At 39.7% G+C, this 63,730-nt stretch overlaps 3 protein-coding genes, 1 long non-coding RNA gene and 1 other non-coding gene across 5 annotated transcripts; 3 read left to right on the top strand and 2 right to left on the bottom strand.

The window, feature by feature from the left end:
• Positions 1 to 2,541: 2,541 nt before the first annotated feature.
• LOC131235096 (uncharacterized) lies at positions 2,542 to 4,693 on the bottom strand. Its single transcript, XR_009165931.1, has 3 exons — positions 4,446 to 4,693; positions 3,115 to 3,192; positions 2,542 to 2,880 (listed from the first exon to the last, which is right to left on the bottom strand). It is a non-coding gene; the product is annotated as an uncharacterized LOC131235096 (long non-coding RNA).
• Positions 4,694 to 8,015: 3,322 nt separating this feature from the next.
• LOC131234646 (ubiquitin-conjugating enzyme E2 22-like) lies at positions 8,016 to 8,378 on the top strand. The gene has a single exon (XM_058231572.1). The coding sequence runs from the start codon at positions 8,016 to 8,018 to the stop codon at positions 8,376 to 8,378; it is 363 nt and encodes a 120-aa protein (XP_058087555.1).
• Positions 8,379 to 18,048: 9,670 nt separating this feature from the next.
• LOC131235858 (small nucleolar RNA R71) lies at positions 18,049 to 18,155 on the bottom strand. The gene has a single exon (XR_009166375.1). It is a non-coding gene; the product is annotated as a small nucleolar RNA R71 (small nucleolar RNA).
• Positions 18,156 to 39,828: 21,673 nt separating this feature from the next.
• Positions 39,829 to 40,465, top strand: LOC131234924 (NDR1/HIN1-like protein 10). Its single transcript, XM_058231926.1, has one exon. It carries the CDS (start codon positions 39,838 to 39,840, stop codon positions 40,444 to 40,446), a length of 609 nt encoding a protein of 202 aa, XP_058087909.1. The 5' UTR covers positions 39,829 to 39,837; the 3' UTR covers positions 40,447 to 40,465.
• A 14,855-nt stretch (positions 40,466 to 55,320) lies between these two features.
• On the top strand, positions 55,321 to 56,387 carry LOC131234909 (NDR1/HIN1-like protein 1). The gene has a single exon (XM_058231905.1). The coding sequence runs from the start codon at positions 55,358 to 55,360 to the stop codon at positions 55,979 to 55,981; it is 624 nt and encodes a 207-aa protein (XP_058087888.1). The 5' UTR covers positions 55,321 to 55,357; the 3' UTR covers positions 55,982 to 56,387.
• Positions 56,388 to 63,730: the final 7,343 nt, after the last annotated feature.

A 63,730-nucleotide genomic window follows, 5' to 3' on the forward strand; every position in this document is an offset into this window, starting at 1 on the left:
TTTACGCTTATCAGCAAAATCCAAGGATATGTCTGATGATGATTGGAAGAAGTTAGACCGGAAGGCGATGGAGTATATTAGACAATCACTACAAGAAAAGCCACTTTTACCTACGAAAAATTTCGTAGGTAAATGATATTATTTCGTAGGCAAAGAATTTTACCTACGAAATATTTCGTCGGTAAATTCGTTGGTAAAAAGCCGTGGCTAAAGACTTTTACCGACGCAAAAATGTCATCGTTGGTAATGGAAAGACTTTTACCAACGAAATTAAAAACTTTGTTAAGACTTTAGCTATGAAGTGTTAAAACTTTTCCCTACGAACATTTTGTAGCAAAAAACTTTGTTAAAACTTTTACCTACGAACATTTTCGTAGCTAAAAACTTTGTTAAAATTTTCACCTACGAATTTTTTCATAGGTACAAACGGTGTTAGGACTTTTACCTACGAGCATTTTCGTAGCTACAAACTTTATTAAAACTTTTAGCTACAACATGTTTCGTAGGTACAAACTGTATTAAGACCTTTACCTACGAATGTTTCTATAGCTATAAACTTAGTTGAAACTTTTACCTACTAATTTATTCGTAGGTACAAACGGTTTTAAGACTTTTACCTACGAACGTTTTCGTAGCTACAAACTTTGTTAAAGCTTTTACCTATGACATGTTTCGTAGGTACAAACTGTATTAAAAATTTTACCTACGAACGTTTTCGTAGCTAATAACTGTGTTAATACTTTTACCTACAAAATTTTGCGTTGGTACAAACGGTGTTAAGACTTTTACCTACGAAAGGTTTCGTAGGTACAAACTATGCTAAGACTTTTTACCTATGAAATTTGACATAGGTAAAACTGTTGATGAAACTTTTACATACGAAATGATTTGTAGGTAATAAAATGTGAATGAACCTTTTACCTGCGCAAAAGTTCGTAGGTAAAAATGTCGATGAAACTTCTACCTATGAAAATTTTCGTAGGTAAAAGTCTCTTTTTTTTTTTTTTTTGCAAAAATTCTTATTATACACCTGTTACAATATATTTCATTATATTCATATTTTCATTTTTCCAAACAAACATAAACTACATCCATCCAAACACAAATCACATCCATACATACACAAATAGTCTTATCCACATTACATTCATCCACGCATAAATACATATAAGTTTAACATTCTTATATAAAATAAATCATAAATAAAATATGACAAATCACAAAGATGAAGGCGGAGGTGGCGGGGCATCGATGGGTAAGCGTGCAGCGAGAACCTGTAATATCTCCTGCATCCGTCGCTCATGCTCCACCCGCATATCCTCCATCCTCCTCTCTTGCTCCTCCCTCTGCCTCTCCTGCTCCTCCTTCTGCTTCTCATGCTCCTCCCTCTGCTTCTCATGCTCCTCCCTCTGCCTCTCTTACAAAATAAACAGCTTTTTTCTGAAAAGAAACAGAGATCCCACATGAGGAAAAAGAAAAAGAAAGCAAATCCAACTCCAAAAAGAATTAGAGAAAAAGAAAAAGAAACCTGCACATATATGGTGTTTGGATGAGCAGTAGCTTTGAGAAGATAATCAGTACCCCAACGAATAGCTTCCTACAACGAATATCATCATACAGAAAAGTAATGCAGCAAAATTGAAGAACTAAAAATATATTAAAGATAAGGATGAGATGTCATAAAAAAGAGAGAGACAATACTTCAAGAGCACATGCTCATCTTCTCAATTACAAACTCTGAAAAACTAAGCAAAATCTGCATTATCTAAAAACCAAATAAACATCCAACAATTCATGGGCTGAAGTAAATGCTTCCCCATACTTTTGTTCAAATATTAATCTTTCCCACTCTTTCTTTAGATCCATAGGTGCCCCAAACCTATTGGACAGTCATGGCCTGAACAAAATCAGCAATACATAGCCTCTAAAACAGATAGTATTCAATTATCAACTTTCTTTCAGAAAGTTTTAAATCTCAAGTTTGTAACCACTACAAGAAAAGGGGGCATTAGCCTCGGTTTAAAACTGTGGCTAAAAAGGTTAAAAACTGAAGCTAAAGCCTTTAGCCTCAGCTTTGCCTCAGTTATCCAAACCGAGGTTGAAACCCCCGTGGCTAAAGGCTTTAGCCTCAGTTTTAGCAACCGAGGCTAAAATGACTTTTATAGCCTCGTTTCTTCAAGTGAGGCTAAAAGAACCTTTTTAGCTTCAGTTTTCTCGAAATGAGGCTAAATCAAAATTTTAGCCTCCATTGTTTCCAACTAAGACTAAATCTAAATTTTAGCTTCGGTTGCCTCCAATTGAAGCTAAATCTATTTTTAACCTCGGTTCTCAACAACTGAGGCTAAAGCCTTTAACCACGGGAGTTGTAGTCTCAGTTTAGGTAATTGAGGTAAAACTGAGACTAAAGATAGATTTAGCCTTTGTTGGCATCAAGTGAGGTTAAATTTAATTTTTAACCTCATTTATCAATGATCGAGGCTAAATCTAGTTTCTATCAACAAAAGCTAACAATATTATAATCAACCAATCATTGAACCTATGCATGTTTCACCCATTCAACATCCATCAAGACAACAATCAGCACAATACCAACAAAACAATTAACGGTCTATTGAAAGTTTTCAAAACAAACAAACTACCACATAGCCTTCCACATGAACTGTTTCAGTAAGGTCCCCTTCCACGTGACTATTTTCTCTCGAATCGGATCAATCGGTGGGTTTGTTACCTGAGCAAACATCTGCTTGAAATACTCAAATGTAAGTTTCTCTCTATTGGACATCACAGCCAAAGGAGCATCATTTCCCATTGAGCCCAAGAGCCTCAGTACCATCTTTTGCCATGGACATCAATAGCATCTCCAGGGCTTCTACAATGTATCTGAATAAGGAAACCCGATGATTTATTTCATTTTTTCAAACATGAGCAAGAAAACAGCACAGAAAAGGTCTGAAACTACTTACCCAAAAGGCTTTAATGGAGCCAACAATCCATGAATTCTCATGTTTTCCATGTTATTATCATCATGTCGATATACCTAAAAGTATAAATAAAAATGGAAGTAATGATCATGCTCAAAAGTTCTGAAAATCAGAATACAAATAGAAAAACTACCTGAACAATCAAATCCTTGAGAAGCTTCGACTTATGAGGTTTTCTTGACTAATTGAATGAGAGCAAATCAACTTGTGCCTACAGCATATAGAAAAAATCATCACAATTTCTAAGTTGGCATTATACTATTCCTCCCACTCTCATCTGTCCATTTCCACAACCTTGAAAAAACAACCACGACTATATTTGTATTCCAAGTTTTCTGAATTATGAACCACATCTAGGATGCTTTAATTCAATCAGCCATATGTTGATGATAACACGAAAAACCAAAAAGACCCTACTCGAGTCTTTTTCTAGTGCAAGAAGAAACTGATTTCAATATCACATGAAGTTTATTGTGCTGCCAAGTTCAGAACAGGAAACAATGAATAAAATTTGGCTGCAACAATCATAACTAATGACAGTTTAGATTCTATTTTTAAAAAGGAATGGATATCCCACCGTAATAGGAGCAACACCATAACATCATTTGTTCACCGGATTTTTCAGGTTGGTTACAGTTGCCATGCAACCATTCAAACTGGCTGCTAGAATGTGATAGCAGATATGTTACAAAATGCTTGCATACAAGATGGTGGGCCCATACGAAAATGATGGATGAAAATAGGCAACACTGCTACACTTCTAAGACACATTCCAAACATCATATTGTTTGAACAGTCCTAACATATGAATTAGTGGGCATCTTTTTTGTTAAAACAGGATCATTGGATTTTTCACTTTTTAACTTTCCAATAAATATCCCATGTTGGAAATGTGGCTACATGGCCATTAAATCAGCCATATGTTGATGATGGTGACGCAATAGCCCAACCCATGACCCGATTCCTGCTTTTAATCATAAGAAAATTCTCTCTAATTAATGAGGAACGATCACATACAAACATTGGATGCTATGCTTACTATGCTACCCTGTTATTAGGACTGCTCATAGTAAGCTATGTACCTGAGCTTCACACGTGGCAGATCCTCTGTTCAGGAAACACATTGCCTAATTTTCAATCCTGAAATGGAAAATATGTTTGCCATACTCCAGTTGAAGGTTTTGGATCTTCTGACATAGTGGACTATTGCTGGCATATGGGTGACACCCCCTCTGTGCAAACAGCCTAAAAACAGAATATGCATGGAACAAGAATTCAGTGGAACTATTTACTACATTGTTCCCCGTGTGAATTGGTGCTTTGGGAACTCCAAACTCAGCAAATAGACAATCAATCAGAGAAGGGATCAAGGATGACAGGTACCTTGAGTTCTACACCAGTTTTTGCAATATTTTGCCAGAATATCAGAAAAGAATCAGTTTTTAGAAAGTGCAATTTTCATACCTAATATATCCATAGCTCAAGACCCTTGCTGACAAGCCCCATGAATGCATGAGTAGGATTCCTAGCACAACCCTGTTTAGTATAATAGAACAAAACCCATGAAAGGCTAAGTTAAATCAAATCAATTTTAGTTTCTATGATAATGTAGCTAAAGAATTTTCCAATTTGCACTGAAATAATTGACAATACAATACATTGTATCCAACATTACACTCTTAAACAGAGGATTGTTCAAGAAAAGAGAACAATCTTTGTTCTGATTGACTCGGTCCACACGGAAATCCTCTTCAATGAGTATCTTCTCGCGTGTAAGTAACAGGCGCCAAGCAAGAAATCCTCTTCAATGAGTTCTTGAGAACCAAATCTCTAAATTTACAATGTGCACATGATTAGTCAAGAAGAAAAAGAAGTGTTGCTAAAGATGTGAAGAAATAGCAACTCAAGAAGGATCTGGAAATTTTGGCAGCAGCAACAGAGATGGTAGCAAAGATTATACTCATCAATCCAGATATATGCATCTAATATCTTCTTAAATTTGGCAAAAATTCTTGATAAATTTAAAAGCCAGTGGACTGCTATGAATTCCATAGTCTTGCAAGACCCAAACATGCATGCATACACATGAAAAAATTGGATCTAATTAATGCAGGATGACATTTCTTTTTGTTTATTTTTTATACCAGACATCATTCTCATGCTGCACAATTTATTTACAAAAATTAATTATAATAGTTCATGCATAGTGGAAACTCTCCATAATACCAAACTTCAAAAGCGAAATACCTGAGTGCAACTTGTCTTGAACGAAATTTGAATTGGTTTTTTGTGAATTTTTATAGAAAATGAAATATTATTATTTTTCTATGCTAGCAAATTAATCAAAAATTTCTCATAGGATGGGAAAAGAAAGTGACTTAAAGATGAATTCATCTAAAAGTCACACCTAATTCCTCCAAACCCTAGAATTTCAGGCAAAATTGGGCTTCCTAAAATATTCTCGATCGCTTTCAAAGATGAGAAGAAAAAATTTAGCATCAATTAAAGCATTCACTCCTTTCAACTGTATCCTCACAACTCAATTAAGAGGAAATCAAAAGCTTACCAAAGACATGTATGAGTGCTACTTATTCCTCTGAAACTTAGAAACTGATGCCAAAATCGAGTTTCTTGTGTTTATTTGCCATGATCTGATTCAATATGGGAAAAACCAAAGCAAGTTCAATTTTCTTTTTCAAGGTCATCATCACAATCTCAAATAACAGGAAAATAAAAATAGAGATGACTTCATGCAAAATCACCACCCTAATTCTTGTAAAAGATTACTGCAGCTTCCTTGGGAAATCTAGTGTAAACTCAAGCGACTAATCTAATTTCCCTGTGAGCTTTCCAGAATTAGGAAATCAGAGGAAATTAAAGTCACACACACACACACACACACACACACACACACACACACACACACACACACACACACATTTCGTTCCTCCAAAAAAAAAGGATTAAAAAAAGAAAAAGAAAAAAAGAGTTTCTTACATAACTTGCAATGATGCCTACCATAAAACAAGAAAATGGAACTAACTAAATTATTATTTTTAGCTAATAATCATGAGCTTAAAATCGAGTTTCTTGCAGTAATTCACCACAATTTCTTCCAAAAAAGGAAAAACCATAGAAAATTTGATTTTTATTTAATTTTTTTAAATTTCATCATAATGTCATAACCTTGAGGCATTTAACCCACTGTTCAGGATAAAAAATTTACGTAAGGGAACCTAAGTGCCCATCCTTGATGAAAATGTCACATCTTTTCAAGATAAAAATCATGTAAGAGAAGCTAAATGCATTTCCTTGATGCATTTTCGTCACTTTTCAGGCTAAAAATCAATATGCCTGCATGTAAATTTGTATCCTTGTGGCATATTCCCACTTGTCAAGGTAAATAACACCAGATATAAAAATTTCAAAAAGATGTAAGTGCATTACCTGTAATCTGAAATAATATTAACACTGATTTCAAATCCTTGTGATCTAGAACTCCACAAACTGTCAATACTAATTAAATGGAAGACCTAAAAATGGCACTTCTCTTTTCTCACTAGCTGTGCATTTGATTGCACCTAATCATGAAATTTCATGATATTTGATGCAACCAAATGCACTCTAAACCACAAACTGATAAAAAAGAAATTTCAGATGAAAGAAAATGAAATTTGTGGCCCTCCCCTATAGTAGCCCCTTTAAAATAAGAATTTAGAATTACAGACAGAATCACATATAAAAACAGGAAATTCAGAACATAGAACCCATACCATGAAGGACCTGAGCTCATTCTTCAGGTCAGCAATGCCATTCAGCGCGGCCCCTGCCATTTTTAATCAAATCTATCCATTGATTTCATTTATCTTACTAATTAATGGTCCTGATTTCATGTAGTCATTAACGTTGTGCTTGTTTTGTGGTTGGATTTGCTTGGGCCACTTTAGTCTTGTTGATTAACGGTTTGGATGCTCCCTTGATTAATGGTTGGGATGCTGCTGCCCTGATATGTGGTTGGATTGACTTTACTCTCTTAGCTAAGGCTGCTCTGAGCCTTACTTTGATATTTGTGTTATATGCCATCGTTTGCAACTCTCACCATCCGAACGCTAGAAAATCTTGTCCATTGATAAAATTTAGAGACCCGTGGCCATCACCCACTGATTAAATTGATTGAATGGTGATTTTTATTTTTTTTTTGAAAAAAAACGAGATGGACTAATTTATGTGGATTACTTGAAAGGAAGTATTAGAGAGAGATACAGAACATCATTTGAACGGTGTGGGGCTGGAAAGGTTTGAACGGTGTGGGGCTGGAAAATAAACATTACTGTGGGGCTGGAAAGGTTTCAACGGTGGAAATCATTATTCCCACAGTTTCCTGTGGTATGGTCCACTTGAGATTTTTACAAGCTTCAATTTTGGGCTCAACGCCTAAAATTAGATGGAAAAACAGATGGAAGGTGTGGATAAATCACATATATAAATTCACAGTGGCCCAACTGAATTTTCTCAGAATGACCATCCCATTTCATGGCCGAGTGGTGCATGGCGGAAAGGGTGAAAGATCCGTTAACGGATCTGACGGAGTAGCATTTATACCAAGGAACGCGGTTTGCATCTAACCAATGGCGATTTGCCACATCACTTCAGTAGCGTTTTGGCTACTGAAGCGTTCAGTATCCAATCCATGATTTTTGTGAGATGGGCCACACCAGTACAATGAATAATGCACAACAATCCGCACATTAAAAGTTCTACACATTAAAAGTTGTGTTGTGCAGTAAGCAATTTATCTCAGATCCATGATCAACTTATGAGGTGGGCCACACCAGTACTATGAATAAACCCTGCTCCATCTTCCTTATCATCATCATGCATTGAGTTTTCCCTCATTGATGCTTGCACAACATCACTCAATGGGGCCAATCAGATACTGAATTTTGAGTCTCGAATATGGTGTGGATATAACAACAACATAATGCATTGTTATTATTCTTCCGTAGACTGTGTTTAGTTGCTTTAACAGTGTTCATGCGTGGCAGGCTCTACACTGGGATCCATGCCCTTAAGCCAAAAGCGAAATCCAAGACGGGTGCCATCTCCGAGTCTACCACTGCACTGAATGTGGACCAAACAAACACAGTCTGTAGCACGACCGCTCTGTCATTGCCATCTCCTCTAGCCAGCAGCAAAGCAGGTAGCGGAGCTGGCAACGGCCAAGATCAGCCTGCAACTACTACCACCATGGAGACCATGTCAATAGGAGGGGCATCAACGGTTCAAAAGAAGGAAGGGCTGTCTGTTGTCGCCACTGCTGCTGCTGCCACCACCAAAGTCCAGATGGTGGACAAGAAGAAGATGGATGCTAGAAAGAAAAGCTTGAAGAGATTATAGACAGGAATAGCCCTGTATGCTGAACTTTCAGTAATGGAATTGGAAATGGAAATGCAGTAACTGTGTTGGGGGCTAACATGATTTGAGTTGGTGGAAGAGAATGGCAGAAAATAACAATGAGAAGATAAAAGGGGATAACAGTATGCACCGAGGAGGAGTGGATCAAATGGTCTGCCACAGGAGTTGGACGTTGAGTTCCCATGGTTCTGTGATTCCAAACCGTTGATCTGATGGGACCCACTGTTGATGGGGAATGACATGGAAACCACTCAGATCAGAAGATCTGCTCCATGCAGGATTCTCAGCCTACGGCAGTCATTTATGTTCAGTAATCATAACTCTTTGATCTCCCAATAGATCCGATGATGATGTGAAGATGGTATTGGAAATCTCTTAGATCTCCCAATAGATCTGAGATAAATTGTAATTCCTCTTTCATTTTTCTAAGTTGAAACTCAAGTGAAAATATATGTACCTGAAAAATCTTCGCTCCCAAGGACTTGAATTCCTGTAATAACTCTAGCCCGGAAGTGTTGTTATCATTGAAGGGGAGAGGATGCGTGAGAGAGAGAGGGCCGAGAGAGACAGAGAAAGATAGAGGATGCGTGAGAAAGGACCGAGAGAGAGAGAGAGAGAGAGATAAGCGAGGAGTCGCTGACGAAGACGAACGGACACGGATTTCTAATTTTGCACAAAATTCTGTGTGGGTCCTACTTAGTTGTTTGTGTGAAATCTAACCCCTCTATCCGTTTTTTAATCTCATTTTATGACGTGGGACCAAAATCTAGGAGGATCAAAAACTCAAGTGGGCCACACGAGAGGAAACAGTGGATATTTAGTGACCACCGTTGAAATATTTATATGTCTATAAAAGTTTTTGACGATATAATTTTTTTGGCTTTTTCACTTTATCTGAGTGAAAATGACCTTATAAACGGTTTAGATGCTGTAAACGGTTTAGATGGCATATATACAGCAAGGTAGAGCCTAGGAAGGTTGCAACGGTAGGCATTCCATTCCCCACTGTTTCATCTCCTATGGCCCACTTGAGTTTTGGATCCTACTCATTTTTGGTAGAATAGCTTAAAATGAGGTCAGAAAATAGATGGACGGCTTTGATTTCTCACAAACATCGCAACGGGCCCCACCTAGAATCCTTGCTCCGGAAGCCATGCGAAAGGCTTCCGCTGGAAATCCGCCCGAGGCGGATTGGTTACTCCCGCTGGTACCGGCCCTGTTGCTGGTGGTCGGTACTCTGTGGGACCCACCATGATGTATGTGTTTCATCCATTCCGTTCATCCATTTTTACAGATCATTTTAATCTTTATACAAAAAATTATAGAGATAAAAATCTTAGGTGGACCACACCATAGGAAAAAAAACAATGATTGGATATCTATCATTAAAATCCTCCTAAGGCCCAGTGTACTGTTTATTTGACATCCAATATGTTGATTAGGTCGTACAGACCCAGATGAAGGGAAACAATAAAAATCGGCCTGATCCAAAACTTTTATGGCCCCCAAAACATTTTTAATGTTCAACGTTCATTCAACACTGTTTCCTGTAACGTGGTCCGCTTGAGATTGAGATATACTTCATTTTTTCCTTCATGCCATAAAATGATCTATAAAAATAGATGGACAGAATGGATGAAATACATAAATCATGGTGGGGCCCACAGACCACCGACAACCAGCCAATTGCTGGTGGCAGGGGGAGTAGCCAATCCGTTTCCGTCGCTGTGACAGTGGGCGTCTCTTGGACGCCCTACGTCAGTGACGTCACCAAGTTTTGTGGGCCCCACTATGATATATTTGTTATATCCACACCGTCCATCCATTTTGAGATATCATTTTAAGTCATGATCTAAAGAATGAGGCAGATAAAAATCTGTAGTGGACCCCACCATAGAAAACAGCGGGGATAGTAATTTCCACTGTTGAAACTATCTTAAGTCCCACCATAATGTTTATTTGAAATCCAACCTGTTCAAAAGTATAAAAATACATGAAATATGAGAAAACACAAATATCATCTTCATATAAAACTTTTTCAGCCTTTAGAAGTTTTTAATGGTGGGCGTCACTGTCCCACTGTTTTCTGTGTGCTGGGGTCCACTAGAGCTTTAGATTTAACTCGTTCTTTGGATATTGCCCTAAAATGATCTCTACAAATGGATGGAAGGTGTGGATTAAACACATACATCATGGTGGGGCCCACATAGCACCAACCACTAGCCATTGGCCAGTGTCGGGAGAAGTAGCCAATATGTTCCCCTTCTTTGTAGTGCGGTCCATTTAATCTTTAGATATGATTTATTTTTTGGATAATTCTCTAAAATGATCTCGAAAAATGGATGAACGGTGTGGGTTGATCCCAAATTTTCGGTAAATCCAAAACTCAAGTAGACCATGCCACACGAAACAATGTGAAATAATGATTTCCACCATTAATACCTTCCTTGGGCCCACAATAATGTTTATTTGTCATCCAACCTGTTCATAATATCAAAAAGATATGAATGAAGAGAAAACACAAACATCGGCTTGATCCAAAACTTCTATGGCCTCCAAGAATTTTTTCAATCACACTATTTCTTGTGGTGTGGTCCACTTGAGCTTTGGATATGATTCCTTTTTGTTCTTTAGATCCTAAATCATCTGTTAACATGGATGAACAGAGTGGATAAAATAAATAATTAATGGTAGACCCCACAAAGTTAACTCAGGGTAATTAGTAAATCACCTAAATAGAGTGGAGAGGGGTTTCCTTTCATAATCATATATTGGGTTAACCTAAATGTGATTCAGATATCCAACCCACTCATTATGTGTGTCCCACTTGGATGAGGGGTCAGACCAAGTTTCAACCGCATCCAAAACTCACATGGGCCCCACCAAGTTCTTTTATATTTTTTAGGATGTCTTCACATGGTTTTAGATGGCATAGCCCACCTGAGTTTCGTATACAGATGATTTTTTACATATCTCATAACCTGAAGGGGACACATTAAATTCATGGTGTTGATGTTCGACACACATTATGATGGGGCCCACAAAACTTACATCAACACTTAGGTTCTCATGAGGTCAATAAAGTTGGTCACAATTTTGACCAAAATATTTGCCCCATTTTACCTGTCTGGTCTATTCACTCTATTTTTCTGATCAATACTCAATTTCACTAGTTATTCGTCCCGATCAAGTTACATATGAAAAAGATATTGAGCATACAAGATTGATCAACAATTTTAATGAAATTTGATTTAAACATTTAAAGTTATTTACTCTTCAATCTAGACTGATTAGATTTTCCAAAAATGGTTGAAGGTACAATTAGTGGATGTGCCTAATAATTTAGTAATTTTTTTTTCATACATAAATTTTAATTTCCATTTAAAAATAACATTCTTTTATAAAATGTATATTTTTGAAAACATTTTAACAAAAAAACATTTTTATTATAAATTATTTCAAGAAAAAAAATTTAATACAAATTCTGAATTTTTATTTTCAAATTTTCAAAATATTTTCTCAATAATTTCAAAATGCCAATTTTCTTTTCTTCAAAAGCATCATTTTATTTTCAAAAATTTTCTCAAACATTGTTAAATTTTTAAACTTCTCAATATTCTTTTTCATATGATATTACAAATCATTTAAATATTACTTTTTAATTATAAAAAACAAAAAAATTTCCACTCATATGATATAAAAACTATATATATGAGTAATGCTCACACACAACTAGTTGGACAAATCAAATTGGTCCAACTAGCTGTGCATTTAATAGCAAAAAATTACTTTCTATCCCAAGTAATATACCACATGTGAGATCCGTAATATCAAGTTTTACATAAGTATGATAGAAATTATATGTCAAAGATCCGGCCTGTCCATTAAATAAGGCCTATTAATTATATTTTATCTATTAAAATTTAATAAACGATCATCATCAATGAAGCCACAAATACAAGTTAAATGTATACGGCTAAAATTAATTTCTAATAGCTCCATTTTTTTTGTAAATAGATATCATACCATTAATCATTAAAAATAATAATTTATGTCCTTCACACGTTTAAAAGAACTCCTACCTAATTAATGGACTAGATTTCATTTACATTTACTGCATGCATAAATATATTACATGTGTGCAGCTTCCTAATTCATCCCATTTTCTCTTGAAATCCATTGTCTATTTTGGATATCAACCAATGTTAATAAATCCACTTCAACCATTAAGATGACACTAAAAATCTATGCCTAATGTCCAAAAATTAGGGGCATACGTGATTCAGGTGGGCCAAACCAATGAAAATAGTTTGGAGAGTGAGTTTTACTTGTACATTGTTTTCAATCATGTGGTCCATTTGAACCATAGATGATGCTGATTTTTTAACCCATGGTTCTAACACCGGGTGACTCACCGGATGGTTGGGGTGGATTTCACTTTAACACTAAAGTGGGGCCACCACTAGTGTCTACTTTTCCTCTTAAAAATAACTTTTTTTAATATTAAATAGCATTAATTGGTCCTTGAATTCATCAACTAGTTGGACGAAAATGTAAAGTCCAACTAGTGTGTGTGAGCATTTCTATATATATAATAAAAACAAAGGATTATTACCAATGGCTTCTGTTTGTGGGTAAAAACATTAGCGACGGTTATCTGCCGTCGGAAAAAATTTAAATATTTATTTTTAGCCACGTGGGAACCTTTTCCCGACGGTTTTAGTTCGTTGGCAAAAACTGAAATATTTTGGCGGAACCTTTTTCCGACGGTTTTAGTTCGTCGGCAAAACTGTCATTGGCGGGAACCTTTTCCCGACGGTTTATGTTCGTCGGCAAAACAATCATGCCATGGTAGGAACCTTTTCCCGACGGTTTTAGTTCGTCGGCAAAACTGTCATACTTCCGGGCAGGGCGGGAATCTTTGGAGCCTGGCGGGAACCTTTTTCCGACGGTTTTAGTTCGTCGGCAAAACTGTCATACTTTCGGCCAAGGCGGGAATCTTTGGTCCCTGGCGGGAACCTTTCCCCGACGGTTTTAGTTCGTCGGAAAAATTAACATGCTTTGGTAGGAACCGTTTTCCGACGGTTTTAGTTCGTCGGTAAAACAGTCATGCTTTGGGCTACGAATTTATGGGATTTATTCCGACGGTTGATATCCGTCGGAAAACATATTTTTACCGATTCCTGTGTCGGTATTTACATCCTACCAGATTTTTTCCGACGCTTCAAGTCCGTCGGGAAAACACTTACCAGCGACTGCTTTGCGTTGATTATAAAATTGTATAGGATTTTTGCCGACGATTGATGTCCGTCGGTAAAAACACATTTGCCAATGAAACTATTTCATCGGTACTAACAATGTACCAGATTTGTGCCGACGTGTCATGTCCGTCGGGAAAAACATTTTTACCAACGAAGATATATTTAGTCGGTAATTAGATCATACCAGATTTTTGCCGACGGTTTATGTCCGTCGGGAATAACACTTGTACCTACGAAAATTAATTTTCGTTGGTAAAAGAAAATTTTTCATATTTTTTTTTTCAAAAAATAAAAATAACCATTACCAATGAAAAGTTACGTTGCTAAAAGTTTACTTTTACCTACAAAATTACAATTTTCATTGGTAAAAGTATACTTTTCTCTACGAAATTAGGATTTCGTAGGTAAAAGTAAACATTTCGTTGGTAAAAGTCCTTTTTACCTACGAAAAATAAAATCGTAGGTAAAAGTTTCGTTGGTAAAAATCCTATTTCTTGTAGTGAATGGATGAATGATTCTACATTCCACCATGTGTCTACGAAGACCTCAACCGCTAACCTATGGCTGAAATTACAAGGACTGTATGAGAGGTAGACGGCTGGTATAAGATTTTTCTGATAAGGCGACTTGTGAATCTCAAGTTCAAAGATAGTGGTTCTGTGGCCGAGCACATGAATGAGGTCAGCAATATAGTGAACCAACTCTCCACTATGAAGATGGTCCTGGATGATGAATTACAGGGTTTACTATTACTTAGTTCATTACCTGACAGTTGGGATACATTGGAGGTGTCTCTAAGTAGCATCGCGCCAGACGGAAAGGTATCCATGGAACAAGTAACTAGCTGTCTCTTCAATGAGGAGATGTTGAGGGTCAAATATTGCATATTAGACCCCAGTTATTGCTTGGATTTACGAACATGATACCGTTTAATGGCCCGCTTTAATCATGTTTGTGATGCAAAGTGTATTTATGAGCATGGACTGAAAAGGAAGCTTAAAGCATGGATTTAACGCTCTAATGACACTAAAGGCAAGGGACGGACTCCAGGGGACCAAGATCGATGGAATTACACACTAGGGATCCGCGAAAATTGAGAAACTGAAGCTCAAGTGGCCTGAAAGTCAGCCAGAATGCAAGATCACTGGGTTTCCATCATCTGTTCGGCTTGAAACTTCATACATGGCTCGAGGAACAAAAATTAAACGTACATGTCAAATTTCAGCCATTGGATCCCTCTGAAAGTGGCCCAACGGTCAGATCAGCCCATAAATCAGTGATTTGGGGCCCGCCTGGTATCTGAAAATACTTTAATTTTGTTCTCAACGCCTTAAATGGAGTGACACATCAAATGGACGGAGCGGATGTCTCACGAACATCACAGTGGACCCTACATATACAGTGCGTGTACATAGTATACACGCACCGGCCGTGCACCAGACGGTCAGCCCGGTCAAAGACGGGCTGACCCGTCTTCTTCTTACACAGGGATAGCGGACGGACATTGTCCATCCGTTTTTGGCTAGTGGGCTCTACTCATCATCTGGTTCGATGATCTGAACTGACTATTGCATCAAAGGGGTAGCTACAACCCTCACCAAGCTCGCCTTCTGGTCCCATGCACGTGTATGCACGTGAATTGTCAGAGAACGCAGGATGAATGGTGGAAGAAAAACAGCAGTGGACTATATCAAAACTCGACAAAAAACCAGTCCATTCTGACCAAAATTTTGAGAGGAATTTGATTAACAGGGTAGATTTCATCAAAAGCATCACTACGGGGCCCACCGAACACGTCAACACGATGACATGCGAATGGCGTGCGTCCGTGAAAACCAGAATTTTCGGGGAGTTGCATGGCCCAAATCACGATATTTTCGATGATCTGAACCGTCCATCATGTAGAGGACCCAAGAAAGTCCTAAGGGACGGTGTTTCTTTAGAATTTAAGTGAGGAAAGTGGCGATTTTTGAAGCCTCGAACTTGGCTTCGAAAAGGCTTTCGCTGCGCGTGCGATAGCTTTCCAAATCCAATTTCCACTACTCCAGCCACTCCAGCAGCTATAAAAAGAGTTCCAAAATGTGGAGGAGGGCATTCAATCTAGAGGGATCGACAGCTTGGACGTGAAGCACAGGAGAGAGAGAGTTTGTTTATTTTTCTATTTTTGTTTAGTTTTTTCCTTCTTCTTTTCTTTTCTTTTTGAGATTTAGCCTAATCATGTTTATGTGTGGCTAAACCTCTTAGCTAGGGCTAAGAGGTGAAGCTTGTAGCGTGATGGGAGACTCTTTGCTTGTGTCTTTTGTTTAGATTGAACTGATGTTGATTTTGGTTTAATTAAGGGAATGTTTTTAGTTTTTAATGGTCTGTTGTGACTAAAATTACAATAGGTCTGCGATAGCTTTGAGCATGTTCCTTTACTTTTTATGTTTATGATGTCAGGAAGCCCTGTTGTTCACCATCGTCTCCTGGGTATGGTCGGATGACGATACCCTTCCTAACCTTCATAGCATGTTGATTGGTTGGTAATTAGTTTAATTCTGTTGTTTGCTTTGTCTCCTGGGCATGATTTGGTGATGGAATCCATTCTAATTCATATACCTTTCATCTCTTTAAAATTATATCAGAGGAAATTCAGTTTAATTTCCATGATTTTTTGAAGCAGGCATAAGATCTCCCTGATCTCTACAAGTGGATCCTCTGAATCCCTAGTTTCTTATCTCTGATTTCTCTTAAGTTTTACATTAATCTCTCACCGTTATTCATCAATTTATAATTGATTTAGATTTCATCTTAGGCTAGTTCTATTTCTACCTAGTTTCAGATAACGTATAGGTTTCAGTCCCTTGGGATTCGACCTCAGTTTTACCAAGTTTATTACTATATCACAACCCTGCACTTGGGGAGTGAACAAGTTTTTAACGCCATTGCCGGGGATTAACAGTTACGATTCTTTGAAATTAATTAGTTTTAGAATTAGTTTAAGATTAGGATTTTACTAACTTTAGCTTTAGATTCTTATTTCTATTTGATTTCTAGAACTAACTTGTTCCTGTTTTGTAGGATCCTGACATAAACTTCGAAATTGGTAATCCCTTTCTAATTTCTCTACTTTTTCTATTTTTTTAGAATTAGGGTTTTGAGTTTTAAAAATTTTCTAATTCTAGTATTTTTTTTATTTTTAGGAAATAGTTTATTTTTAGAAACTTTCCTCTTTTGTTTTTAAAAACTAGGTTAGTTATTTCCTCTTATAGAAATTCTTCCATTTTTAGAAACTAACCCAACTTTCCTATTTTGTAGGATTCTGAGATAGTTTTCTAAATTGGTAATTTCTTTCTTAATTTCTTCCTTGCTATTTCTAAATTAGGATTTATTTTAGCAAGTTTCTAATTCTAACGCTTTTAGAATCTAACTTTGTTTCCTAATTTATTTTTAGAAATTTTCTACTTATAGATTTTTTTAGAAACTAACTTTCCTATTTTGTAGGCTTTTAAGATAGAAATTTCTAATTTGGTAAGCTCTTTCTCTACTTTCTATTTTTCAGATCTCTTTTAGTAACTTACTTACTAATTTAGGACTTTCCTAATTTATTTTAAATTTCCACTTTCTTTTAGGAATTTCTTCTTTTAGAAACTAGTTTACTTCTATCTTTCTTTTTAAGGATTTTCTAATTTTAGACCTTCTCTTTAGAAACTGACTTGTTTTGTTTTCTTTTGCAGGTTTTTAACTTAGGGACTCCAATTTGGTAACTTCTTTCCAACCCTCTCTTTCTTTCTAGGTTTTTTTTCTTTTCTTAGGATTAGGTTTCGAATTTGATTGAGGGCTGCGAGTGTTTCATGCCCAAGTGGGCCCGTGACAACACTCGACGTCTCTTGACTGAAGGAGAATTGGTTGAGGGGTTAACTATCCATCGCAGGACTAGACACCACTCAAAATCCCCTGAGTTAATTGAAGTGATGGCTGAAAACCAACCTCTTCTACCTCAACTTAGGGTGGAAGACATTCAGGATGAGAATGAGGTACATCAAGCACCCCTGCCTCATACTTTACGAGATTATTTACAACCAGCAGGGGTGAGTACGCCCTCATGCATGATTTTTTCAGAAAATACAGAACATATGGACATCAAGCCAGGGGTTATCCAACTCCTTCCTAAGTTCCATGGGCTTGAATCTAAAGAACCATATCTACATTTGAAAGAGTTTGATGAGATCATAGCCACTTTATATTTTCAAAATGTGTCTGAGGAGACAGTCAGGCTGAAACTCTTTCCTTTTTCCTTGAAGGAGAAGGCTAAGACGTGGTTACATTCACTGTGTCCTAGATCCATTGGCACATGGAATGATATGCAAAGGAAATTTATAAAGAAATTTTTTCCACATCATAAAACGATTACCCTTAGAAAAGTAATCATGAACTTCACCTAAAAGGAGGATGAAACATTTTACCAATGTTGGGAAAGGTTTAAGGATTTGGTCAGTTCTTGCCCACAACACGGCTTTGAAACGTGGCGCATTACAAATTTTTTCTATGATGGACTGACATCTTCCATGCGCCAAATGGTTGAGACAATGTGTAATGGAGAATTCATTAATAAAAATGTTGATGAGGTATGGGATTACCTCGATAGACTTGCTGAAAAAACACAATCATGGGACTATTACCCAAAATCGAATACCACGTCTAGGCTGACTCAATCTAAGGAGAAAGGTGGATTGTATCTCTTGAAAGAAGAGGATGATCTCAAGTATAAAGTGAGTACGCTCATAAGAAAAGTTGAGGCCATGGAAGGAAAGAAGGATAAGGTTAATGAAAGTATTTGTGACATCTGTGATTGCAACATTCATACAACTGAAAATTGTCCTACGATACCCGCCTTTCGAGAAGTGTTGAATGAACAATCCAATGCCGTAAATAATTATCAAAGACCTTTCAATGGACCAACCTCTAATACGTACAATCTTAGTTGGAAAAATCATCCAAACTTTAGTTGGAGAAATGGACAAACTGCTACCCCTCAAAGTTTCTTCAATCAAAATCCAAATCAGGGGAAACCTCAAGAAGAACCGGTTCAAAATTTCATGCAAGAGCTAACCCAGGCAATGCAAGATTTTATGCAAAAGATGGATTCATGTATGACGGTTATAGAAAAGGGGATGCTTCCTGCACAACCACTCCCCAATCCTAAACCACAATACGAGATAAGTAATCCCAGCTCTTTAAATCAAATGGAGCATGCTAAATCTATCACCACTCTTAGGAGTGAGAAGATCATTGATAAAACCCTTCCGGTTAGGCCCGAAAAGCCTCAAGAACCAGAAGAGGACAATAATGATGGACCTAGTGAGGCCCCACAAAAATTAGAATCAGAACTTCTTGAAAAGCCAGTTGCTCCATTTCTCCAACGGTTGGTCACATCAAAACCTCTCTCTAACTCTTAGGATATCCTAGAGGTGTTGAAACAAGTGAGAGTCAACATTCCTCTACTTAATGTCGTAAAACAGATACCTTCATATGCCAAATTCCTGAAAGACTTATGCACGACTAAACGATGACAGAGTATTCAAAAGAAGATCTTCTTGACCGAGAAAGTGAATATCATCCTAAAGCAAGACGTGCCACAAAAATTCAAAGATCCCGGTAGCCCAACCATATCATGTGTAATCAGGGACCATTGAATTGATCATACACTTCTTGACTTAGGAGCGAGCGTCAATCTGATTCCCTACTCGGTATACAAACAGTTAGGTTTGGGTGAATTGAAACCCACCCTAACCACACTACAACTTGCTGATCGCTTTGTTCGTGTACCAAGAGAGATAATTGAGGATGTGTTGGTCTAAGTTGATAGATTTTACTACCCTGTAGATTTTATCATCCTGGACACCAAACCCTCAATAACATGAGCACTCAGATTCCCGTCATTCTTGGTTGCCCATTCCTGGCCACTTCAAACGCAATTATCAATTGCAGGAATGGTGTCATGACTATGTCCTTTGGGAATATGACATTGGAATCAAACATCTTTTTTAATAACGGTAGAAACTTAGAGGATGATGATGATTTCCACGACATTAACATGATTGACTCTTTAGTGGAAGATACGACACCTCTGACCTTATCCTCTGACCCTCTAGAGACGTGCCTGGCTCACTCCCATGATTTTGATGATGACATGATTAGGGAGACGTGTGCCTTGCTTGATACTGCACCGGTACTTGAAGTTAACCAGTGGAGGCCACAATTTGAAGAGTTACCCCAAACTGATGTAGTGCCTCTACCGTCTAACCTCAAGCCGTCGAAGCTTGACCTAAAACCTTTGCCCTCTGATTTAAAATATGTCTATTTAGGTCAAGATGAGACATACCCGGTGGTGGTTTCTGCCCACCTGGAGAAAGAACGAGAGAGTATGCTCATATCTACTCTCATTGAGCATAAGGGAGCCCTTGGATGGATGATAGCGGACCTCAAGGGAATCGACCCCTCGATTTGTACTCACGGCATATATCTTAAGGATAATGTGAACACCACTCGGCAATCACAACGTAGACTAAATCCAAACATGAGGGAAATGGTTAAGGCTGAGGTTCTTAAACTATTAGATGTGGGTATCATATACCCCATATCCGATAGTCAATGGGTGAGTCCAACTTAGGTAGTTCCTAAGAAGTCCGGAATCACCATCGTAGCAATGCCAATAATGAACTCGTGCCAACTAGAGTTACTACTGGTTGGAGAATGTGTATGACTATAGGAAGCTGAATACCATCACGAGAAAAGACCACTTTCCTTTGCCCTTCATTGATCAAATCTTGAAAAGGCTAGCTAGTCATTCCTATTATTGTTTCCTTGACGGGTATTCGAGCTACAATCAGATTGAAATCACCCTTGAGGATCAGGAAAAGACCACATTTACATGTCCCTATGGCACCTTTGCCTACAGAAGGATGCCATTCGGATTATGTAATGCCCCTGCTACCTTTCAGCGATATATGATGAGTATCTTTTCTAACATGGTGAAGAAATATCTAGAGGTCTTCATGGACGATTTCTCTGTTTTCGGTTCATCTTTCAGCGAGTGCTTAGAGGATCTTAAATGTGTGCTGAAAAGATGTGAAGAAAAGAACCTGGTACTTAATTGGGAGAAGTGTCATTTCATGGTTCTTAAGGGAATTATCCTTGGACATATTATCTCGTCCAAAGCAATGGAGGTGGATAAGGCAAAAATTGATTGTATCTCTAACCTACCTCCGCCCAAGAACATACGGGACGTGCGATCCTTCTTAGGACATGCTGGGTTTTACAAGAGATTCATAAAGGACTTTAGTCTTATCTCTCGTCCTTTATGTAAAAAGATGCACCATACGAGTGGACTGAGTCATGTCAAGAGCTTTCACTAAGCTTAAGGGCATGTTGACTAGTGCACCCATTATACAACCACCCGACTGGAGCCTTCCTTTTGAGCTTATGTGTGACACTTCTGATTATGCTCTTGGAGTGGTTCTAGGTAAGAGAAAAGATAAGAGGCCTTACGTCATTCATTATGTAAGTAGGACTCTAAATCCTGCCTAAGTGAACTACTCGACTACGGAAAAGGAACTCTTAGCCGTAGTGTTCGCCTTGGTCAAATTTAGGTCCTACTTGATCGGATCCAAGATCATTATCTACATAGATCATACGGCACTTAAGTATCTTCTTTCTAAGAATGATTCTAAGCCCCGCCTGATAAGATAGATCCTTCTACTCCAAGAATTTGATTTGGAAATTAAAGATAAAAGGGGAGTAGAAAACGTAGTGGCCGATCACCTTTCTCGCCTTAATACCTCTGATTCCCTTGAGGCGACCCATATCAATGATATGTTCCTTGATGAACAACTGTTCAGAGTCTCTCATTCACCTTGGTTCGCTGATATTGCTAATTATCTTGCCACAGGTTCCATACCGACACATTGGACTACGCAAGATAAGAAGAAATTTTTCACCAAGGTGCGCAACTTTTTCTGAGATGATCCATATTTATTTAAATATTGCCCAGACCAAATCTTAAGGAGATGTGTGCCAGACGTTGATCATCAGAGTGTCATCTCTTTCTGTCATTCACAGGCCTGTGGTGGTCACTTTTCTGCCAAAAAGACCAAAGCCAAGATTTTACAGTGTAGCTTTTACTGGCCCACTATGTTTAGGGACACTCATGAGTTTTGCAAAGCTTGTGAGCATTACCAAAAATTGGGAGCGTTGTCCCATCGAAATATGATGCCCCTTGAATCTCATTCTTATCATCGAGGCATTTGATTGCTGGGGCATTGATTTCATGGGACCATTCCCCCAATCTTTTGCTCACTTTAGACTATGTCACTAAATGGGTTGAAGCGATTCCGTGTCAGAATAATGACCATCGCACAATCATTAAATTCCTAAAAGAGAACATCCTTTCCCAATTCGGAACGCCTTGAGCTATCATTAGTGATGGGGGCTCACACTTTTGTAATAGGTTATTCGAGAGTTTAATGAGGAAATACAATATCTCTCATAAGGTGAGCACCCCATATCACCCACAGACAAGTGGGCAAGTTGAGATTTCTAATAGGGAGATCAAACACATTTTGAAAAAAACGATTAACTCTGACCGTAAGGATTGGTCAATCCGATTGACCAATGCCTTATGGGCTTACCGTACTGCGTTTAAAACCCCTATTGGAATGTCTCCCTTTAGACTTGTCTATGGGAAGGCTTGCCACTTGCCTGTGGAGTTGGAACATAAAGCCTACTGGGCAATCAAAAAATTAAATTTCAATCTGGACAACGCTGGCTCACTACGCAAACTTCAGTTGAATGAACTCGAAGAAATTCAGAACGACGCATACGAGAACTTGAGAATTTACAAGGACAGAATGAAGGCGTTTTATGACCAACGTATTCTACGGAAATCATTCACACCTGGTCAGAAAGTCCTTTTATATAATTCTCGATTTCATCTCTTTCCAGGTAAGCTTCAATCTCGTTGGACTGGCCCGTACATTGTGGTCACTGCGTATCCTCATGGGGCCGTTGAGATAAGAGATACGGACAATGGCAAGGAGTTTAAAGTAAATGGACATCGCTTAAAGCCATTTGTCAAGAAATTTGATTCAGAGGACATGTCCATACCTCTGACTGATCCTGTTTACCAGGATTGATCTCCTAGTCTGATGGAGGTATAGGTAGGTTTCCTGTTTTCATAGGACTAGGGTAGTTTACTTTATGTTGTTCTAGGTTAATTTGCTTTTTACATTGTTTTAAGATAGTTTTCTTTTGTTGGTTTCTCTCTTCTGCGACTTGCTTTCATGCTGAGATCCTTGTGTAAAAACTTCTTGAATCCCTCGTCCAGGTATAATCTTCCCATCACTTCTCATTTACTTTCATTGTCTCATGTACATTGCAAGCATATCTTTTACATTGAGGACAATGTAGATTTTTAGTTGGGGGTGGGAGATTAGGCTACCTAATGTGTTTTCTTGGTCTTGAGCAGAAATTGTGAAAATTTTTAAATTTTTCTGGAATTTCTTATGAATTCGAAGTGATTTTGACTGTCATCTTGGATTTAGAATTACAAGATAAGTGATGTTGGTAATTTATGACTCTTGGATTCAGTATCTTTTAGATTTCACAGTTAAGTTTGAATTGTTAATCCATGATTAGAGGTTTTAAAAATTGATTGAGTCATGATTTCACAAGACACATCTTGCTTTCACATAAAGGTTTCAGTTTGATATGGAAGGGTTAATTTGGTAATCACTAAGCATGTAAGGAACCAGCCTGAAAAATTTGCCCGTCATGATCAATTGAAGAAAAAGAAAATACCTATAAAAAAAAAACAGATACCTTTGTAAAGGGTTGTGCAAATAATCTTCACCATAGGTTTGCTCCCTATAGGTGTAGATTTAATTCCCCATAGATGATATGCAAAAAGGGTTGGGTGTACAGTCTTCACCATAGGTTTGCTCCCTGTAGGTGAGGATTTGATTCCCCTTCTTGGCATTACTTTTACTGAAAAACTTAAAAGCTGAAGGAATGAAAGGATGATCTGTGGGGCAAATTTTGGTTATCATAAATTCTCTTGTTGGCTACCAATGATATCCTGAAATTGAGAAGTGAGTTTCATGTTGATAAGCCAAGATTATACTATACACCCATGAAACTAAATGTTTAGAATTATTCTAATTGATGGATTAATACTTTGAACTTAATTATGATGTTTACCGTGTGCTTGAATATAGGAGAAAGTTATGCTTAACATTCATGAACCTTAGAATTCTGGAATTTGGATAGTTTTTCAAAAATCACTTGAGAAATTCTCCTATGATTCTCAACTTAATTTTCGCATATTTTGCTCGGGACTAACAAAATGGTAGTTGGGGGTTGTGTTGAGGGTCAAATATTGCATATTAGACCCCAGTTATTGCTTGGATTTACGAACATGATACCGTTTAATGGCCCGCTTTAATCATGTTTGTGATGTAGAGTGTATTTACAAGCATGAACTGGAAAGGAAGCTTAAAGCATGGATTTAATGCTCTGATGACACTAAAGGCAAGGGAAGGACTCCAGGGGACCAAGATCGACGGAATTACACACTAGGGATCCGCGAAAATCGAGAAACTGAAGCTCAAGCGGCCTGAAAGTCAGCCAGAATGCAAGATCACTAGGTTTCCATCATCTGTTCGGCTCGAAACTTCATACATGGCTCGAGGACCAAAAACTAACCATACACATCAAATTTCAGCCATTAGATCCCTCTGAAAGTGGCCCAACGGATAGATCAGCCCATAAATCAGTGATTTGAGGCCCGCCTGGTATCTGAAAATACTTCAATTTTGTTCTCAACGCCTTAAATGGAGTGACACATCAAATGAACGGAGCGGATGTCTCACGAACATCACAGTGGACCCTACATATACAGTGCATGTACATAGTGTCGACGCACCGGCCATGCACCAGACGGTCAGCCCAGTCAAAGACGGGCTAACCTGTCTTCTTCTTAAGCAGGGACAGCGGACGGACGCTATCCGTCCGTTTTCGGCTAGTGGGCTCTACTCATCATCTGGTTCGATGATCTGAACCGTCCATTACATCAAGGGGGTAGCTACAACCCTCACCAAGCTCGCCTTTTGGTCCCATGCACGTGTACGCACGTGAATTGTCAAAGAACGCAGGATGAACGGCAGAAGAAAAACAGCAGTGGACTGCATCAAAACTCTACAAAAAACCAGTCCATTCTAACCAAAATTTTGAGAAGAATCTGATTAATGGGGTGGATTTTATCAAAAGCATCACTGCAGGGCCCACCGAACACGTCAGCACGATGACATGCGAATGGCGTGCATCCATGAAAATCAGAATTTTCGGGGAGTTGCACGGCCCAAATCATGATATTTTCGACGATCTGAACCGTCCATCATATAGAGGACCCAAGAAAGTCCTAAGGGATGGTGTTTCTTTAAAATTTGAGTGAGGAAAGTGGCGATTTTTGAAGCCCCGAACTTAGCTGCGAAAAGGCTTTCGCTACGTGTGCGATAGCTTTCCAAATTCAATTTCCACCACTCCAGCCGCTCAAGTAGCTATAAAAAGAGTTCCAAAACATGAAGGAGGGCATTCAATCTGGAGGGATCGACAGCTTGGACGTGAAGCACAGGAGAGAGAGAGAGAGAGAGAGAGAGAGAGAGAGAGAGTTTGTTTGTTTTTCTATTTTTGTTTGGTTTTTTTTCTTCTTCTTTTCTTTTCTTTTTGAGATTTAGCCTAATCATGTTTATGTGTGGCTAAACCTCTTAGCTAAGGCTAAGAGGTGAAGCTTGTAGCGTGATGGGAGACTCTTTGCTTGTGCCTTTTGTTTAGATTGAACTGATGTTGATTTTGGTTTAATTAAGGGAATGTTTTTAGTTTTTAATAGTCTGTTGTGACTAAAATTACAATGGGTCTGCTATAGCTTTGAGCATGTTCCTTTACTTTTTATGTTTATGATGTCAAGAAGCCCTGTTGTTCACCATCGTCTCCTGGGCATGGTCGGATGATGATACCCTTCCTAACCTTCATAGCATGTTGATTGGTTGGTAATTAGTTTAATTCTGTTGTTTGCTTTGTCTCCTGGGCATAGTTTGGTGATGGAATCCATTCTAATTCATATACCTTTCATCTCCTTAAAATTATATCAGAGGAAGTTCAATTTAATTTCCATGATTTTTTAAAGAAGGCATAAGATCTCCCTGATCTCTACAAGTGGATCCTCTAAATCCCTAGTTTCTTATCTATGATTTCTCTTAAGTTTTACATTAATCTCTCACAATTATTCATCAATTTATATTTGATTTAGATTTCATCTTAGGCTAGTTCTATTTCTACCTAGTTTCAGATAACGTATAGGTTTCAGTCCCTTGGGATTCGACCTCGGTTTTACCGAGTTTATTACTACATCACAACCCTGCACTTGGGGAGTGAACAGGAGACAAGGAGGAAGTCTCAGGGGTCCACTCAGCAAGAGGCCATTGTGACACAGGAACGGGGGAGAGGAAAGAACAGGAAGGGCGAAAAGACCCGAGATAAATTAAAAGGCAAGTCGAGTACCAGGAAGGATGTTAAATGCTGGAATTGTGGTAAGAAGGGTCACTATAAGCATAAATGTCGTAAGAATAAGAACGAGAAAAAAGGAAAAGGAAAGGAGAAGGAAGATGAATCAGATTCAACTTTGGTCGCTTCAGATGGCGACGTTGTAGTTATTCTTTCAGCAGATCATGATGTATGTCTCACGGCTACGAGTCAGGACACCGACTGGGTGATTGACTCGGGAGCCTCTTTTCATGCGACTCTACACAGGCCTTCTTCATAAGCTACAAGTCAGGTGACTATGGGACCAGGAAGATAGAAAATTCTGGCATATCGAAGATCGTAGGAGTTGGTAATAATTGTGTGAAGACCGATGTGGGCTGCACATTGGTTCTCAGGGATGTGAAGCATATCCCAGACCTTCGCCTCAACTTGATGTCGATGGGAAGGCTGAATGATGATGGCTATAAAAGCCGGTTTGCTGGTGGACGCTAGAAGTTCATCAAGGGTTCGTTAATCACAGCTAGAGGAAAGAAGTGTTGCACCTTTTATAAGGCAAGTATCAGTGTGTACAAGGGTGGGTTGAACGCAGCAAAAGATATAGCTATTGACATGTGGAATAGGCGTCTAAGCCACATGAGTGAAAAAGGGTTTCAGCTACTAACGAGGAAGCGGCTCCTTCCAAACGTGACATGTATACCTCTCAAAACCTGTATTGATTATTTATTAGGGAAACAGCGTAGAGTTTCATTTGTTAAAACTGCTTCTCATGTTAATAAAGTGCATGCATTAGATTTGGTTTATTCTAATGTTTGTGGTCGCATGAGGATAAAAACCTTGGGTGGGGCATTATATTTTGTCACTTTTATAGATGATGCATCTAGGAGGGTTTGGAGTTATGCTTTGAAATCCAAACACGAGGTCTTTGGTTTGTTTAAATTGTTTCATGCTATGGTCGAGCGATGACGGGTAGATCATTGAAGTGCATCCCACTGACAATGGTGGTGAATATATTGGCAACTTTCATGAGTATTGTAAGTCCCTGGGTATACGGTATAAACAGGTGGTTCCCAAGACCCCCCAGCATAATGGTGTAGCTAAGTGAATGAATCATACCATTGTAGAGAGAATCAGATGCATGTTATCCCATGCGAAATTACCCAAGAAGTTTTGGGGAGAAACAATGCACACAGCAGTGTATCTGATAAACAGGTCTCCATCAGCCCCGTTGAATGGAGAAGTGCCTGAGAAAGTATGGACTGGATAGGATCCATCGTTTAGTCATCTCAAGGTGTTTAGATGTAGGGCATCCGTTCATGTACCAAAGGACGAGAGGTCCAAGCTCAATACGAAGATCAGGCAGTGTGTGTTCTTTGGGTACGGTGATGAAAAGTTCGGTTACAGATTATGGGATCCAACCGAGAAGAAGCTTGTCAGGAGAAAAAATGTGGTTTTCTTTGAAGATCAATGTATAAAAGACATTAGTAAGCCAGAGAAGAACCAGCCTAGTTCGGCTGAGTTAGAGGACATGTGTAAGACCCGTATCCTAGCCTGTATTGTTCCGTAGGCTTCCGCAATCATTCTGGTCAAATTTTGGTGACCCGCGATCGGTTATTGGCGTTTGCGTGTAACCCTGAGATGTGTCCCGTATGTTTGAGTCGGCTCGACCCGAGACTTGTACCAGTGTGACCGTGCTGTCGCAGTGGTTCCGATGCCGCATCTTACACGCTGATGCGATACCCTAGCCAGGAGATGTGGGCCCGTGCTCAGTTCGAGGAACACGCCGCTCATTGCAAATCTTGAGAGAATCCATCACATCAATCACCTCATTTGTCAAAAGTACACCCATTACTCTCCCTATTCCCAAGTACAAAAAGCAATCTCAAAAGTCAACTTTCACATCACCTCACCATCCTCTCTCCCATCACTTCTCTTACACCTCTCTCTCTCATCTCTCTCTCTCATTTTTTTTCAAGCTCCTCTCTTCAAGCAACCCACGTTCATGGCTTGTAAGAGGAGAAGCTAGTGTGGCCCACCTTCCTTACTCCGATCTCCACCGTTTATGATCCAATCTCGACCGTTGAAGTTTGTCCATTGATACTCTAGGATACTTTGGTGAAAGAAGGAGGAAAAGATCATCGGTGGGTGTTTCTTTTTCTCTCTCCATTGTTTTTTAGTGATGATATGGCTATGTGGCCACCCGGATGAACCCCACCTTAGTGTATGTTTTATCGACACCATCCATGCCTATGATGGCCCACCTGGACAGCATGTCTGAAGGTGGGGCCCACCTTAATTTATATGTTGTATCCAAAACCGTCCAGCGTCCAGGGACGCTGGACGTCAGTGAAGGGAGAGCTGACAATGGGTGTACCCACGGCAGAGAAAAAATAGGGGCTTTTTTGGGAAAGGTTTTCCATGTAGGCCTCACCTCGATGTATGTTTTTAATCCAAGCCATCCATTCCATTTCCCACTTTATTTTAGTCGTTGAGCCGAAAAATGAGAGTAATCCGATTATATGGCGGGCCATTACATAGAAAACAGTGTTTTTCACCGTTAAGATTTACTCTGATGTTTCTATGCACTGAAAATTACTCAATATTGACTTCCTTGGCTTGTCTTGAGCCATGGGACGCAATGGCTGAGTTGGATTCACTTCAAATGGGCCCCGCGTAGGAAAAACCCCAGAAATTCTAGATTTTTAAAAAAATAAAAAAAAATAGTAAACACAGCAGCTTTGCTGCTGCTGCTAACAGAGAGAGAGAGGACGCACAGGTGTCCTGCCCTGGTGGGCGGATGACTAGGGACCCACGGTCCCAGTCTTGGGCCCCACCATGATGTGTATTCTTTATCCACACCGTTCATGTGAGGGGCCCCTTCTTGCAGTGGGCCCCCTCCAAATCTCAGGTTGATCTGACGTTCAGGTGGCCCGCATCATAGGAAACAGTGTTGATTGAACGTCTGCCCTTGGAACCCCTTTAGGTCACCACAGAAGTTTCAGAATCAATATGAAATTTGTTTTTACTCTTCATCCAGATATGCGTGACCTTATGAACGGGTTGGATGGCATAGAAACATTATGGTGGGCCCCATATGGGACCCACAGTGATGTATGTATTTCATTGGCACCGCCCAGGCAGACGGTGGAGCCCACTGTCATGTATGTGTTTTATTCCACCATCCACAGTGTGGGACGGTGGAGCCCGCCATGGTGCATGTGTTCTGTCCGAACCGTCCACGTCACTGGACGGTGGGACCCCAATGATGTATGTGTCCCTCTGTGCCGTCTATTTGTTTGGTGGTGGGACCCACTGCCATATGACAACAGCAAGTGTTGTGGGTCCCACTACTAAATAATACATTATATTATATATTATATATTATATATTTCATACTATATAATATATGCATGGTGGTGGGCCCTGCGTGGTACCCACCTTTGCCTTCCTAAGTGCAGCCAGCTGCCTATGCAGCAGCTATCTAGCTGCTTCTTTGTTGGCAGCAGGCCCCCATTGATGTACATCGACACCGTTTACCATTTGAACATGTGGGCGGATTGTTCACCTTGATGTATTTTTTTTATAGTCCATCTGTGAGGCCCATTTGATGTATTTTATGGCCCATCTGTAAGGTCCACCTTGATGTATTTTATGGCCCATCCGTCGAGCCCACTTTGATGTATTTTGTGGCCTGATCGAGAGGCCCACTTGACATACATGAGATTCATCATGGTGTATCTTTGACCCATGAGCAGGGCCCACCTGTTGCGTGTTTTGAGGTCCATGTGCAGGGCCCACCTATTATGTATTTGAGGCCGATATGATGAGGCCCATTGTGATGTAATAGAGCCCATGGGTTGAGGCCCATTGTGATATATTTTCGGCCCATTTAGTAAAGCCCATTATAGTGTATTTAGGGCCCATGGGTTGAGGCCCATTGTGATGTATTAGGGCCCATGGGTTGAGACCCATTGTGATGTATTGAGGCCCGTGAGTTGAGGCCCATTGTAATGTATTTGGAACCCGTGAGCAGAGCCCACCTCATATGTTCCATCCTAACCGTCTAGGCCATATAGGGCCAGCCTCGATGTATGTTTTATTCACAACGTCTGTGGGATGTGTGACCCACTAGATGTATGCCTTCTATATCCACACTAACCATCTGGTGGGGCCCACCTGTTGCATGTGCAGGGCCTACCTATTGTCCATTTTTGCGGCCCATTGATGTAACCCACATGATGTGTGTGAGGCCCATTAGTGCAGTCCATTGATGTAACCCACTTGATGTGTATGAGGCCCATTAATGCGGCCCATTGATGTAACCCACTTGATGTGTATGAGGCCCATTAGTGCGGCCCATTAATGTAACCCACTTAATGTGTATGAGGCCCATTAATGCGGCCCATTGATGTAACCCACTTGATGTGTATGAGGCCCATTAGTGCGGCCCATTGATGTAACCCACTTGATGTGTATGAGGCCCATTAGTGCGGCCCATTGATGTAACCCACTTGATGTGTATGAGGCCCATTAATGCGGCCCATTGATGTAACCCACTTGATGTGTGTGAGGCCCATTAGTGCGGCCTATTAATGTAACCCACTTAATGTGTATGAGGCCCATTAATGCGGCCCATTGATGTAACCCACTTGATGTGTGTGAGGCCCATTAGTGCGACCCATTGCTATATATTGAGTTTCATGAGTCGTAGCCCATTATGGTGTATTTATGGCCAGGTGGTAAGGCCCATGCAATGTATTATGGCCCTTTACGATGTATATTAGGCCTTTGTGTGAAGCCATGGGCCCACTATATATTTGGCTTTATGTGGGCCATTCCTTGGGAGTAATGAAATGATGGTTAAATGTCAACATTGTTGAGTTGTGATGGTTAGATTCTATATTGTGACTTTTCTTTAGGCCTGATAAGGCCCATCCTCATCATTCTCTAGTGGGTTAACCCAAACAAATGGCCCCCATTGATATTACTTGGTCCATCATCGGTCGTCCACATATGGACCCCGCCTTGCGATCGAGGCCGATTATCGTGACCGATTGCTGATTCTGAGTATCAAGGCAGATTACCGATCGATGCCGTTTATCATGACCGATTGTTGATATCGATTAACATGACCGATTTGCCGATTCTGACTATCGATCGACCCTGATTGTCATGACCAATTGCTGATTCTGATTGACATGACCGATTTGTCGATTCTGATTGTCGATTGATTTCGATTGTCATGACCGATTGCCGATTGACATGACCGATTTGCCGATTTAGATTGTTGATCGATCCAATTTGTTGAGGCCGATTGTATAGGCCGATTCTGATTGTCGAGGCCGAGTATCGAGGCCGGTTCTGAATGTCGAACTCGATTGTTAAGGCCGATTTCGATTGCCAAGGCCTATTGTTGATACCTATATAATGTATATGCGACCCGTAGTTAAGGCCCATTATGATATATTTGAGGCCTATGGGCAAGGCCCATTGTGATGTATTTGAGGCCTATGGGCAAGGCCCATTGTGATGTATTTGAGGCCTATGGGCAAGGCCCATTGTGATGTATTTGTGGCCTATGGGCAAGGCCCATTGTGATATGTATTAGGCCCATGATGCATGACCCATTCGATGTATTCGAGACCCATGTGTAGGGCCCACATGTCATGTATTTGAGGCCCATGAGCAAAGCCCACCTGTTGTGTATATGTGGCCCTTGAGTAAGGCCCATTGCGTTGTATATTAGGCCTTTATGTAGGGTCATGGGCCCATTATATGTTTGGCTCTATGTGAGCCATTCCTTGGGGGCAATGTTAGTTAAATGTCCACATTGTCGAGGCCGATCGTTGACACCGATCATGAGTATGTGACAGCATAACATCATTATACATGCCCATACGCATCATCCGCATGTTTGTTATGAGATGTGGTTGACTATTGCATATGTCATTGGGCAGATTGTTATGAGACTCCCAGATAGGCGAAGGCTATTTTACATCAGCGCATGATATATGCAGGATTGATGCATGACTGTATTGTATGACTCATGCATCTTGCATTGTGTGCCCTAGCGACATTAAGGTCATAGCCTCCACAGGCATATCATGGATGGCCAGATGGGACACTGAAAATGTTTGGTTCTAGCATACGGGCGCCATAGATGTCCCTAGGTGAAAATTCCTAAACCTCCGAGGCCAGGAGATGCCCCAACGTCAAGACCGAGTAGATACATGAGCGTCCGAGTGCCGAATACTAGGAGGTCGCGTCTCCCACTATGTCGTGGTCAGTCAGGAGAGGGTGTGGCCTTACCCGCTCAAGGGTAGGGGGCATTACTAGGCTGAGTTTGACCAGTTCGTGAATGGGTCCGCTATCGACATGTCGGATAGGTATTGGCAGACTATTGGTCAGGCGGATAGTGAGGTTTCTTACGCTCACTTGGACTATGCTGCTGGGAGAGAGACGGTACCATTTGGAGTGTACTAAACCCCGGTGATGATCCCAGAGATGAACTGTACTGATATGTGGATTTAGTAAGTAGGAGATGCATACTCATTCATGCATTCATTCATTCACTATTCACTTGGGTTGGTGGTGCGCAACTATTTGTTATGTGTACCTTCACAATGGCCAGGATTTCGGTTAGGGCGCGCGACTAACCTGAGATCTGGAGTTTACCACATTGAGTCTGACTATTCAAATTTAGGTATGGGACTGGTTTGGATAGAAGTCCCTTGTGATGGACCCCATAGTCTGCGATACTACGTACTATCATCCCGACTTCACACTCCAGTATAGTCATTCCATTCGCACCGCATATTGCATGACATTCGCAGCATACAGCATTTTAGGTTATTGCGTTTCTGCATTTATATGGTCTAGATATGGCTGACGCTATTCGTGAACTCATCAAGAATCGTATATTGCATCGCATCCTCGACGTCTGATATTTGGCTTTTCATGACTCCTTATTTGCATAGCTGTTCTATATTACTTACTCTGTTATCTTATGATTTATGATCTTATCAGTATTTCTGCTTACTCTGATAATTCATAATCTTGCAAATCTTTCTGCTTCTTCCGATAATGTACGATTTATGGATTACCAGTATTTTCGGTATTATATGATGATGGTATTGTATTAAATACTTGACACTTACCTTGTGCACACACTTATACCACCCTTTAATCTTTCTATAAGCTTATGCACGATAGATGCGTGCAGATGATGATAGGTTACAGTAGTGTTGAGCTTGGAGCCTGCAGTGGTCTTCTGGAGTTTTGTTACTTTCGTTACATTGTATTTTCCTTTCATACACACTGTATTCAAAAGTTTTTTATCATAGTGGATTTTGTGATGGTGTTCTTGTGGTTATTGTTCGTGAGTTATGATTTTGGTTAGGCTCATTATGAATTAGACCGATGATTATAAATCCTCCTTGTAGTATCCCATGATCGGAATCTGGTAAATGGGTGTCGAGAGCCGAGAATGGGGTTCTACGAAGGCTGTCGGCGCCGGATTCGGCGATCAGGAATTTTGTGAGCCCGGTTTCTGAGTTCGGGGCATGACAACATGGATCCGATTATTCCTCCCATGGTGTTTGATGACGGGGGAGTATAGTAAGGTGCAGAGGATAAGAGAGTCCTTCAGAAGATGGACCAAGGGAACAACCCCCACTTGATCCACCTGTTGAGCCATAAGTGAGGAGGTCATCTAGGGACAAAAAGCTGTCCAAGAGGTACTCGCTTCATGAGTATATTATACTCACTGATGGGGGAGAGCCAGAAGATTATTCTGAGGCCCTAGCCGACGAGCATAAGGGGGAGTGGTTGAAAGCTATGCAAGAGGAAATGGAATCCTTCCATAAGAACCACACCTATGACATGGTGAACCTGCCTAAGGGCAAGAAAGCTCTGAGCAACAAGTGGGTGTTTAGAAAGAATATTAAGCAAAAGAATTCATAGACAAGGTTCAAGGCCAAACTTGTGGTGAAAGGGTTCGGTCAGAGGAAAGGTATAGACTTCAAGGAGATACTCTCACTAGTGGTGAAGATGACATCTATACGGGTGTTACTTGGGTTGATGGCTAGCATGGATCTGAAATAGAGGAGTTAAATGTTAAAACTGCCTTCCTCCATGGTGACCTGGAAGAAAAGATCTACATGCACCAACCAGAGGGGTTCGAAGTCAAGGGCAAGAAGCATATGGTGTATAGGCTGAGGAGGAGCTTGTAGGGGCTGACACAAAATCTATGGCAATGGTATAAGAAGTTCGACTCGTTTATGTTGAAGCATGGGTATGACAGAACGGAGTCGGACCACTATGTGTTCACGTGCAAGTTTTCAGATGGTGATTTCTTAGTTCTATTGTTATATGTTGATGACATGCTTATCATGGAAAAAGACATGAAGAAGATTGACAGGCTGAAACAGGAGTTGGGCAAGTCATTTACGATGAAAGACTTGGGCCTGGCTAAACAGATCATAGGAATGGAGATAACCCGTGACAGAAGCAGCATGAAGCTTTGGTTGTCACAAGAGCGGTATATTGAGAAAGTCCTAGAGCGGTTCAATATAAATGCAGCGAAGCTGGTCAGTACTCCACTGGATGGTCACTTCAGATTGAGCGACAGGCAATATCCCAAGACGAAGGCAGATGTGGAAGAGATGCAAAAAATACCCTACGCGTCAGTAATAGGAAGTTTGATGTATATTATGGTGTGTACGCATCCAGACATAGCGTATGCGATTGAGGTTGTCAGCCGGTATCTTGCCAATCATGGCAAAGAGAATTGGGCAGTGGTGAAGTGGATACTGTGGTATCTAAGAGGCTCATTTAGGTTGAGCCTATGCTATGGTGATGGAAAACATGTGTTAGAGGGCTACACAGATGCAGATATGGTAGGTGACATAGACTCTAAGAAGTTTACATCGGAGTTCATGTTCACGTTTGCAGAGAGAGTGATCTCTTAGCAGAGCAAGCTACAGAAGGTCGTAACATTGTCGACGACAGAGGCCGAGTACATTACAGTCACAGAGGCATGTAAAGAGATGCTTTGGATGAAGAGGTTCCTACAGGAACTTAGCCTGAAGCAGGAGCAGCACGTGGTCTATTGTGATAGTCAAAGTGTTATTCACTTGAGCAAGAATCCAAGTCAACACTCCAAGTCGAAGCACATACAAATTCGATATCACTGGATCAGGGATACTTTAGAACAGAAGGTGTTACAACTTAAGAAGGTCCACACGAATGATAATGGGTCAGACATGATGACTAAGGCTTTGCTCAAGGGCAAGTTTGAAATTTGTAGAAACCAGGCTGGCTTGAAGGTGAATTCCTCCTAAATCGAAAAGGGAGAGATTTGATGGGGATTTTCTCCTCATTGCTGGGTTCGATGAAATCAAACTAGCTTTGATATCATCGATAATTGTCGGGATTTTTCACCCCTGGTCGCTGGACAGTTTTTGGTCATGTTTCGATATCATTGAAGGTTGTCATCGAAGGACCTTCGATATCATCGAAGAGTTACATAGAAATGATTGCGGAAACGTAGATTCTGCGGAATTTGTTTCCTATTTTAATTCTACCTCTTTCTATTCTTATATAAAGGGGTGTATGCGGGATTGAGGTGTATTCCAGGGTATTTTAAGGTTTCCTAAAGGTTTTCTAGGAGGGCTTAGGGCTATCAAAGGTGAGAGAGAGAGAGAGAAAGAGAGAGAAGAAGCTTGTGGAAAGGATATTCTTCTCGTAGAGGTGATCTACTTCGCAGTCCACATCTCAGCACTTCTACATCCTCGTGATCTGTGAGATCTCTCCGTTTTTCTTTTGTTCTCTTATTGTTTATCCACTCTTGCGTGAGTGAAGAAGGTTTGATCCAAGCGGTGTGTGCTCGTGATCGGTTGTAACGTTCTACTTTATAGTGGATTGTTGATCTGGACGAGGTCCTGTAGTTTTTACCTCTTTGAGAGTTTTCCACGTAAAATTCTCTGGTGTCATGTGGTTTATACTTTGATTTATTTCATTGCTTTATTATCTCATAATTCCAGTGTTTTTGGGTGGCTAGATCGTAAGGTTTTGTGCAAGACTCCCAACAAAAACAAGTAACAACATACGGTATGGATCACCAACCATAGGGTTGTGTGTGGAATCGAAATGATGTGTATCTTTTATCAAACCCCTTCATCAGGTGTGGTCCACCAGGATGCAGTGGAAGATATAAAATCATCCAGATTCAAAACTCAGAGGGCCACACTGCGTGGACTTAGGAGGTATTTAATTTTTGAATAATAAAAAATAACCTCGTTTCAACTGAGATGTCTTAGTATTAGGGTGTGGCTGACAGTGGGGTGTGTGTACTAGCCTACCTACCAATAATTTTAAATGATAGAAAAAGAATTTTTTTCTTGTTTTTTTTTTTTAGTATGAGAGAGAGAGATACCTACTCAATTGGACGCGGCTTGGTGTACTAACGTACTAAGCAATAATTTAGAAAAAAAAAAAATCAAAAATCAAAAAATTAAGGACCAATTCAATTGGACGCGGTTTGGCTAGTGTCGCTGCCACTGGCCAGGTGGCTAGTGCTTAGTGCTCGTGGGCCCCACTATGATGTATGTGTTTTATCCACCCTGTCCATTCATTTTTTCAGATCATTTTAGAGCTTGAATCCAAAAATGAGGCAGATATAATTATCAGGTGGGCACACGGTAGGAAAATAATAGTGATTGAATATCCACCATTAAAATCCTCCAAAGGCACACTGTAATGTTTATGTGACATCCAACCTGTTGATTACGTCATCAAGACGTGGATGAAGGGGAAAAAACAGATATGAGCATGATTCAAAACTTTTGTGGCCTCCAGAAGTTTCTAATGGTGGCGTTGGATCAACAACGTTTCCTGTATTGTGGTCTACTTGAGATTTGCATCTACTTTATTTTTGGGTTCATAGCATAAAATGATCTATCAAAATGAATGGACAGCATGGATGAAACACTCACATCATGGTGGGCTGCCAAAAAAGCACGGACCTAATCCCCCTATCCGATTCTTATCATTTAAAAGAATATAATTAATAACAAGATTGATACGTTAAAAAATAGATAAATAAATAAACACGTGAAAAAGATCAGTAGAGATTCGTTTGCCGCCGCCTATTTTGACACCTTCAACAAAGAAATTTAGAAAACCAACGCCATTTTAAATTCTATCATTTACTTGCATATATATATATACACACACACATGTGAGTTAGTGCAACTAATCCTCTTATTAACCCTTCAGTTAAGAATTTTGCATGTGAGCATTTTTACATCTCTCTCATATGTTTGGCCTTGATGTACAGTGAACACGATGGTTCTCAGCTGATGGACGGAGTGGATTTCATATAGTGGGCCCAAAGAGCTTGCGTCCGTAAAACGCGTCTTGTAGACTACTCTGGTTCCTATTCCTCCGTTTGCCAAACATGTATATTGAAATACAACGAACCGGCCAAAGGAAGAAAAAGCGGTCCTGAAATTTCCTTGAAAGAGAACGTCTTAAACACGGCCAAAATAAGAAAACGCGGTCCAGAATTTTCCTGGAAAGAGAACATCTCAAACATGGAAGCGGATTGGCTGGTGTATCACACACCTCTGACCTGGCTGGTGTGTTGACGTCACCAAGTTCTGGAGGTCCATCATGAGGATGTATGTGTTATATCCAAACCGGCTGTCCATCTTGCGAGCTAGTATTAAGTATTGAACCGAAAAACAAGAGAGATCCAATGATTATACGGACCACACTGCAAGAAGCAGTGGGGATTGAACATCTATCATTGAAACCCTTCTGAGGGTTACAGAAGTTTTGGATCAATATAATAATTTCTTTTCCTCTTCATCCATGTATGTGTGACCTTCTGAACAGATTGGATGGAAGATAAATTTTATAGTTGTTGCGGGTAAAAGCGGTCTGACCACGCAACACTGGCGCAAACTCATGAGACCAACGCACATCTTCACAGAATACAGGGGGTCCTGAGCAGCCGTCCCAAATCGTTCTAAGAATAGATACTCCCGAGCTTAGTCCTCGGTGTTGTGTATGACCGAGCTTCGATCAAGCCTATATGTGCATCTTTTGGGATCGTCTGAATACACACGATCAGAAGATGCCCGGAAGACTAGTCGGCTCGATTAGATCAATGGGACAGTCTATCATGGACGGTTTCATCGGATAGATGAGCGTGACTCCTAAGTTGGGCACATGGGTGGGTCAAGATGCACGAAAGGTGGATCGGTAACGATCCCCATAGAAGCTCGCCCTGGGTGGACTGTCAGCCTCTGTCTGGTCACCTTTTGGATTAGCTCGGCTTGGCCTCAATCTGGACAATCAAGAATTCAGCTCAACTGGCCTCAACCACCCATTGCATGATTTTAAGGTCAACTACGTACGTCAACATTTATCACTCATATAAATTCCGTGAAACGGCTGAGAAACTTATGCCTAGATTGCACCCTTATATCGTGCATAGGATCACGAACCGACTCTAGCATACCTACACTATAAACAAGGGGTCCATCTATATGAAAAGGTATGCAAAATTTCTCACCAACACCTCTCAATACTATTAGACCCAGATTCCTAGCCCGACTTTGATATCGGAGTGTTTTCTACTCTGACCAAGGTCTTCCTTATATTCTCTTTACGTGGGTGCTTGAAAATCCACTAGCTCCAAGAAAGTAGACCAGATTTTTGCATCAAGAAGATTCATTGTCCCCACTTCTATATGTGTTGTGGTCCATTTGAAACTTATATATGATTCAATTTTGGGCTCATGATTTAAAATGATCTCTCCAAACGGAAGGATGAGTTTGAATATAATAAATACATCATTGTAAGTCCATATATCTTTCATCTCCTTTTGAGCTGTTCATACATTTCGGAGCTCAACGAACGTGGCTCGTCTTTGGACGACCTGTACCTACAAGCGGATTGGCTAGTGTACCACACACTACCGACCTGGCTGGTGTGTAAACGTGTTGTGCGAATACGAGCGATGACGCTCCTGGAGCTCCCTGTTGTACGAACGGTTCAAAGGAGATCAAAGTTATATGACCCGAAAATTGTGTATTTATTATATCCACACCATTCATCCATTTGGCGAGATCATTCTAGGACTCAATTTCATAAATGAATCATTTCCAAAGCTCCGTGGGACCACACCACACACCACAATTAACAGTAGGAGAATGATTCTCACCGTTAAAACATTCATAGGCCCACAATAACGTTTATTTTCCATACAATCCGTTCATAAGCTTACAAAGATAAGGATGAAGGGGAGAAAAATATCATATTGATCCAAAACTTTTGTGACCGCCGAAAGGCTTTCAATGTTTTATGTTCAATCCCTCATCGCTTTTTGCAGTGTGATCCACTTGATATTTGGATCTGTCTTATTTTTAGGCTCCCTTTAAACAAGCTCTAACACATACCTCATGGTGGGACCCACGGAACTTCGTAATGTAAACACACCAGCCAAACCCCCTCAAACACCTTAGTAATAAATGAGCCTTCTCATTTCTTCTCTTCTCCACACCCAACCTCTCTCTCTCTCTCTCTCTCTCTCTCTCTCCATGGCTGAGACAAAGCAGCGTCATGGACGGAGCGGATCTTGTGGCCCATGCTGTCTACTGAGCACCTTGTTCAAGCTCATCATCAGTCTGGGAATCACCGCCCTTGTTCTCTGGCTCATTTACCGCCCTTCAAAGATGAGAGTGTTTGTCGGCAGTGCCACGCTTACTGAATTCAATCTCACCAACAACAACACTCTCCATCACAACCTTGCACTAGATGTTGCCATAAGGAACCCTAACAAGCGGATCAGCTTTTATTACGATAAGCTTGAAGCTACAGCTTACTACGAAGGAGAGCGATTTTCTTACGCCCCTTTGCCGACTTTCTATCAAGGACATAAGAACACTACCGATCTCCATCCAGTTTTCTCCGGGCAGGTAGCCATTCCACTGAAGAGTTCTGGTGTTGTGGATTTCAATAGCGAGAAGGAAGAAGGGTTTTTCTCCATTAATGTTAAGATCTATGCAAAGATTAGGTTTAAGATCGGACCACTCAAGACTAATCACTACAAGCCGGATTTCGAATGCAAGTTGAAGGTCCCTTTGAAGATGAATGGCAGCTCCTCAACGGTCGAATTTACTGGGACCAAGTGCGACGTCGATTTCTGACCACCATCGAATGTTTCTTTTCTATGTTCTTTTTATTCGTTGAGTATACATTTTTGCTTTGCCTTTTATGCTACTGTTTGACTGTTTAGTGCTTTATTGTTTGATAATACCAGACTCCATTTGAATTGGGGGCCACCATTTGGATGGTTTGGTTTTGTACATTCCATGTTTGTTGTGGATGAATGCATGTCTATGGTCATCATTTATGCTATACAAGAAAGTTATCATATAATTCTATTTAAATGAAAACGCCAACTCCTCCAATAGGAATAGGAGGGTTACTCTAAATATGAAGCTGAAAGTTGGTGCTCAAATGGTGCGAAGTCACACTATCTTCTCAAACCAGAACCATGGAGGGCCTGATTACCATTAGGAGCTCCTTTGGTTCTTGCTAAAAAAGACATTAAGGAGCATTTAACCTATTCTACATTGTCTCAGTTAGGTTATAATATGTAGCTCTAGCAAAGGGTTCTCATTGAGTTGCTCTATTCCTTTTATTTATTTTATTTATTTATTTATTTATTTGTATTTTTTACATCAAGCTGCTCCATTCCATTTGGTCACTTATGCCTATTTGAAAGTGAAACAAAGAAAACCAGATCAAAGTCAAGTGAAAGGAGAAGGAATTTTACCCAAACACTTGAACCCATTTTCAAAGAAGAAGGAGAACCCTCTCTGTTCCTCTATTTTCTTCTCAGATTCCAGCATTGAAAATATAATTTCACCCTTAAAAAGACAAGTTTTATTCTATCCTAATTGTGATCAAGGGAGCCCTTGGATTTCCCTACAACTACAGTGATGTGGGACCAGGTCAAGGTGTTGTATTTTGTTTCAAAATAATTATTAAAAATTTGATTTTTCAAATTTTCGGTTTCCTTCAACATTTGAAAATTTTGGTGTTTTTGGATTGTGGATTTTGTCCCACATCAGATTTGACAAAGTAAATCCTCTTGTATATAAGATAGACTTGTTGCCTTGGGCTTGAGCCTCATTAAGGGGGCATGTGAATTTGGTCTTGTGGGGGGGATATGTCAATGGCTCTAATCCATCCCATTGACCATACACGCGCGCACGCTTGCACCAAGCCGAGCCGAGTCCGTGTCCATGTGCGGGTGCGAGTGTACTCACGTGAATGTGTGTGTATGGATACTCGCAGGACTTTATTTGCTAGAGTGTACTCGCACTTGCGCCTTTTCGTTTTAAACCAGAGAGATTCATCTATTCCGGTTGGTCGCACCCGTTGGGTTTAAACCCAACGGACCTAACCCTTTGAAAAGGGTGCTTATGCACCTTTTCGACGACTATATAAAGACTTTCGATTTATGTGTCCATGTGCAGGTGCGGGTGCGAGTGTACTCGCGTGGATGTGTGTGTATGGATACTCGCAGGACTTTATTTACTAGAGTGTACTTGCACTTGCGCCTTTTCGTTTTTAAACCAGAGAGATGCATCTGTTCCGGTTGGTCACACCTGTTGGGTTTAAACCCAATGGACCTAACCCTTTGTAAAGGGTGCTTATGCACCTTTTCGAAGTCTATATAAAGACTTCTGATTTATGTTTGAAAAATATACGAAAATATTATCACTCTTATAAAACTCTCTCTGATACGGTTTTAAGAAATTTTTTTTTTTACTGAGTTCATCGCTGAGTCAACTCAACACTTTCAGGTTAAATTACAAGTGGTTCGAGTCCACATACAGTGAGTGCACCACTGGGACCAAGTCATAGTCGTTGTATCCTGGAGGTTGATTGCTCTGGAAACCTGTTGCACTTGGGACGCTGTCCAAGGGGACCAAATTCGATTTCAAGCTGAGTGACTCAGTCACGCCTCGACTCAATTCAATAAGTCCTCTTTCTCAAAAAAATTATTTTCTTTTTTAGTTCTCAATTTTAATAGTTTATTTAATTCAACCAAATATTCCAACAATCTTGAAATCGAAATTGTTGAATTACATTGACTATGGCTACAGTAACAGTAAATGCTTCTGCTGAGTTAGCCAAAATCTAACCGTTCACTGAACAATACTTTAAACGGTGGAAACAAAAACTAATGTTCGCATTGACCACCCTTAAAGTTTCATACATACTATCTGAATCATTTACTATAAATCCAGCAAATCAAACCGAAGTAGTAGATGAAAATAACTGTAAAAACTATATTCTAAACTCTTTGTCCAACGAACTATATGACGTATATGGTTCTTACAAATCTGCTAAAAGCATATAGACTGCTTTAGAAAAGAAGTACACATTGGAAGGTGCAAGTGCTAAGAAATATGCAATTGCTAATTTCCTTCATTATGAAATAACAAACGATAAACCTGTCACAAATCAGATTCACGATTTTCAAAATCTAGTTCACGAACTGTCAAATGAAGGAATTAAGTTTCACTATTGTTTTCATGTGGTGTGGTCCACTTGAGATTTACATACCTCTCATTTTTGTTATAAATCTCTAAAATGATCTTTAAAAATGGATGAACGTAATAGATGAAATACATACATAATGGTGGGGCCCACAGAGCACCAACCACCCCATGGCTGGTGTTTGGGGAGTGACGCCGACCATTAAAAACTTCTATTGGCCACGAAAGTTTTAGATCAAGCTGTTATTTGTGTTTTCCTTAATTCATGTATAAAAATTTTTTTTTTTTAAAAAAAACCACTTTTGAATAGGTTGGATTTCAAATAAACATTACAATGGGCCTTAGGATAGTTTCAATGGTGGGAATCACTCTCCCCGCTATTTTCTATGGTGGGGTCCGCTGCAGATTTTTATCTACCCCATTCTTTGGCTCATGACTTAAAATGATATCTCAAAATGGATGGACGGTGTGGATATAATAAATACATCATAGTGGGGCCCACAGAACTTGGTGACGTAACTTAGCGTACGATGTCAAGGTAAGCGGACTGCGTAGTGAGTAACTCACTACGCTTAGCGTACTGAGTAAACTCTGTGAGGTCCACCATGATTTATGTATCTGATCCACTCCGTTCATCCATTTTACTAGATAATTTTAGTGTCTGATCCCGAAAAAATGGACCACACCACAGGAAACATTTGAATTGAATGTCTACCGTTGAAAAAATCTTGGGGCCCACAAAAAATTTGGATCAAGCTTATATTTGTGTTTTCCCTTCATCCATGTCTTTATGATCTTATGAATAGGTTGGATGATAAATAAACATCACTGTGGGGCCTAGAAAAGTTTCAACAGTAGAAATCTCTATGCCCACTGTTTCCTGTGGTTTGATCTACTTAATCTTTGGATATGCTTCAATTTTGGGCTTAGCCCCTTAAATTAGATGAATAAATGGATGGACGGCTTAGATAGACCACATATATTCAAAGTGGGCCCAATTGAATTTACAGCGTACCATAAGAGTGTACTGAGTAACTTAGTACGCAATCCGATTTTGGTATTACAGCGTCCAGAGAGACGCCCTAATTCTCACACCCTCTCCCTCCTCTCTCTGTCTCTCTCCTCCTCTCTCTCTCTAATCTCTCCACCCTGTCGCGCGTTGCCGAATGCCCTACCCACGCATGCCCTCTCTCTCTCTCTCTCTCTCTCTCTCTCTGAAGCTCGGTTGAAGGCTAGCATTCACAACCGTGAGTATCTCTCTCTCTCTCTCTCAATCTCTCCCAATCTCAATACCGATTTAGGGATTTGGGGATTTAGCGATTTGGGGATTTAGCAATTTGTGGATTTTAGGGATTTGGGGATTTTAGGGTGCATTACTTCACATTGTTGAGGTGGTGCATCCAAATAGCCCTAAATCACTGGCCCAAAGTCAGGTTCCACAGGCAACACCCTGGGCCCTAAATTACATTGTTATCTCTCTAATAAAAATGCTACTGGTTATATGTGTTGTGTATGGTATTATATGGATATATGAATAATGCTTGATGTGGGTTTTTCTCATGTGTTGTGTGTAGTAGGTTGTGGATATATGAATAATACATGATGTGGGTTTTTCTTATGTGTTTCAGAGAATCATAAGCTCATTGACTATGGGATGTGTTCTGTTTCTTTCATCTGTTCTGCTCCAATCACTAATAATCTGGGTAACCATGATTCTATTATAGATTGCCATTGAACCAAATAACTTCAGATCCGATAAAACAACTAAACACAATGTGAAGCACACTTCATTGCCAGACAGTGCACCGGAAAATAAACAATTGTTGCTGTTGAAAGCTGAAAGCTCAGATTGAATTGGCTTGAATTGAGAGAGATTCAAGATAAAGAAGTCCAGAACAAAGAAACTTCATATGGCAGGCTTTCAATTTGCACGATTGTGCTAGCCCATGGTTCAGTGATCCAAGCCATTGATATTGTTTGGCCGACTGTCCGTGGCCAATGCACCTAAAATCTCTCACACGGGAAGATGAAATCATGATCCTTCAATAGGTTAAGGATGCTTTTGATGATATTCGGTGCAACCAAAGACCCTGTTAAGAAAGATAATATAGCAATAATTCATGCTTCACATTGAAAAAAGGCCAAACAATCTGCTTTTGATGATATTGTTATTGTTCTCAATACTGACTAGCAGTGCCAAACTGGATTGGACTCTACCGAGTCCGAGTTGACTCGGACGAGTCATATATCCACATAATACCATACACAGCAACAGCCCTAAATCACTGGCCCAAATGAATTCAAGGAAATTCGAGGAAATCAAGTTTGCCGCTGTTTATATGTTTTTTTTTTTTTTTTTTTTTTTTTTAAAGTGTGGGATAAAAAAGAAGAAGAAGAAGAAGAAGCACTAGCAGATGAAATGTATTTGGGTCATTTCACCCTCTCAAGAAGGTCATTTAGAGACTTGAAATTAACTTGGAATTTTTTGACCAATCAGAATTTTCATATGCTGATAGTGTTCATAGACATGCAATAAAAAATAATGCATATGCAACAAATGGAAGTCAAATCAAACCATTGTAATTGTGGGGTCCACTTTATATGGATCCTTCATCAAATATTACACTAGATTGATGTCGTAACTAGCAGACTGAGAGACAGCTAAAGGACATTTGAAATGAAAAAATTAAAAAAAAAAAAAATTATCAATTGCTCTAATTCAACAAACAAATGTCCACAGTCAAAGGTTCTCATTATCAACCAATCTAATTTTAGGATTATGAATTATATAGAGCGGAGTTTGACGATTCAGGTGATTTAATTTGAGTTACATATGTGCTAAGGGTTCTCATTATCAACCAATCTGATTTTAGGATTATGAAATTGATTTTTTGCAATGATGGCATGGTGTCGGAGTTTGTCTATAAATCCCATGGTTTAATGGATATGGTATGCCATGTTGGAATGTAAATTTTGAAAAGGTTAATCCTAGGATTTATTTAAAATCACGTTTAGATTGATTCATAAAATTAGCAAAAGGTGAGACATGGGGTATGTTGACAGATGGTTTTCTTTTCTTTTCTTTATTTTTTCTTTTTTGTTGTTTTGTTTTTTGTTTTTTGCTTTTCTGCTACTAGGAAAGTGCCTTTCCTTTCTCCCTTCTTCTCTGTTTTTTGAAGAATCTATATCTATCCTTTTGAAGAAAAAAGGCCAATGGCAGCTGCTGTACTTTCATCTGTTTCCCTTTTTACGTTCCATATACTGGAAATTGATGCACTTGCGGGCAATCAAAGTTTCATCTATAATCTGTCTGCTATATACAAAAGCTCTTTGCACCTTGGAGATACATTTCCTAGCACATTTTTGACAGTTTTTTAAGCATAAGTTTAATGCGTTGTATGGTTATTGACTGATTGTCCTTTGTGTTTCTCTCATTGTAATTGAGCTTTTATTATGTCATCATTGCAGGTGTCCATGCCTTTGATTTTATCACTTTGGGTTACAAAGTAGATTGGCCAGTCAGCATTGTCTTGACTATAGATGCACTTAAACTATACACTGACATTTTCAGTTTTCTGACTCAAGTTAAGCTGGGTGATGTTCTGTTATGATCTCTGATGTTCTATTATGATCTCTAAAACTGTCATGCTTCTTGTTTTTGGTTGTATCCACAGATAACTATGATATCTTTATTGATATATGGTTTTGGCCTTTTGGTTGGATGTCAACACATAAGTGCTTGCTGAAATGTGTTTACATCTGAAATTTGTGGTTGACTGAACAAACTCTTTAAAAAAATCTCCACCATCAAACCGTAAGCAATAGATTGGATGGCTACAATGGTCTAATCAAGGTGAACTTTGCATGACAACCTTCGAATTAGGGGCAGATGCAACTAGAAGGTTCAGATTAATAGATTGAATTGCCAAGGTTACAGTATAGAATTAGAAGCACTTGTGACTTATGGTGGTCCTAAATATGTATTTTTGAATGTTTTGGCTTTGTGGTGGATGGATGCATTCTATCGCAATGTGTATGAGTATAACCAGCTGCACTAAGTAGCTGGGTACTATTAAGAGGTTATTTCTTTGATACAAATAGTGCTGTGGGAAATGATCCATTTCAAAACACAGCAGTTTTGTTTCATGTTCCGTTCAATCTTAGGACATGGTGGGGTCAAATGCTTGGTGAAAATATGCATCAATAGCTAAAGATTTGCAGACAAATGCTGATTGCTGCAGATTTGGGCATTTACTCTTTTAGTTAATTTAGCTGGAGTTTGCTGTATTGAAACAGTTCTTTGCTTCTTTTTTTCTTTTTATTATTTTTTTTGAACATTTAGTAGCTCTTTGCTTTTAACGTTGCATTGATAAAATTATAATTCATCAAAAAAAAAAAAAAAAAGAGCTAAAGATTTGCTACTGGTGTCCCGCAATGGAGATGGTGAGAATATTTACCTATAGCCATTTGCAATTGGACTTCCTTACTAAAGATTGGAGTGACTAGAGCATCTGTCATTGCCTACTCTTAGTATTCTATTTTCAGTCTTTCTTCTAAACAAATATTGTTAATGTCCAATCTCAGATTTGAAGCAAATCAAAGAGAAACTCATGTTAGAAAAAACTCTTTAAAAAAACATTTCTGTTACAGGCTCATTATCTATCTTTGTGCTTTCTCCATGCAGAGACCTCAGCTTTAACAGCCTGACTGGCGATATTCCAAGCTCCTTTGAAAGCCTTGCAAGAGTGGATTTCATGTAAGCCTAACATTATCAAATGAAAATTTGCTATTTGAGTCAATGCTTACCCTTGATAACAATGAAGTGGGGATTTTCTTTCTTTCTTTCTTTTCCTTTTTCTTTTTCTTTTTTTCCTCCATTTAGGTATTTAACTGGGAATATGCTAACTGGGCCTATACCTGGATGAATCATAAAGAAACAATAATCTTACTCATCAAACTGATTTCCTTAAATGCAGGTGGTTTTGCAGTGAAGAAGCAAATGCTGGATGACAGAAGATTCTCCAAAATGCATCTGAATTTGCAATGCCTCCTGATGGTATTTTCTCAATGTCTATACACATTGCCTTGGAGAAAACTATACACATTGCCTTAGAGAAAACTATGTACAAAAGGTGCTTACCCAATCACAAGGGAAGCACACTAAATAGGAAAACTCCACAAACATCACTACTTGTGGCTGCACCTAGCACATGTGGGACATCTAAGCTAACTGTAAGGTGTGACTGACTGTGTAGATGACCTGGTCTAGAAATCAGGTGGATCACTCATCAGGGAGCCACTTGTGTGTGTGAACGTGGACCATTGGGAAATTGTTTATGAATGTGAAAACCAAAGTAGCCCCTGTATTGTGAATGCTATCCATCCAAGTGGGGCCCAATAGAGCAATGATCCCAGATTTACAAAAAAGAAAAAAAGAAAAAAAGAAAGAAAGAAGAAGATGAAGAGAATGCCAATTATGTGTTAGATGCCCCATTTGTTTGGATATCAAACTTAAATAAGTATCTTTTAAGAAAAAGTAATTTATTTCAGCCAATTACCTTCTTTTGAGAGGTAACTTGTAACTCTTCAATTGAAATGCTAGCATACACAGTTATCTTTGAGTTATCTTGATTTTCTCATTCCCTTTCTCTCAGGTTTTGCATTATGTGACCATCCTTCCATCTTGGACGGAGAAGAAATGCAGGGCTTGTTCAGGTACTAGAATTATGTCCATGTTGTCCATATTCTTTTCTATCTTTCCATATTCATACTAAAGGCATATAGTAGATTCAATTTCCCTTTGAAAAAACAGCTTCCCATATTTTACCACTTAAATATGGTTGTGCAAGGTACCTGTTTGATCAGATGGTTGAGAGAGGTGGTAGCATGGACGGCCATGATCTCAGGCTATGCTAAAAATGGGGAATCTGGTGAGGCAATTAAGCTTTTTCACATGATGCCGATTGATGTTGTGAAGCCAGATGAGGTGAGATATTTGGATGATGCTTTTGAATTGATGTGTATTTTCATTTTTATTTTTGCTTCTTTTCTTTTTTTTTTTCTTTTGACCAATATATTGATATGGTATCATGTTATCTGATTATTCAATACTTTGACATAACAAACGGCTTCCATAGTGTTTGATTTGTATTTAGTGAATCAAATTTTCGATGTAATGTGAATATATTCAAAGCGGAAGAAATTGCTTTTGGATGTGCATGTAAGGGTGCTAGGAACTTAATTCTTGTCCTGTTTTATACATGACTAGTTTTAATACATGTATATGCTTTAAATTATGAATGTAATGTGAATATATTTGGATTTTGTTTTCAAATTATAGGATGAGGGTTTTAGTGTGTTGCTATTCTTTTGACATGGTGCCATGTTGTCACAGGAAGTTCATTCTCATGTGCGCCAAGTTGTCACAGGAAGTTCATCCTCATGGGCCTAAGTCACGAACTTGACTAAATTTATGGTAATATTGTACATTACAGAGATTTTGCACAAATAAATCAAATTCCATTTTAGAGCATTGTGGAATCATAGATAGAAGTTGGTCTTATCAACTTAACAATTATATAAATTATTAATTGATATTTTATCAATTGAAGTATGAGAGTATTCAACTTTTGAGTTAAAAAATAAATAAAAAATCAAAGATATATTTGATCGCTATTGTACTTTTTCTCTTGATGTATCTACCTACGGACTGAAATTTGATGTGTTGCTCATGATGGGAATTGGAAGAGTTTGCATGGACCCTGCATGAATTCTGGTTAGTCAATCTTTCTTTTAGACCTTTCTTTTAGTCAATCTTTCACTTACACTGTCTTGCATGCACAGCCCAATTGAATCGTAAATGTTCCATTCACTTAAAAGAAATAGTTAAATTGTGATTGAGATTATTTCCTGACCTACCAGATTTTGTATGTATGTTTCATCAATCTGGCCTTGTTGTTGATGTTCTATTCCGAAAAATGCAGCCAGTCAAATCTGTATTTAGGACCAAATGTGGTGAAGCTTAGGCTAATGTGATACTGACATGAAAAGAAGATTTAAGCATCTTAAATCCAGAAGCTAATGTATCCCTTTTTTTCCTTGTAAGTTTTTGTAAACTGTATGGAAAGTTAGGATAGATCTCTGTCCAAGCATTAGGAAACTTATCCCATTGAAAATTCCATGGCGGGAACCAGTTGCTTCCTCATAAAGTTTCATGATAGATGACAAATGTAATCTATGAGACGGTATACGCCGTGCAAACTATTGGTTAGTGGCATCGATGGTCTGTCTATCATATGAAACATCCATCCCTGTTGTTAGTAGTGAAATCAAATTATCTCTAGTTAATGTGGAACTCCATCATGAAATTGTTTTTATTGATTTTGTCATGTTTTGTTAGTGCTAGCTTCCTTGTAACCTGTGTGAATCTTTTCAAGGGATTGAGAGGGCGGGAGGGATCATTGCCTTTTCCCCGGACAATTGCATGCTATGGGTTCCATGTCTTGTTTCTTCCACTTGTAGCATACCTGTTATGGTAATTGTTTCATTATAGCATGCCAATTTTCCAGGGCTTGATTTCATGCATTTTGTTATTTCAGCATGCATACTGTGATGGCCGGTTAGTAGAAGTGGTACTACACCATCTTGGCGCTGAAGATGGAAACATTGTGATAGCTAAAGATATCAGGTTTAGCTTTGCTTTGGCATCACTTTCTCCAATTTTTCTTTTGGTATTCAAGCACACTATCTGGTGCATCTGTATCCTTTTGCTTGCATTTGTTTCTTACAAAATTCATGGTTCTTTACGGCTCTCAGACTTCCTTAGGAGGTTGCATCTATAATGGATGAGCTGAGCTTGTTAAAAAGCTTAAATGTAAGTTTGATGTCGCAAATCTACTCTACCTCTTATTTTCTGCACCTTCTTTCATTTTTCTCATGTACAAAGTTTTTCTAGCCCTACACTCCCTTACATCACCCACCTACTAACATGGTTTTAAATGTTGTCCGATACAACTTGGTGCCATCCAGTCTTATCGTTTTTGGTTTGACCTGAAATGAGTCACCTGACTAATTGGGGACTAAAACTGGGACAGAAATGGATCTGTGCGGGATTGAAATGGACGAGATGGGGTGTAATCATTATTTGGTTCAGACCAGAAATTAAATAGGAATTCGAGTTGTTAATGGAAATGTGCATCTAGATAGTGCTTGCCTATAACATTGGACTTGCTCTTGTACAGACATTGTGCCGAATGTTTATCATCAATGCTGGACCTGGTTTTAGGCTGCTGTGCAGGACAATGAAGTCATTTATCGATACAAAAACCACTTCAAACATTCATGTACTCTCAATGAGGCTTTTCTTCTATTTGTATTTAATTAATTAATGTTCCGTCTTCTAGAAATACTGTGATAATTATTGATTTTGTCATGTTTTGTAATTGCTCTAGGAGAAAGAAGTGTCCCATCGGCTCCCGTCTCCTAGAAGTATGCAAGTATATATTAGATTTCATTAGGGAGTTGCAGGCTTTTGCAAGTCAATGGTTATATGTTGTTATATGAGGTAATCATATTTAGTAGATTCCATTTATGTGCATGTATTTTTCATATGAGGTAACATATAATGCTTTGGCAGGGAATTTTTATTTTCAGTATGATCGAACTTTTTAGTTTGATGAATAGGATTCTTATTAAACTATCATGTGAATAGGATTTATTTTGTGAATAGAATTCTTATTAAACAATTGTATTGAATTATTTTTTGAATGACCATCAGGTATAAGATTTGAAAAAAAATAATAATAATAAAAATCTGATAATATTTTTATTTATTCACAGATATTTCAGCGATGGACCAAATTGTCGCTAATTTCTGAATTAGTTCAATTTCAACGACGGATTTAATGTCCGTCGCTTACTCATATTAGCGACGGATCTTATCCGTCGCTAATAATTTTAAAGGACGCTTTATTCGAATTTTTCGACGGAATTTTATTTTTTGTGACGGATCTTATCCGTCGCTACAATGCGACGGACCTTATCCATCGGAGATTGGATGATGGATTTTATCAGTCGGAAAAAACGACTTAGTAAATAGCGACGGACGAAAGCCGTCGTTTATTTGTCTTTACGACGGATTTGGTCCATCGTAAATTTGCGATTTTGGCGTAGTGGCTACAAGGTGAGCAAGTCTCGGAAGCCAGCAAGTGTTCAATGACTACTGTTCCCGTGGTGTGACCCACTTGGGCATTAGATTTGCCTCATTATTTTGTCTCGTCTCGTAAAAGTTGGAAAAACAGATGGACGGCGTGGATAAAACACATATAACAGGGTAGCCCAAAAGAGTTGGGCCAACAGTGATATTCCTGCTAATCGGATCTCCTTGCAATCCACAATCCCGCTCTTTAAAACGGACGCCTGATGTTTTGTGAGGAATCACCATGTACATCTATTTTTCATCTCATGTTTGGACATGATCTCAAACCTGACGCAGGCCCAAAATGCAAGTGAACCACACGACCCGAAAAAGTGGGGGAGAAATGGCTACCGTTGAAACCTTCCGAACTCCACCATAATATCTATATGCCATCTAAACCGTTCATAGCAACATTCCTACTGGGATGAACTGAAAACACAAATATTAGCCTCATCGAGAACTTCTATTACCCTGAGACTGTTGAAAAGGTAGGCATTCAATACCTACCGTTTGCTGTTGTCTAGACCACTTGAGTATTGGATCTGACTCATTTTTGGCCGTTACCGTAACATGAGCGGGCAAAACGGATTGACCGGGCAAATTTCTCACAAACATGACAGTGGGCCCACCTAGCTTGTAGTCAATCCGCGTCCCTCGAAAACAAAAGTCCGGATGTACTTTAGCAAGTCAAAAACGCGCCAAACGCAAACGCCCCACATGTGTTCATTAACCCGTTCCCACTTGATGTAGACCATTAGTTACTTTTCTTTTTATTATCAATTTTCGTGAATTTAAGGGCCCACCTGATGAATGGACCAGCAGGACTATTCAGGTAAGGAACAGTCACCTCCTATGGTGGGGATATCACACACGTGTGCCACATCAGCACGTGCCGTAGAATTGGCCTTTTTTCATGTGGAGATGGACGTGAGCAAATAGCATCCGTCGTGTATTCTCGACGTGTATCGAATCAGAGAAACACGGCCAGCAATCCCGGTATGCGGATTGCCTGGCAGTGGCACGTGAAGTTCGCGTAGTAGGAAGCTGTATGGCCCCATAAAGATGCCCGTGGAAAATCCACTCCATCCATCCGTTTCTCGAGACCACGATAGTACAGAATTCTAAAATCCAGGTAGATTAAAAAATTCATGTGAGCCATAACAAACGAAACAGCAGGGATCCAACGTTCACCATTGGAAACTTTTTGGGAACCGCAGAAGTTTTTATTAGGATGATATTTGTGTCTACAGTTTATCTGAGTGGGAAAAATCCTATGAACGGTTTGGATGAGATATAAACATAATGATCGGCTCCAGGAAGGTTTCAACGATCTACGTTTTCGTATCCATTGTTTCGTTTGGTGTGGTCCATATGAATTTTACATCTGACTGATTTTTATATTTTTATTTTATTAATATCTTGAAAAACTGATGGAAAGAGTGGATTTGTCACAGGCCTCTCTGTGGGCCCCACGAAGCTTCTGACCATATGAACTTTTTGTGCCCGCAACCTGCGTCCGCGATCGCGGTGGTCTGCTACAGTACATCCCGACGTATTACTACATTGTATGCATGGAGTTCAAATTTTAGATACGCGGTGATCTTTAAATGATCGAAACCGTTCATATGACAGGATAGGGAAAAAAGTAAAAAAACTAAAGGATCTTAGATTGGAGTATTTTCAATCCTTTAATCACTTGACCTCTTTGCTTCCAAGATAAACGGTCTAGCGAAGCTTTGAATAATGAAAGATTTAAGATCTTTCAACACGAGGGGGTTTTTCTTGAAACACAGTCGCTGCTGGTCGGTGATCTGTGGACCCCACCATAATGTGTGCTGTATCCATGCTGTTCATCTCTTTTTCCATATCATTTTAGGCATAAGCCCAAAAATAAGGTAGATCCAAATATAAGGTGGATCCTACCACAGGAAAACAGCCGCGATTAAATGCTCACCGTTAAAAACTTTTTAGGATCCACTGTAATGTTTATTTGCCATTGATTAGGTCACACATACCTTCTTCCTTCTTTTTTTTTTCTTTACACACGCGCGCACACTTACGCGGTGGTGCGCTTTCACCACGTATGGATACTCGAACCCTTGACTTGGTGTTGAAACTCCCGAAGGTCTACCACCCGAGCAAGAGCAAGGATCGTAGGTCACACGGTCTGTGAATGAAGGGAAAACGCAGATATCAGCTTCATCCAATGCTTTTGTGGACCCTTTTAATCATCACTGTTTCCGGTGGTATGGTCTACCTGATCAATTGGATCTGCATCAGTTTTTGGATCACGCCGTAAAATGAAATCGAAATGGATGGACGGCGTGGATAAAACACATACATCACGGTGAGGCGCACGTAGCACCAACAAGTAGCTACGTCCGTACAGGGTCAATATGCAATCCGTACCTTTGTAGGGCTCATCGTAATGTATAGTTTTTATCCATGCTGTCCATCTATTTTTTCAAATCATTTTACAGCATTAAACCAAAAACGATTCAGATCTAAATCTCAAGTGGACCACACGGTGTGGATTGAACATCTGCCATTAAAAGTTTCTTGGGAGCCGCAGAAGTTTTGATCAAGCTGATCTTTTTTTTGTTTTCCCTTCATCCAGGTCTATGTGAACTTATGAACAGTTGGATGGAAAATAAACATCATGGTGGGCCCTAGGAAGGTTTCAATGGTGAGCGTTATTATCTATGCTGCTTCCTATGTGTCATCCACTTCAGCCTTTTTTTTTTGGCTCATATCCTCAAATAGTATGGAAAAATAAATGGACGGCCTGGATAAAACTGATACATCACGGTGGGCCCCACAGAGCTACTGCCTGGACCGACTCCGTACACGCAGTGGTTCCAATTAAGTCAACGACACCAGTCCTGTCTTTTTCTGTGGCGAATTTGTTTTGCCTATGTCGCGACTCATAAAAGTTTACATGTCGCTGCCTACTGGATCTAACTACACTAAGTATTCCACTGATCTGAACCGTTCATATGTGGAACCTTCTTAAAATCATAACAATATAAAAGAAAATTTTCGGATAACTTTAAATAAACGAAAAAAAATTTCAATGGATATAATTAAACTATAAAAAATCAATGGAAAGGATCGTTACTAAGGTATGATTATAGGTTTATGGTTTATTTATATTAGTATAAAGAAAACGGACGGTTCAAATCTCAAGATCAGTTCATCATATGGATCCCATTGGATGGAGAGAAATACCATTTCTAAGTCGCGACGGACCCAAAACAAAGTCGTGCATATTTCTACCACCCTCACGCTCTCGCTCTCTCCCACTCGCTCGACAGATCTCCGACTCCTCTTCAATTCCTCGGCCCGATCATGGCTCTCCGCCACGACTGCGGGAAGCACGACTGCAAGTGGAAGAAGCTCTACCGTCCCCTCTTGTTCACCCTCCTCGGCTTTGTAATCGCCGTGGTATTCATAATCCTCGTCATTTACCTAGCCCTGCGCCCTACCAAACCCAGCTTCTTCATCCAAGACGCGACGGTCTACCAATTCAACATGACCTCCCCCAACTTCCTAACGTCCACTCTCCAAGTCTCTCTGTACTCCCGCAATCCCAACTCCCGCGTCGGCATCTACTACGATAGTCTCGACATGTACGCTTCCTACCACAACGAGCAGATCACGTTATCGACCGGCTTGCCGTCCGTCTACCAGGGTGATAACGACGTTAGCATCTGGTCCCCGCTTCTGTGTGGAGCGTCCATTCCTATCTCGCCATACCTCGGCGTGGCATTCGACCGTGACCACGCCGTCGGGCTCGCCGTTATCACGGTGAAGGTAAAAGGCGTTTTGAAGTGGAAGGTCGGGACGTGGGTGTCCGGGCAATACCAGCTGTACGTCAGCTGCCCGGCTTACCTGACGTGCGTTGGCAAGGATGGAAGAGCGGGGCCCATCTTCAGCCTGCAGCAGCCAGCAACGTGCAGCACTGACGTCTGACGGACCGACGGCTCCGTCTTAGCGCCGTTTCATTAGGTTTTGTCGTTTTGACGGAAAATGTGGAAATGGTTGGATTGTAAATGTGTGTGGAAATGAATAATTGCAAACACCTCCCCCCCTGGTTTCTGATAATTTCAGATACCCCCCTGGTTCGGGCCGAACAACTTCTAGGAAAAGGGTATTTTTGTCATTTGGAGTAGATTCCGACGAACTTCTAGGACAAGGGTAGCTTTGTCATTTGGTGTAGATTCCTCTGACGCACAGAAGCAGACGGGAGCTACTTGTAATAATTCAAACCAGAGGGGAGGTTTTTACAATTAATAAAATAAAAAAACGTGTGTTTGTCTCTTTCATGAGTATAATTGAGTAGATTAGTCGGATTCGATTTTCTTATGTCGTCTTCGGTTACATCAATGCTGACGTGTCAATCAGATCCGTTCATGGAGTCAACTCTACTGTGGATGGATTATGGTTCGAAATTTACATGAATCAAATGATCATAGCCGTTGGATTGCTGCACTATGGTGGGAAAAAAACATTTTGCTGTCCAATAGTCAGTGGGGAAGATGAAGGAAACTGACGGATGGTACTGTTTGATTGTTGTGGCCTTTTGGGAAAAAAGCGTACCCACTATATGGCCCACTAGATGGACGGACCTGATTGATACATTACTCTGTCGCATGTGCTGGGGAGACATGGCTGCATATTCTGGTTCATTGCAGGAAAAGCAATGGCCATGATATGTACAAGCAATGACCATGATTTTGTTTCTAGCCGTTCATTCATTTTTCCAGCTCATTTTAGTGAGTCCCAAGAATGAAGGAGAACCAAATCTCAGGTGGACCACACCACAGGAAATAGTGGTGATTGAACTCCCACCTTTAAAAACTTCCTAGGGCTCACCGTGATGTTTATTTGCCATTCAACCAGTTGATAAAGTCACGTAAACCTGGATGAAGGGAAGATATAAATATCATCCTCATCCAAAACTTTGGAATAGCTTTTAATAGTCAATCACCATGGTTTCTTATAGTGTGATCCACCTGGATCCAATTCAATTTTGGGCTCATGCCCTAAAATGAGTTGGCAAAATGGATAGGTGGTTGGATATACAACACATACATGAAGGTCACGGCGTAACCAAACTGGGGGTCCTTACTTATGCCTCAAAGGTAGACTCGGATCCTTACTCATACTCATGCCTCAGTGGTAAACTCACAAGAGTTTCAACATAAGGTAATGCGTTCAAGTACCCATTGTGGTGAAAACTCACTCCAGTGTGAGCATGTGGGTGTGTGGGTTAAATAGGGAGAGATGTGATGAGGTTGATCACCATCTTTCTCACAAAGCTTCCTCGAATCCACAAGGGATAAAGGAGGGGAGAATTTTAGACTTAAAGACTCCAACTCAAGCACCCTAAAAACATGTAAGTGTCTAATTTGGCCCAATCATATCATTCTCCCAACTTTTTTAATTCCTTTTATATTGGGCACGGCTTTTACCACTCAAAGGGTCAAAAGTTATACTCAAACTAAAACTTACTATTTATAATAAAAACAAAACTAAATGGGACTTTTGGCTGTTGATTTGATCGAATCTCGCAAATCCAGTGTGGGCAACCCCGCATAAATGGCTTGGTTGGCTTAAATAGGTCCTTCTATCCCAAAATCATATATAATATGTCAAAAAAACTCATCCTAGCTAGTTTGTGAGAAAGGACTGATTTAAGGTTCTAACAGTCCGGATCATTTTAGCATCCAATCGGGCCTTCGCCATAAAAGCATCTGCGACCCACTCTACATCAGTGGGGTGTGAGTGCATGTATATTATATTTAAAATATAAAATAAAAAATAAAAAAATAAAATAAAAATTAAAAAAAATAACACTCGGTGTCACCCGACCTGACCGATTCCGCACATGTAAAGCTGCCATGCGTGCTACAGAGACATGGCCTGTACCATCGTTCAAAAACCCCATAACTCGAGTGGAGATGCAGCCGGATTGGGCTCACTCAAAGACAACTCAAATCAGCTCGATATAATAATTAACTACAGAAGCATTGTATATGGCCATGCTCTCACATGTGTTTGAGTTGGAGTCTTAAGTCCATGCTCTGACGGCCCCACCATGTTGTATATGTAAATCTACTCCGTCCAAAAGGTGGTAACCTTTATTTCAACGGTATATACAAAATATTAGCCCGGTTCATGTGTCATAAATTATTAAGTTAAATTAAAATTCTAAAATAAGGTAAAATTGAATAATTTAATTTTTTAAATAACTATACTTAATTAAATTTGTGGTACTTTCATGATAGTATTGTGAGAACACAATATTATGGGTCCAAACTGTGGAACACACTGTTGATGGGTTATGGCCCAAGATCAGAAATGGAATGATCTTAAACTCTGATTGGTTAGTGGACATCTGTTTGTTGAATTTGGATCATTTAGTGCTTCTAATTTGAACCGTCCATTAAATGTCCACCAATCATGCGATTACAATATTGGACCAATGCAATCTTCAACTTATGATCAATGTGATTTGTGACTAGCAATTTGGACGGTGTGATTTGAGTTGAATTGAACATATGATCCTAACTCTCCATCAAATGCTTGATTAAAAATGAAAAGAACGCAAATTCAATCAATACAAAATCAACAAATAGATGTGCGTTGATAGTGGATTAGGATCGTGAAAGTTATTCGATTTTGGGGCTACATCCCATTTGAAGTGGGTCCCACAGTTACAGTAGGATCAAAGCCGGAAGATTGGATGATCAATGAATAGATTTGATTGATGGGATTTAACATGATATTGATGAGATCGATAAGATTTTGATATTCAAGTATTTCTTCTTAGAATGCATCAATGATTAAACTCCCTAAGCAGGACCACCATCAAACCTCGATGAATTCAGAATAAAAATATAAAAATTCTTAATACATTTCTGGCATGGTTTCAATACAATGGGAGTTTCTTTTAAAATATTGAAAGGAAACCACGAGCATAGTTGTCCGAAAACTGGGTGACTTAACTTGAAACTCAGACTAGTCAACTGGATGACTTGAGCACTTGCCAGTGAGTAGCTTGAGTTGGGTTTTTCATAAAAAGGTGAAAGATATTTTAAAAATAATAACTAACAAGCCAAGAACCAAGAAGTTGCGTATTGCTCCATTATTTATACACTTTCATGTATGTGTCAAACATCTACCCCAACAGTAAGATGCACCATTCCATGGTGGGCCTAGGGCTTAAAATCAAGTCAATCTGTGACTTGTGTGGACCACACCACATACAAAAGTTGAGAGGGGTTACCCTCCATTGAAACATTCATAATCATTTGTTGGGCCCACCGAGTTGTACTCACAAATCCAGCCCATCCATTATGTGTGTCCATTTGGACGAGGGGTCAGACTAAGTTTCAAACACATCCAAATTTCAGGTAGGCCTCACCAAGTGCTTTTATATGTTTTAGGCATGTCTTCACATGATTTTAGATGGTATGGCCCACCTAAGTTCTGTATATATATACAGCTGATTTTTTGGATATCCCATAATTTAAAGGGGACCCATCAAATGCACGGTGTTGATGTTTGACACGCATCACGGTGGGGCCCACACAGATCGACCTCATGGGAACTATTTCCATATATATATGAAAGGTACTATGTACTCCACCGTATGTTACCTTCCCATGAGGTCGAGTGCTGGTAACATGTTATTCATCAAATGGTAAAAAATTTAAATAAACGGTGAGATTTTATATGAAAACTGGATAAACAAAATGGTGAAATCGATTATTAAAATACTCCACCTCTATAGCTCTCACGCGTATTTTCTGCAAAAATCCTCGTGTTAGAAACTTAGGTGGGGCTTACCATGATTTTTTTTTTTTTTACAAATACACTCCGTCCATCTGCTTTTCCATATCATTTTAAGACAAAAGGCCGAAAATGAGCCGGATCCAAGCTTCAAATGGGCAAAAAATGTGAGGATTGAACATCTAGAGTTGAAATATTCATGGGGCCACAGAAGTTTTAAATCAAGATAATATTTGTGTTTTCAGTTCATCTCAGTAGGGATATTACAATGAACAGCATGGATGCAATTGAAATATCACTTTCAACACGGGGAGGTTTCAACTATAGGAATTTTCCTACCCACCTTTTCCTTTAATGCGGCCCACTTGAGTCTTGGATCTTGCTCATTTTTGGCCCTATGTCCTAAAATGATCTCCAAAAACTTATGAACGAGGTGGATATCTCACAAACATTCAAGGCGGGCCCAACTTAGTTTTTGTAATTTATTTTTAAAAAAATTATTATTAATTTTTTTTAATTTTTTATTTTATTGGGTAGCTTGTTAATACACACCCATGTCAGTACACACACTCCATGTTAGCCACCCCCACTAGGGATCAGTGATAGAAGTTTTTTATATAAAAAAAAAAAAAACACACGCACACACACCCCAACACTCACGCTAGTGGAATTTCACCACTTATGGATACTCGAACCCTTGACCGGGTGTTGAAACTCCTGAGAGTCTACCACCCAAGCAAGAATATGGATACTCAAACCCTTCACAGTATTTCCATCCACTTTGGGCGCGGATTAGATACTAACACATTGAGTAGCGAGACTCGCTACTAAAGTAATGTCACCAAGAATGGTGGGCCCCACCATGATGTATATTTTGTATCCACACCTTCCACCCATTTGGAGAGATTATTTTAGGGCAATATGCAAAGAATGAGTTAAATGCAAACCTCTAGTGGACCCACCATTAAAAACCTCTAAAGGCCACAAAAGTTTTAGATTAAGCTAATATTTGTGTTTTCTCTTATTTCACATCTTTTTTAACTTTTGAACAGGTTGGAATTCAAATAAACTTTATGTCGGGCCTTGGGTAGTTTCAATGGTGGGAATCACTCTCCCCACTGTTTTCTGTGGTGGGTCTACTACAGCTTTTTATCTGCCTCATTCTTTAGCTCACGGCTTATAATGATATCTCAAAATGGATGGACACATACATCATGCTGGGGCCACAGAACTTGGTGACTCGCTACTCAACGTATCGGTATCTAATCCGCGTACATCTGTTTCCGTGTTAAAAGGAAACGGATTGGCTACTCCCCTGCCACCAGTTGAGGGCTGGCGGTCGGTTCTCTGTGGGCCCCACAATGATGTATTTGTTTCATCAATGGCATCCATTTATTTTTCTAGATCATTTTATGGTATGAGACCAAAAATGAGGTATATCTCAATCTCAAGTGTACCACGTTATAGGAAACCGTGTTGAATGAACATAGAGCGTTAAAACTTTTTGGGGGCAATAAAAGTTTTGGATCAAGATGATCTTTGTTTTCTCCCTTCATCTGGGTCTGTATGACATATTGGATGTCAAATAAACAGTACAGTAGGCCTTAGGAGTACTTTAATGGTGGATATCCCATCAGTATTGTTTTTGTGGTGTGGTCCACCTGAGATTTATATTCCTTTATTTTTGGGATCAAACCCTAAAATGATCCAAAAAAATGGATGAAACACATACATGATGGTGGGCCCACGTAGCACTGACCACCAGCCACGGGATTGGTGGCAGGGGAAGTAGCCAATCCGTTCCCGTAATGGACTCCAACGCGGAAGCAAATTAGCTAGATTGACGTTCACAAGTTCTGTGGGTGCCATCATGAGGTATGTGTTATATCTAAACCATCCATCCATTTTATGAGCATGTCTTAAGGCTTAAACTGAAAAATAAGATGGATATAACGCTCAATTGGACCACACTATAAAAAGCAGTGGAATATTGAACGTCTACCATTGAAACCCTTTTAGGGGTCACAAAAGTTTCGGATCAATATGAAATTTGTAATTCCTTTGCATCCATGTATTTTTGACCTTTTTAACAGATTGGATGGAAAATAAACATTTTGGTGGGCCCTACGAATTTTTTAACAGTGAAAATCATTATCCTCACTGCTATTTTTGATGTGGTCCATCTGAGATTTGGATATCATTCATTTTTTGTCTAATGCTCTAAAATGATCTCGAAAAATGGATGAACAGTGTGGATATAATAAATACATCATTGTGGGGGCCATGTACCTTTAATCTCCTTGAACCGTTTGTACAACTCGGAGCGTCGGCGCTCATCTTCGCACGACACGTATCTACACCAGCTACATAGCTGGTGTGTGGTACACCAGCCAATCCGCTTCCGGTTTGGACAGGCTTGGACTGACTAGCTTGGGCCATGGTCCAGGTTGGAGTTTGGCATACATGGTCAATCTCAATTCAAACCGAGTCCACATCGGTCAGAAAAACCGAGCCGGATCAGATTAGGTACGATTCAAACAGTATAAATTAAATCAAATTGTTTCATATGGTGTGGTCTAAGTTAACTTTTAATATATCTCCTTTTTGTGCTCAATGACTAAAATAATATTTCAAAATGTATAACGGCGTAGATGAAATATATACATCAAGGTGGGCCCCATGTTGTGGGTCAAATATTGCATATCAGACCCAGTTATTGCATAGATTTACAAGCATGGTACCGTTTAATGGCCCGATTTAATCGTGTTTGTGATGCAGAGTGTATTTACGAGCATGGACTGAAAAATGGTGCTTAAAGCATGGATTTAATGCTTTGATGACACCAAAGCATGGGACGGACCTCAGGAGACCAAGATCAGCAGATTTGCACGCCAGAGATTCAAGAAAATCGAGAAACTGATGCTCAAGTAGCCCGAAAGACGTCCAGAATGCAAGATCGTAAGGTTCCCACCATCCGTTCAGTTCAAAACTCTATATGTAGCCTGAGGATAAAAAATTAACCATACACATCAAAAATCAGCCATTGGATCGCTGTGGAAGTGGCCCAACGGATAGATCAGCCCCTTAAATCCTTAAGTGGGGCCCACCTAATATCTGGATATTCTCCAGTTTTGGTCTCAACCATTTAAATGAGCTGACAAAACAGATAGACGGAGCAGATTTCTCGAAAACATCATAATGGACCCCACTGGAGCATGAGTGTGTATAGTGCACAAGTGCACTAGCCGTGCACAGAAACGAAGAGTCGGTCAAACCAACTCTTGACCGACTTCTTCTTCCAAAAATCAAAACGCAACAGCGTTTACACCGTTCGACGCTGTTCTGCGTTCTGGGCCCCACTCATCATCTAGTTTGAAGATCGGATCCGTCCATTGCATCCAGAGGGTGTGTGTAACCCACGTCTAGGTTTCCTTTTTCCCCCATGCAAGTGTACGCGCGTTTCCAGCCGTTAAACGCAGGACGGACGGGTGGCTTACAATTCAGTGGGCCACGCCAGAAGTTCTCCCAAAACTGACCATCATAAACGGTTTTCGAGATGTAACGAGTAGACGGAGTGGATTTTTGTAACATCATCTGATCTGGGGCAGCCGTGAAGGCCAGAGATGTGTAGAGATAGAGAAGTGGAGTGGCTTGGACGTGGAACTATCTTCCTTCCATTGGTTCTTCCCTTTTTCTTTTATTTTCCTTTTTATGAGATTTTAACATGTCTATGACAGGCTAAACCTCTTAGCTAGGGCTAAGAGGTGAAGCTTGTAGTGTGATGGGAGGAATTTTATGACTTTGATTTATATTATTTGAACTACTTTGATTATAGTTTGATTAATGAGAATGTTTTTAGTTTTTCATGGTCTATTGTGACTGAAATTACAATGGGTCTGCGATAGCTTTGAGCATATTCCTTTC

Source organism: Magnolia sinica, chromosome 19 (assembly GCF_029962835.1).
Source record: "Magnolia sinica isolate HGM2019 chromosome 19, MsV1, whole genome shotgun sequence".
NCBI classification, from domain to species: Eukaryota; Viridiplantae; Streptophyta; class Magnoliopsida; order Magnoliales; family Magnoliaceae; genus Magnolia; species Magnolia sinica.

What these genes read in the sequence shown, in the direction of transcription:
- LOC131234646 (XM_058231572.1), top strand. Translation starts at nt 8,016, where the DNA reads ATGCGTGGCAGGCTCTACACTGGGATCCATGCCCTTAAGCCAAAAGCG.
- LOC131234924 (XM_058231926.1), top strand. Translation starts at nt 39,838, where the DNA reads ATGGCTGAGACAAAGCAGCGTCATGGACGGAGCGGATCTTGTGGCCCA.
- LOC131234909 (XM_058231905.1), top strand. Translation starts at nt 55,358, where the DNA reads ATGGCTCTCCGCCACGACTGCGGGAAGCACGACTGCAAGTGGAAGAAG.